This window comes from Macaca thibetana, chromosome 3 (genome assembly GCF_024542745.1).
Source record: "Macaca thibetana thibetana isolate TM-01 chromosome 3, ASM2454274v1, whole genome shotgun sequence".
Classification (NCBI taxonomy): domain Eukaryota; kingdom Metazoa; phylum Chordata; class Mammalia; order Primates; family Cercopithecidae; genus Macaca; species Macaca thibetana.
In genome coordinates, this window is record NC_065580.1 from 87,576,908 (window position 1) to 87,648,996 (window position 72,089).

General features: G+C 36.8%; 1 long non-coding RNA gene across 1 annotated transcript; it reads left to right on the plus strand.

Annotated features, from left to right (window-relative positions):
• The first annotated feature begins 19,583 nt into the window (after positions 1-19,583).
• LOC126951341 (uncharacterized) lies at positions 19,584-58,495 on the plus strand. Its single transcript, XR_007724436.1, has 3 exons — positions 19,584-19,817; positions 48,748-48,808; positions 57,578-58,495. It is a non-coding gene; the product is annotated as an uncharacterized LOC126951341 (long non-coding RNA).
• Positions 58,496-72,089: the final 13,594 nt, after the last annotated feature.

Below are 72,089 nucleotides of genomic sequence, written 5' to 3' on the forward strand. Positions count from 1 at the left end.
TGAGCTGTATGAACAGTCAAGTGCCACTGCTGTCTCTGACCCACAAGGTCAGGGGTGGAAGCTGCATCCTGCATAGTGTGACTTCTAGGGAAGGCTCCCTACAGGGGTGGTACTTGGCTGGTTCATCCCTGATTCCACTTGTTTCCCCCTTCCCCCCAAAGATAAAATAGTTTTCTGTTTTGCTTCAGAACACAGAGTATATGGTTAAATAAATGATGACTCAGCCATCCAAAGGAATTGTTTGCATCTGCAAAGAAAAAGAAATAGAATGAGCAAGCTGACTACTGACCTAGAAAGAGCTGCAAGACATACTGGTACTGAAAAAAGGGAAGGTGCAGAACAATGGATATAGAATGCCGTGCTTTCCCTGGATAAGGGGATTACTTGCCGACATTTCTAAAGGTTGCCCTGGGTGATCTTGCACATCTGTTCCTCCCCTTCTGAGGGGCATTCCCGAAGTGATTCTAGGGTATGCATACATCGCTGGTTAGAAGAAGTCACCAGACTTCAGTCATCTCAACTGGGTGTTCCGATACCTCTTTTCATAGAGAAGAGAGAAATAGAAATTGTGTCCTATGATTTATCCTTTTGCTAGGTGGCTATAATCAGCAAACAGATTTTAAATCTATGTCAGCTTGTGCCTTCTTGAGTGCAGATGAGATTTATGGAACACATATAAAATGCTCTAAGGATAATTGGATAGGTTGTTGGAAAAAGTGAGGGGAGTTAGTTTTGAAGAAGAGGACAGACAACTCTTTATCCAAAACAGAAAGCAAAGAAGACTCACTCAGACCAAATGCAGCAGGTCCTTGAATAATGTCATTTCGTTCAACTTGTCTCCTTATAACCTGGATGAGAAAAACAAAATGAATTCCCATCTGGGGCCTCTATCTGTATGAAATTGACACATTCTCCCCATGTCTGTGTGGGTTTCCTGTCATATCCCAAAGCTGGGCACGTTGGGTGAACTGGCGTGTCTAAATGGTCCCAGTCTGAGTGAGTGTGGAATGCAATGGCATCATGTTTAGGCCCAGTCTGAGTGAGTCTGCAATGCAGTGGCATCATGTTTAGGCCTGGTTAAGCAGGAGAGAGCTGGGAGAGGCTCCAGCCACCCTCCATCCTGAGCTGGATTAAGTAGGTTGAAAAATGAATGGTTGAAAACAAATTACTGTAAAATACCAATTTGTAAAGTGGACGATAATCATACAAATGCATGGCAGTAAACAACAAGGCAGGAAATCCCACAGCGAGTCCACAACATTTATGATTGTTTCTGAACTTTGTGGTGGGTGGTAGGTGTTCCTGACAATTTTTGCTTTGCAATTTTTTGTTCCTTGATTTAACCCACCTGCACTGTGACCACAGTCACTCACTGACTCACCAAAAATTGGGTAAATAATTATTTTACTTGTTTTTATTCATCTTTCTTAAATGTAGCTTTCATTTATTTCCATGTTTAATATTATAAGTGTTTTGGTTCTTACTTAGAAGCGCCATAATGTTTTTGTGACCAGAACTATGCCCTAGGATCTTGCTGCCTTTTATATCAATTCGCCTATAGTAAAATTGGTTTTGTTGTGCATAGTTTTACTTAAAAGTTGACATTCCCAAAACTTTACATGAGAACTCACTGTATTTAAAGTACATGAGGATGAATGGAAAATTCAGAGTTGATGATCTTAATTTTAGTGCTTTTCTTTCTTTCTTTCTTTTTTTTTTTTTTTCAAGAGAGGGTCTTTCTCTGTCTGAAATTCTAAACACAGCTCACCGCAGCCTCAATCTCCTGGGTTCAAGTGATCCTCCCACCTTGGCCTCCTGAATCGCTGGGACTACATGAATGTGCCACTATGCCCAGCTAATTTTTCTTACATTTTTTTCTTTGTAGAGATTGAGTCTCCCTATGTTGCCCGGGCTGGTCTTGAACTCCTGGGCTCAAGTGATCCTCCTACCTCACTCTCCCAAAGTGATGGAATTACAAGTGCAAGCCACTGCTCCCAGCCTTGATTTTCTTAATAAAAGGTTACTAGTAAAGCATTTAATTGTGATTTCTCTCTTGACACTAGCATAGAGAAAGAATAAACGATGTGCCTAAGTCTATATAGTAACTAAATATTACAAACAAACATTAGAACATGTCCACGAATTTTTGTTTTTATTATGTAAAAATTTTAGAAAAATAAAACAGAGTGATTAACCTTCGCTGATTCATCACTCAGTTTCAACAATTATAAGCATGAAGATAAGTGTCATTCACCTCTACACATTTTTGCAGATTATTTTGCAACTAATCCCAGGCATCATATTATTTCATCCTTAAGTAATTTCAAATGGGATAAAGGAAAGAAACTACACTAAGGAATACATTCAACTTTTTAGCCGCAAATTTAAAAATTTGAATTTAACAGATGATTTCTATCAAAATACAAATTATCAAAAATTGATCCAAGAAAATATAATACTCAAAGCAATTTCCATAGAAGATACAGGAATATCATTAAAAATTTCATCAAGACCAGATGGTCTTACTACTAAATTTTATCTGCAAAGTTAAAAAAATGTTTAAAACATACATTGTTTTGTGTTACTTAAAAATCTCTCAGGACATAGAAAAAGAAGAAAATTTCCCTAATTAATTTAATTAAGGTATTTATGACAAAATGAGAAATAATTGATACAAGCACAGGAAAGAAATTAAATTTTCTTTGTGCTGATGATACAAATTCAAGATATTCTGTTTAAAAATTTTAAAGTTAATATAAAAATTTAATAAGTTGCGTAGCACAATATAAATCAGAAATCAATAGACTTTCTCTACTAGCTATACACACCTAGAGGTGGAATACAAAAAATTCTATTAAAATATAGATGAACCGGGTGCAGTGGCTCACGCCTATAATCCCAGCACTTTGGGAGCCTGAGGCGGGCAGATCACCTGAGGTCAGGAGTTCGAGACGAGCCTGACCAACATGAAGAAGTCCCATCTCTACTAAAAATACAAAATTAGCTGGGCATGGTGGCACATGCCTGTAAATCCCAGCTACTCAGGAGGCTAAGGCAGGAGAATTGCCTGAACCTGGGAGGCGAAGGTTGCAATCAGCCAAGATTGTGCCATTGCACTCCAGCCTGGGCAACAAGAGTGAAACTCTGTCTCAAATAAAAAAAAAAGAGAGTAAAAAATATATAGATGAATACTATATAATAGATTTAACAAGAGAAGCACAGGATATATATGAAGAAACTATCACATCTTCTTGACTTATGAAGAATATAAAAAAAAATCCAAACAAATGAAAAGACACCCTATTCTTTTTTTTTTTTTTTTTTTTTTTTTTTTTTTTTGAGACGGAGTCTTCGCTCTGTTGCCCAGGCTGGAGTGCAGTGGCGCGATCTCGGCTCACTGCAAGCTCCGCCTCCCGGGTTCACGCCATTCTCCTGCCTCAGCCTCCCGAGTAGCTGGGACTACAGGCGCCCACAACCGCGCCCGGCTAATTTTTTGTATTTTTAGTAGAGACGGGGTTTCACCGTGGTCTCGATCTCCTGACCTTGTGATCCGCCCGCCTCGGCCTCCCAAAGTGCTGGGATTACAGGCGTGAGCCACCGCGCCCGGCCAAGACACCCTATTCTTGAATGGAAAGACTTAACATAAACAACAACAAATTTACAATTAGAAAAAATACAATTCAATAGGAAAGAGGCAAACAATATGAAAACTTTAATAGATGAGTAAACTCAATCAATGCAGGAAATGGGTACTCATGAATGACTGGTAGATATATGAATTGTTATAGCATTTGGGACAATGTATTTAGTGGAACCTCTTAAATTTAGACATACACATACCTTTCATCTCAGCAATTTCACACCTGTGAATTTAGCCCACAGAAATAAAAAAAATTAATAAAAAGACCAGTATATATGATATAGGAACGAGATATTTGTAGTGAGACTGCTTGAAATGACAAAAAAAAAAAAAAAAAAAAAGAAAGAAAGAAAAGTGTGTCAATCTGTTCTCTCACTGCTAATAAAGACATACCCAAGACTGGGTGATTTATAAAGTAAAGAGGTTTAATGGACTCAAAGTTCCACATGGCTGGGGAGGCCTCACAATCATGGCGGCAGGTGAATGAGGAGCAAAGTCACATCTTACATGGCAGCAGTCAAGGAAAGCTTGTGAAGAGGAGCTCCCATTTTTAAAACCATCAGATCTCATGCAATTTATTCACTAACCCAAAAATAGTATGGGAGAAACCAGCCCCGTGATTCAATTATCTCCCACTGTGTCCCTCCCATGATGTGAGAATTATGGAAGCTACAATTCAAGATGAGATTTGGGTGGGGACAGAGCCAAACTGTATCAAAAAGCTAATGCCCAGGAATAGAAGAATGTGTCAATGTGTGAGTATAAAGTGTATATAATATACCATTTGGTAAAATCAGTAATGTATGTATATTTAATTGCATATAATAACATTATCACAAAGAAAAGAAAGAACAATAGATTATTAAAATGGGATGACTAGTTGGAAAGAAAATGATTATATTCTTATTGGGGGAAAGGCAAGGGAGGAACTATAAAAAATTTTAAGAGACTGCACTAAAATCTACACCAGTGTGTGAAATGGACTATTTATGCATTTTTCTAAAAACAAATTTTGTGCACACACATATACATGTACATGCACATACACAATTTTTCAAAGTTAAAAACACAAGACAAGTTTTCTAAGTACTTTGGAGTTTACTATTCAGGTTATAATATACAGTAGAAATTGAACATACTGAATAAACCTGCTTAGTTTCACCTTACAAATCACCTTTTTATTTGATCATCCAAAATTCTCATTAATAATTATTTTTGAGAACATATTTTCTGAGTAGGCTATTGGTCAGAGATTTGGTTTATCTGCACATTTTCTTCCTTGGAGGAGTTTTCATATAGAGAATGCACACAAGCCATGAACCATAAGATGCCATAATATTACTTAGAGCTAGGACGAGAAGTCATCCAATGATGAGCTTTTTGGTTAAAGAAAATGTAGCTTAGACTAGAGGTTAAAGTGAGGTATTCTTCCTCCTATACTGAAAATCAAAATCTCAGAATGAAAATGCTGAGGGGTGCTTGTTGGAGGAGTGGGTTATGATCATGTAGGTAGAGTAGACTCTGGGATCCAGTTGCCCAACCAGCTTTTATGGAATAAGTCTACAGGCCAGTCTCACATCTACTCTCTGAGAATGGATACGGGGTGAATGGCATCCTCCTCCCAGCCTTTGGGGAAAGCATAGTTCACATTTGCTAACTGCTTGAAAGAAGAAGCATTTGAGGAAGAGGTCACACCTCACCTAAGGGTAAGCAGAGAAAGAGGAAGTGCTTGCACTAATTCTTGCTTTTGAGCTGCTGCAAGCCTCCAACAGTGAAACATAGTCCATGAACATCAAATTCAGGATAATCAGATTAGTTATTCTTTTCTTCTGGAGGAGCAAAAAGGGCATCAGAGAGAGGAGCCAGAGACATTCCATCTCACACTCCTCAAAGAGAGAATCAAGGGAAGATACACCTCCCTCTGCAGGCTGCCTGTAACTTGAAAAATTGTCCCTGACACTGTCAATGATATTTCATAAGAATGATAAGATCTCATTTCATAAGCATGATAACCATTAGGTGATAGTCTTCAAGCAATTTTTGAAATGTCCACAGATAAAAAGAAAAAACATTTTCCACCTTGCTTTTGGTCATCTATTTACCTTAAATGTTTGATTTCAGTTATGCCAAAAAATGTGCAAGAAATGAGAACTCTTCAGGAATACTGCCAACAGTGTTAACTTGAAAGTCACATTTGATTATTTTGTAGACATAAGATTCTCCTTATATTGATGCAGGAGTTACAGACAAAAGAATTGCTATTATTATTGTTTAAATTGTGTAATTAGAAAAGATGGTTATATTGTGCTAATAGTTTTCATAACAACTTGGAACCAGTTTTAAAATGACTGGGATTGTTGTTTGCTTGGATATAGCATTCGAACAGCTTGAGGGATTGAGTCCTGAAATTCTCAAAAGTTACAAAAGTGTGCAGTAACACATATGAGGGTACATATTGGTAAATATGTGCATTTATATCTGAACACTTTCAAGTTTGCTTTAATACTATTTTTTTTCTCTTAGTGTTAATGCAAATATACATCTAAATATTTACCTAGTACTTACTATGCTTCTAGAATAATTCTCAGCTCTGGAGATTGAAAATTAATGTCTCTATAGTTGACACATCTAAGGAATAAGTGCGTGGCTTCATATAATTCACTTGTCTTGATTGTGAAAGAAAAAAGTAAGGCTCATGTCTCAACAAGTGTCCGGTACTTTTATGGCATCCAAGCCACAGATCTGGGAGTTTTCGTGTGTTTCTCCTGACACTTTACCCTCCCTAGCTTGAACTACCCTGCAGTAGGCCACATACCTGTTTTTTTATCCCCAGTTTTGTCTTCCTTGCTATCTCCACTGCCCCTTCATTTGACATGTCACTTCCCACATTATAATTCCTCCATGAGTTAATATCCAGCTACACTCCAAGAGACATTCGTAACTCCAGAATCCGAGTTATAAATACTGTCTCTCAATAAAAATCAGGGTCTTATGTTCCCCTAGTTCCTAAATCCTATCCAGTCTAATTGGTTGTGTCTTCTTACACATCTCTTCCTCTTTCCCCCTCCTACTTCAGTTGACTTGTTTCAGGCTCTCAATACTTTCTACTTGGATTATGATTAACAATCTCTTGCTTCCAGCCTTCCCCATTCCATGCCATTTAACCAACAGCTGGTAGCGTGGCCTTATGAAACACAAATTTGATCAAGTTGCTGCCTTAAAGGAACGGCAGCAGCAACCATCAGCACCCGTTGGTGGTTCTCAGCAGCTTTCAGGATGAGGTCCACTTTTCCTTGCATGGCACCCTTAGCACTTGATCGGCCCTTAGCACTTGATCTGGCCCTTGCCTAACTCTCTGGTCTCATTTTTTGCTGCTCTGCTTCTCCATCAGCCACATTCAATTTCACTGTATTACCTGTGAGTTTCACAAGACCTTTTTCCTGCTTTCTTGGACTCCTGCAGTTTTGCTCTCTGGTTAGAATTCCCATCCTCTTTTTCTCCTCACAGTTATTTTGCTGGTTAACTCCTAGTGGTTTTAAAAACTTGTCTCATTTTTCCCCAGAAACCTTTTCCATTTTTATGAGAAGACCACAGCTTATTTATCATATGTACATCTTCAAGGTGCAGCCAGTTGCCCAGCACAGGCAGACCCGCCTAAAGGTAATAATCTTCCTGATCTGAGATTCTTCAACAGACTCTTCATAGGATTCGGATGAAGAGCTGGTTTTGTTTTCTTCATATTATTATTTTTTGAGACTAAAAATAAAAAGTAGTTGAAGACTGAAGAGTGAGATCAAATCGTTCCCTAAATATTGGAATATGTTATCAATTAATTTGTTTGGAGGTATAGATTATTTAATTCCACTATAGTACTTTGATTGCAAAGTAACCAGAGATGTTGAACCAGTAGGTGATGCTGAATTTCTTAAAAAACAGCATCTGTATTATTTTTACAGACTTTTGTCATAATCACCAGTGCCATCATGATGATAATTTTTTTCATCTATAGGTAGAGTTAGTCTGAGAATAGGCTTATTTCTGTTTTAAATGATAGCTTCATTTTTGCTAAAAATGCTTTTTGATTAACTAATTTTTAAGACTTTGCTACATGGTTTGTCAGGCCCTGGGTTTCTGTATGCATTGTATAATTAACGTAAACTTAGAGAAACTTGTTTTGTTTTGTTTTTAATGATCCAAATTTAAGTTGCTTTTAGTCACAGAATTTCTGTAAATACAAGCTTATGTCAGAAGAGGCCTTTATTTACTTTGTGATTCAACTCAGCGTGTTTATTTAATATGCAATGATTCAGCTTACTGGCTCCTTTAGAAACTTGGAGTGTGTTCTCCTGATGGCTGAATAAGTTGATGGCTTTAATCTGAACGGTAAAGGCTCAGAGGGCATTTTTTCCTTGCAAATTTGCCTTTGGACTTTCTCTTTCTTTTCTGGTAGGAAAGTACTATTGTTTGACCATGGGGCCAATCTCATGTAGTTTAGGTTCCCCATATTTCCAGAATTAGAGTTTTTTTCCTTCATTACAGGATGGTTTTTGGTGCTTTCAAATGGAAAAAGCAGAGTCATTCCAGGCACTGCAGAAATCTGTGCTGTTGATTTTTGTTTCCTTCCTGGATATTCCAAAGGGAATACAAAAGAAGATACTGATATTAAACTGTTAGAGCACAAACAACCAATGTACAATTAAATGAACCTAGATTATTTTTCCCAAAACCCAAACAAAAGAAAGATGAGCAGTACGTAGTTCTTCTTTAGGCAAGACTGACTTGCACAGTCTGTCCCCTGAATCACTAGGCTTCCCAGCTCAATTAGTCTGCATTTGCTCATTTTCCCACTCTAACATTTCTTAGTAGTAACCAGCTTCTGTCTATCTTCTCTTTGCTTTATATGGTCACTCTTCCTTTTGTGATCATCCCCCATATATCTCTTTTCTCAATTGGCACTCACTGCTGTCATTTATTCTCTCGAATCACCTGAACTCCTAGGTGTTGGGTGAACCTGTCCCTTAGGCTACGGTAGCTTGCAGAGACTTGGCTGTCAGCCTCAAGGTTCACCATGCTTGAACCATGCTGGAGTTCCTTCCATTGCCTCCATCTTCCAGGCAGCTGGAAGTGGAAAGAACAAGACATCTCACCACCAAGCCAGCTTTCTGTAAGTACCCTGCTTACCCTCTCTTACCAGAATTTCATGAAATGGCCACAGCTTTCTAATGAGCATTTGTAAGGATAGCTATAAGAGAGGCTGTGAAATGCAATCTTTGTCCAGGGGCACTGCAACCCCAGTGAAAATGGATTTGTATTACTTAGAAGATGAGAATAGCTATTGGGTAGCAATGAGCCATCTCTGCTAAAACTCAGAGAACACAAGCTAACTAGGAGTTCAAGAGTTCTTTTTTATGTTCTTCAAAAACACATTTGTCTTGAGAAATAAGTCTAGGTTTTTAACCACTTTTTGTTTCAAACATGAGTAATAAGTTCATTTTATTGACTATGAAAGTATATTGGCATTCTTTCTATTTTGAAAGTTGGGCATCTTAGTGTGCTTTCTTTTTTGTAACTGTTTCTGTGTATCTTTACTGGAGTCTTTAGCTTCCCCCTCTCTTTACTCCTCTTTTGAGATTCAGACTTACTCAACCAGAACAGCATTTTTGCTGGTTCTCCAACCATGTTGAGTTACATTCACTTCCAGATTCTTAAGCCATAGAATTATGAATCTTTTTGTTTTTGACAAATGTCTTCTGTGAGTGTTCATGAGGACGCATCAGACCAGGAAGCATTTTTCTTTTCCTGCCAGTTTCTCGCCCCATTTTCCTTCAGTGTGATTTGCTGGGAGCTTCCATCCCTTTCTTCTAGGGCTGAGCACGGGACCCTGGTCTGGTTAGTGTGTTCTCCTTTCCTGTTCAATGGTTGCTTCAGGGACAAACAAGTGACTCAACCAAAGTCTTTTGCTGAAACTCCTGCAAGGGGGACTGGCTCTTTTTCTGAGATTGTTAAGGGGCCATGTCTAACTCCTCAAAGACAGAGAAAAAGAGCTTATGTTAGAATGAGACCAACATAGAGGAAAACAAAGCTTATAGATGAATTAAGCAACTTTTCTGGGGACATCTTTGTAGAACTTGAATCTAACCTGCCTAATGCTGTATCACTCCTTGATTTTTGTGTTACATATGCCAATAAAGATCCCTTCCCCCTTTAAGCCAGTTTCAGTAAATTTATGCAAATTGCACCTGAATGAGTCTTCATCAATTCAGTTTGGTAACTTCTTCTGGGCTCCTATTCATTCCAATAGCCAACTCCTTTTTCTTATTGAAGTGTACCAGCTTTATGAGATACACATTACCCTACATGTGCTAGATAAATTACATGAAGTGGTATGAAATAATTCTATCATAAAACCTGCTGATGTCTGTTTAATGGTGCTACTGAGAAATAATCAGGTTCTATATTGACATGAAATAAAGGAATTCGTTTCAACTGGAACGCAATCTCATCAGTTTCTCTGCTGTCGCTCCTTAGCACACAAAGAATGCAGAGGCAACTAACCAGACATATAATTGAGTACCAGAGAGAGGGAAAAGCAGAATGACGCACAAATAAATGCATTTCAGAGAATGCAGGTATGTTCCCAGTTGTTCTTTGAACATTATTAATGCTATCAAAACATGTTTTCAAAATGTTTTGAAGAAAATTAAAATCTCTTTCAAAATCAGGGAATCATGCCTGTGTTCCATGAAACTTGACCTTTGAGCAATTATGGAAAGCAACAAGGAGTTTGTCAATATTAATAAGGATCTTGATATAGTTAACCTATAGTTAATTATTCGATCTAAAATAACAAGGAACATGGAGAAAGGGAAGCAAAACTAACATTTGTTGAGGTCAATTATGCACTAGTATGGTCTAGCTTTCTTTCATATAGAATTTGATATTAAAGAAAGAAAGCAGAGGCATTTTCAAAGCCTTAAGTGTCTAAGGAACATGAATATGTAAGGAAATGGTAATATAGTACCTGATACATAGGAAATATTCAATAAATTATAGCAACTATGGTTGTTGTTGATGATGATGATGACATGCAAATACCTGGATAAGGTAAACCCTCCTGGAGCACTGAGGTTGGGGTTCTTAGTACCTGAACAAGGAGGCCAGGTACACATTGGCTCTTGTATTCTAATTGAGGGGAATAAAATATCTTCACCATTATCTTCTAAGGGTAAATATTAAAATTAATATTCTGAAGTTTACAGTACAGTGAATTAGAATCCTTAACCATAGAGCAAAAATCATTTGTATTTTTTACAAGCTCCCTAGGAGGTTCTTGATGTCCATTAGAATCTGAAAATCTTGGTCTGGGGAAAGGGGATTGACACTATGGGAAGGAGAGGATGTCGCTGTATTTCATTGACCCTTACCTTGCCTCTTTTTTTTAAGAGCATAATTTTTATTTTAGATTCAAGGGGGTACATGTGCAAGTTTTTACATGGATATATTGTGTGATGCTGAGGTTTGGGCTTCTAATAATCTCATTGCCCAAGTAGTGAATATAGTACCCAATAGGTAGCTTTTCAAGTCTTGTTCCTCTCACTACCTCCCTACTTTTAAAATCTCCAGTGTCTGTGGTTCTTATCTTTGTGTCCATGAGTACCCAATATTTAGCTCCCACTTGTAAGTGCGAATATGCAGTATTTGGTTTCTGTTTCTGCATTAGTTTACTTAGGATAATAGTCTCCTGCTACATCAATGTTGCTGTGAAGGACATGATTTCATTCTTTTTTATGGCTTTGCAGTATTCCATGGTATATATGCACCACATTTTCTTTATCCAATTGACCACTGCTGAGTACCTGGGTTGATTCCGTATCTCTGCTATTGTGATAGTGCTGCAATAAACATATGAGTGTAAGTGTCTTTTTGGTAGAATGATTTATATTCCTTTGGATATATACCCAGTGATGGGATTGCTGGGTTACATGGCAATTCTGTTTTTAGTTCGCTGAGAAATCTCCAAAATGCTTTCCACAGTGGCTGAGTTGATTTGCATTCTCAACAGTGTATTGTGTTTCCTTTTCGCCCCAACCTTGCCAACATGTTATTTTCTGACGTTTTAATAATAGCCATTTGGACTGGTGTGAGATGGTAATCTCATTGTGGTTTTGATTTGCATCTGTCTGACGATTGGTGATTTTTGAGCACCTTAACTTTGAAAATCTTCTAAATTAATTTAACATCACCAGAAAATGGTCTCAGAACAGTTTCAATCCAATATTACTGTTTAATCTTTCAAGTCTGACAAATATTTCTTTTCAATGAAAGCACAATCTCAATTTACTAAGCAACCATAACTGTGTGGCAAACACACTATATTTTTAATGTGTGCCATATCCTGGGGGTTAAAGATTATATTTCTCAACTTAACTTATTTATTTACTTTCTTTTCCTTTTCTTTTTCCTTCCCTTTCCGCCTCTCTCCTTTTTCCATTCCCTTGCAGTCACTCCTTTTTTTTATTTGAACCTTCTTTTCTGTTTTCCTCATGGTGCAGTGTTTCAGTGTGACCAGCAGAGGGCACTATGCTGCAGCAAGTCTGGGCATCAACTATCTAAAAGATAAACTGCTGATTGAATTCAAAGAAGACAGATTGAAACAAGCTCGTCAATGTTGTTAAATACATGAATACCTACTGAATTTTAATTATGGTGATTACATGGACCTACCATGATCACGTAGTTCATAAAACAAACTTTGTCTTAATAGCTGCACTTAAGATGCACTCTTTCCTTTATGAGAATTTAATTCTCTGAATTCGATACGTTTTTAAAATAAGACAAACTCAAACCAGTGGCCAATGGATCTGCAGCCCCTCCTGAGGTCCTTGTTTTATGGGTCTGTTCTACTGTGTAATTGTTTAGTTTAACTTGATAAACATGTCAGTTTTCCCAGGATAATTAGGTGGATAAACAAAATGTTCAAAAAGAAACGGAGCCAATTAGACTTTTTATCAAAGACATACACACAAAAAAGCCTTTACAAATGAATGAACTTTTCCTTAGAGGTTTGATCTTAAATTAGAGTTCCTGGAATTTACAAGGGACCAAGGAGGCAGTTTTCCTAAATATAACAATATCTTAATTATCTGGGGAGGAGAGCAAATAAAACATACAAACTCTCACATGCTTTGAAATCATACTTGGGTTGGAAATGCACAGAGGCACCAGTTCAGTAAGAGCATAATTTTATCCCCACCTGCTCTTTTAAACAGGTTGGGCAACTGGAAGAGAATGCTCTGTGACTTTGGGTAATTTGCTTGGAGCTAGCTCAAAGTAGACAGGTACCCAATGTATTTTTAATACTGTTAAATAGGTGGCGGTACCTGTTGTGGACAGTTGTGTATTGTGCAGATGGAGAGTTCGACAATTGTTTGTCCTAGAATTAACAGTCCATTAATACATTGGGTGCTCTTTCTGTAGAACTTAACGGTGTTTTAAGAATCATACCACTTTATTTCTTCTTTTTGGTCATTGAAAATAGACTTTTATTTGGAGTGTAACATATGATCTGACTTCTCTATCCAGATTTTGTCTTGTGTTTACTGCTACTTCTCTATAAACATAGTTTGGTCCTCAGGTGATGGTTTATGTTGCTATGATTCAAGACTTGGTTCTATTAGTACAGAATCCAGACATATGTTTGTTTCTCTTTGAAAAATTTCATAATGTAACCCAGTGAATAAAATATTTACTAATTTTTTTTCTTTATCACTTCTTACCACAATTTTTACATTTTTTCTAATTATTATTCTTTTTTAATTTTGGAAAGCCACTCAAAATATCTTCAGAATTAACAAAATAAGTTTCTAAATTTAAGGATTCCCACTACTACCCCCTGATTATATAGTAATATTATATAGATGCTGCCACTTCTTCACACTTTATGCTTGTGTACTTTCTCTAAATTTCTGTATTTTTATGAGCTTCATTTGGGGTGGTAATAAAATATGATCCAGAACAAAAGCCCTTTTATTCCATAATTATAGCCTCTGTTTTTCTACATAGTTCTCTCAGGATTTCTTCACCTTGCTCCTAGGCTTGTCTGAATTTCTAACTGCTTTTTCTACTGGTTGTCTCAAAGTCTCAGTATAGTACTAAAGTGCTTTCTGTTTGTTGCTATATCCATTACCACTGACAACCTCAGAAATCTTTGTCTCTTGGGTGCCATAGCAATAGGCTTGACACAGCTACCCAGTGTCTTGTGAAATTAATTCGTCACGCAGTTAGGAGAGTAAACTGTTGTTTGACATGTAGGAATTAATAAGTGGGTAGCGTACAAAGCCTTTTGTTTTTATTTATGGAGGGGACTTTAAAAGGGAAAAACTAGGAACATAGTCTAGGCTATGTATAAAAGGGAAAAACTAGGAACAAAGTCTAGGCTATGTATAGAAAAGATTGCTTGATAGTAGTTACGGGCTAATGCCTGAGAGTCCTCGTGTTTGAGACTGATGTGTGCCGAGTGTAATGATGTAATCTGAAGACAGGGTGGCCACTTCTCTCAAAATGGTTTTATGCTAGTTTTACCTTTCTAGAGACCCACATCTACACTCAATATTGCAGTCCTTGAACCAGCAATCTAGGGACACATTTTCCAAAGAGTCCTTAAATAGTTTGATGTCTTTACAAGGATTTTTTAAAATTTTACTTCTTTTTTTTTTTGCTTGTCTTTAAAAAATGAAACAGTCATATTTTGAATAGAAATTTGAAAATAACAAGGTATCAATCAATAAATAAAAATCATACTAAATAAAAAACAAGGAAAACCCAAAACCCATTCAAGTTTGAAGATGTAAAAAAAAAAAAAAGTCATTCAAATATCATTATCATAAATCCCACCATCATGAACATTAGGTAAAAATTATTCTACCTATATCTATATCTATATCAATACCTATATATGTCTATATATATAGAGAGAAATGTCTAGTGTGTGTGTGTGTGTGTATATATATATATGGATAGTTGTGTAGGCAGATGGGCAGAGACATTGTTATAAAAATGTGATCATACTGTAGTGCTATTTTAAAATAATGAGTTACCATTTAATTTTACTACAATTTAACAGAAGAAAGAAATGAAGGGAAACTGAAGAAAATGCTACACTTCAGATAAAGTTTCTTTACTGTAAAAGGTACTATGCTATAAAGAATCTCAGATTTTTAAAAATACATTTAAAAAACCTACCTATGGGCCGGGCGGCATGGCTCACGCCTGTAATCCCAGCACTATGGGAAGCTAAAGCAGGTGGATCATGAGGTCAAGAGATTGAGACCAGCCTGGCCAACATGGTGAAACCCCATCTCTACTAAAAATACAAAAATTAGCTGGGCGTGGTGGTGCAAGCCACCTGTAGTCCCAGCTACTTGGGAGGCTGAGGCAGGAGAATCACTTGAACCCTGGAGGCAGAGGTTGCAGTGAGCCTAGATCACGCCACTGCACTCCAGTCTGGTGACAGTGAGACTCCATCTCAAAAAACAAAACAAAACAAAACAAACAAAAAACCCACAATAAACAAAACAAAACTACCTGTGAAAGAAACGCAAATCAATTGGAAATTTCTTCTAAACTCTGGGCTTAATGAGTCGATCTCAACTTTTCCTTTTATCTAAATTCTTGGAATGAATTCTTAACTAGATATGCGTTAATATGAACCTCTCCTTTTGCAAGAAAAAGTACTAGTTGCATCACCTAGGAAAAAGGAGACAGACCTTTCCAGCATTATGAACAAGTACCTGGGTGTGAGTAACATTTCAGAGCCCATATCAGATAAGGGTAAACAGACTCTAATTCATTCTTTCCTCCCTCCATTGACTTTCAAAGTAGTAGACACTCAATAAGGACTGAAATGGACTGAAGCCAGAGAGAGGTGATCTCTGGATTTTTCCTCCTATATTCCTTGTATTTGGCCTTTATCTGGCCTATGGCTGAATTCAGGAATGACACAAGAAGTTGTGGTTTTCCGCATTGGATAGTGGTCATAGAGCCATCCTGGTGACTTCTCCTAAGCTAAGGATAACTATGAGTTAAAAATCAACAAAGAAGAATATGGTTTCATCCAAAGGCTTGTTGTCATCTGTGTAAACCCTCAGTGAGGGAGGCTAAGCAATTACCAGTAGTGAGAGGGCAGGGAAGAGAAGCACCTGGCTCCAATATTATCCAGGCAGCCCCTGAAATCTTGCAGCCAACCACTTTCCAAGCAATCTCTCAAAATAGACTCTGCCAACAGAAAAGTCATCAGTTATCCTCTGGCCGTAGCAATTGGGTTCAGAAATCAAAGAATACCAGTCATGTTGCTACAGGATCTTGCACCCTTCCATGCTTGCTGGAGGAGGCAAGTGTGAACAATTTAGTATTTATGTCATCAGGGTTTTCCTGAGGAATATGTAATTTTTTATCAAACAGGTGGGAAATCCTGAGTGAAATCACTTTTTGTTTGTTGTTTTTCAAATAAAACTGTGAAATCCTCCAATTAAAAGAAAAATCTCTGTTCGGCAAAAGGTTTATGAGACCAACCTCAGAAAACAAGCTTCCAATTCTGATGGCAACATTACTAAGTTGATTAAATTCATGGTTTCGTTAATAGTGAATGAAGCTGTAAGCAAATGTCACGGGTGGAAAACAGCATGGTCTCTGTTATTATATATATATATATCCTTAATTATGTGGATAATTGCATAAGAACCACGCAGTAATGTTACTGAACAATGGGTGCATTGTCCTTTCAAAATGAGGAAGTAAACACTTTCCAATGTTGCCATCACAAGTTGAACTTATGGGGACATTAGGTCCTATGACTTTATCCAGGGAGTTGGATTCATCTCCTGCTAAATGGAAAACACTTCAAAGTAGAAGACAAGGTAGAAACTGAGTGATGTGCTTTTTTCCACATCTGTGATGTTCTCACTGTATCCTTCTTTGCACGTGTATAGCAGGAATCAGAGCTGAAATTGGGACCAAGTCAAAATCTCTATTCAATCTTTAAGCACTTAACGAATATTTATTGAGGAACCAGATGATTCTCAAAGATAGTTCTCCCCAAGGATGAGAAATAAATGATCTCAAATGGTAGATTTTAAGTTTTGTTAGGTGGCATTAGAACAGCCCTTAGCCTAGAGCTAATTTGTCCCCCTCTTGAGGTGATATCCTTCTGAATGCTCAATTTGATGTCCTGTGACTTATGAAGTTTCTCCACTTTGGCTGGTGGGAACCCAGCCTATTCCTGTCCCTGTGTGATCTTTGGATATTGATCCTGGAGGGGCTTCTTTTGCTAGACTTGCATAGTTTTTCCTCAGTTGTGTGCTGATCAGAATTCAGCTGAAGGCTCAGAAGGGACCCTCTGCACACCCTTGTGTGTGGCTTTCTTTTGGGAATCTGCCTATGAACTCTAGCTGTCTTGGCCTCCCAGCTCTGTTCCCTCAGCTCTGGGACTCTGCCAGGCTCCTCCTGGGTTTCTATTCCCCGAACTGTGACCTGGAATCTCTCTCCAAGTAGAAAGCTGGGGCAACAACAGGGACTTCAGTTCTTTTTTGGTTTCCTGTCTTTTCCTGTTCTATGCTGCCTGATGTCCAATGTCTGGAAATCACAGTTTCATATATTATGTCCATATTTTTAGTTGTTTCATGGGAGAGGATAAACCTAGTCCCTCTTACTCTTGTCTTGTCTGGAAATAACTATGTCAGTTTTAAATTAGAAAACATTCTTTATTGCTGTCTCCATTAAAAATTGCCTATGACTCCCAACAAATGTTATCTTTCACACTGGTGAGTTGGTTTACCATCTTTGGCTTTAGGGTAAGACGTTGTCAAGAGAGAGTGTCAAGTGTCAGAGAGAGTTGGCAAGACTCCTTAATGGTACTACAGATGTCTCTGCAAAATTAATTAGCTACAGGTTGATCACTATGATCAATAGGTCCGGTGTTGAGTTTCACTTCTCATTCAATAAAATAAAATAAAATTTAATTTTGCAGATAAAACATATAGACTTCATTTTATAAGGTCTCTTCCCTCTCTCTTCTCTCTTTTAGAATAGCCGCATCTCTAGAGCACACAATGATCACATATTCTCAGAGGTTACTTTTAGGATATGTAATCATTAGCAGATCTGTGAATGTAAATGCAGGTCACTTTATTCTAGGCTTGTGTTTTGCTTTATCCAGTTTATTTTTATTTTTATGTTTCACCTTATCCAGTTTTAATAACAAGTCCTGGATCATATACTACATATCTAGAAGAAATTAGAGTACTATCTTTACAGATAGATGCTGAGACAATAAAATTGAATAGACTTTATGCTTTCTTTAACTTTCCTGTTTGATTCCATTGAAAGCTCTTTTAAGATGTGTTAAACTTAAAACTTACTGGTGGCAAGTGAATATGGTGTGTGTGTCCGCCTGTGTGTACAGTGTGTTGAAAATGAAAATATGACTGGCACAGATGACATGAGTGGAAACACTGCAAATTTGGTGATGTCCTAAGAATTTTAGAAGAAAAAGACTTCTCACAAACAAAGCACTCAACTATACAAAGTAAGGATGTGTGTTAGTTTCTAGAAAAGTTATAAGAAAATAGGAGATATGTCATATTATTGCTACATCTTTCACATAAAGATACTTTCAATGACCTTTTTTTAAAATTTATTTTTTATTGTATAGATTTAAGATGTACAACATTAAGCCTTTTAAACAAAGCTTAAACACGCTGTCATTTTGGGAAACAGAAAATACAAATATGAAGAAATGGTAGGTTAAAAAAAATACTTTGGGATGATGTTAGGAGTCAGGGGACCAGATACAATGGCTCAATATCTTAAAAAGTCACTTACCTTGTGGCAATCCTGCTATAATCTCCCTAGAAATTCGGCAAAGTGTCTCTTCATAAGCATTTGTTTTTAATTTAATAGGTCTCCAAATTACTCAGGAGAATCAGATAATATTTTGGTTAACCTTGATGTTAACCATGATAAAGCCATTTGGTGCTTATTTTATATCTAAAAGATGGAATTATTTTTTTTAACTACCTCTCCTCTTTACAAGTCAGTACATTATTTCTTTTTTCTTACAGTTAATCTGAAATTTATTCTGTTTTATAAACCTCTGCCAAATAACCCCACTAATAGCAATGTGTTAATTTTTTTCTAATTATTACAGTATTTATAGCTAATGTTATCCAGTTATATATATCAGACTGGATACTACCTTGCTTATGTATGATACTTAAGTTTTGTCAAGTCATTTATAAGGTTCTTGACACAGAGTCCCTATGATTTTCTTCTATATATTTTTCTTCTTTCTGTTAGCCCACTGCTAAGTTGAGAGTAGATGCTTGATAATTTGTTGTCTTGAAATCAATTCTAATAATTTAAAACTAGATATAAACCCCTTCCCTCTCCATTATTACCACCTTAATCCCTTCAACAGTTCAGAAAAATAAGACAGGAAATAATTGCTTGTGAAGGGCCACACAAGAAGTTAGGTATAAAACTACAGTTGGACCTCAGACTTTCAAACCCATAACTCTAAACTCAGAACAAAAGGCCACACAGCCTCCATCTATATAATTAGATTAAGAAAGCACTCAGAAAAGCAAAGCTGCTCTTGTCCTGAAGGAAAGTTTGTGACTGTGTGTTCTTTGCAGAAAGTAAAGACTATGGATCTCATTAAAATGTCCCCATCGTCAGGATGCTGAAGATACTATCAGTATAAACATTATTGAAGGGGAACATATATTCTGGGTCTGGGAGACAAATCCCGTCTGGTCTACCTTGGATGGAAGGCTCCCCTACTCTGTAGTGGTTGGTTGTTTTGTTGTGTGTGGACAGCTGAGAGTCATTTCCTCATCTTCATTCCAAGCGAAGCTGAACACTCCCTTTTCATTTTTGAAAAGTAATCTGTGTGAGAAGGCAGCCAGCATGTTTACCCACTGGGCTTGGAGCCAGCCTTCTTCCCCTGGTTCTTCCTCTCTCTGTTTCTCAATCTCCCCTGCTCTAAGATGGCCAGATATGAAAAGTTGCCAATCGGGATGCCAGAACATCAAAGAGATCTCTTATGAGAGCACACAAAGTCCCATTTGTTCAGCACTTGGACGGAGATGCCAGCAGCTTCCAGGCAGAGAGAGAATCGAAGGTTTGTCTTTGCTTGACTTCTCTCTCGCACCATCTGGCTGATGGAGAATCCCTTCATTTCTTCCCGTGGCTCGACCAAAGTGAGGATGACTGTGAATAGAAGTGCCTTTTCAGCCTTCCCTTGTCTCCATTTTTAAAAGGACAAATGAGGCCATCTCTGCTTCTGAAATTAATTGTTAGGATTTCTTTAAAAAATTCTTTTTGCTATTAATAACCCTCACATATTGGATTCTAGATTTAAGGGATAAACATGGTATTGGTACCTGGTAATATGGAGTGGTATGATTTTTATGTGTTTTAAAAGTATTTTATCAGTGTCCCTCCCAACCATAAATTCTCCCTTGAATGTTTCACATGAAGCATACAATTCTCGGTATAATCCTTGAGATTCTACTCTTACTGCTCCTTCTGTGGCAAAACTTACTTTCAGAATTGAACAGTGCTGTGCGTATAGTATTAAGTGGTTGGCAGTTATTTGATACTGGGTGAATGTGTCTTAGATTTGTTTCAAATTACAGATTTTGAGGACAGATATGGTGGGGTTAGAAAATGTAAGGATATTTGTAGGTAAGAAGGAAATCCATCTAAAGACAGAAAAAGTACTAGATTGGAAGACTTCTAATCAGGGCCAGGATTAAGTGAGGCTGTTAGCGTGTGTGTCTGTGTGTGTGTGTGTGTGTGTGTGTGTGTGTGTGTATGTGTGTGTGTCTGATATTAGTGGTAAAAGCACTTAACCTGAGATCTACCCTCTTAATTTTTAAGTGTATGATACAATATTGTTAACCATAGGCACAGTGTTGTACGGCACATCTCTAGAAAGTTTTCATCTTGCATAACTGAAACTTTGTATCTGTTGAACAACAACTCTTCTTTCCCGTAATCCTCAGCCCCTGACAGTCACCATTCTACTCTCTGCCTCTATGAGTTTGGTTATTTCAGACACCTCATATAAATGGAATCATGCAGTGTTTGTCCTTCTGTGGCTGCTTTATTTCGCCTGGCATAATGTCCTAGGGCATAGTATTTAAGGAGGCGTTCGTTCTCAGCCTCATGCAAGTGCAGGCTGCGCATCTGAGTCTGAGTGCCTGGTTACATTTTGCACCTTGAGAGACACTTTTGCCTCATCCTAGCATCAAGACCTGCTTCTAAGACAAAGAGCCACTTTCCACAACTTTCACCAAAACTATTTCTGGTTCCACAGAAGCAACTATGGGTGGGGCAATGCATGCTGGATGAGGGTGGGAAGAAATTTCATAGGTTGTGTAAATTTAGGTGACTCTGACTACTTCCCCGAGCACAATTTTCACCCTGGAAACAGAGCTAATATTTATTATCTGTTTTATCCATTGAGAACTGGAACGGCTCTGAGAGTTTGCCCTAATAATTGGTGCTAAGCTAAGAAATTAGCCTCTCACAGTTCTATGGATGCTGAAGGAAGACATGCAACCACTGGGTCAGAAACACGAGGCTGTGCTACTCATAGCAGCCACAGTTGCTAGGTAGTAGCATTTGTAGTGTTCCCTTGAATTCTAGGTCCCACAGGGTGACATGAAGAGGGTCAGATACAAGCAATGAATTGTATTACGTGAGATGAACCCAAAATTTAGGAACCAAAGTATTTTATAATGGGCAAATCAGAAAGCCTGGCCTTGCTCTGCAGAGGGATATTATTTTTCATAGACTGGACAGTAAGCATGCTTATTCCTTGCTCTGGGGGGATTCCTAGCATATTTGTCCCCAGAATTAATTCTTTCCTTCCTTCCTTCCTTCCTTCCTTCCTTCCTTCCTTCCTTCCTTCCTTCCTTCCTTCCTTCCTTCCTTCCTTCCTTCCCTCCTTCCCTCCTTCCTTCCCTCCTTCCCTCTTTCTTTTGAGTTTCACTCTTGTAGCCCAGGAAGGAGTGCAGTGGCATGATTTCGGCTCACTGCAACCTCCATCTCCCAGGTTCAAGCAGTTCTCCTGCCTGATCCTCCCAGGTAGCTGGGATTATAGGCTCCAACCACCACGCCTGGCTAATGTTTTTGTATTTTTTAGTAGAGATAGCGTTTCACTATGTTGACCAGGCTGGTCTTGAACTCTTGACCTCAGGTGATCCACCTGCCTTATTCTCCCGAAGTGCTGGGATTACAGGCATGAGCCACTGAACTTGGCCGAATTTTATTTTATGTGAGAGAAAAACAAACCCTATGTTGTTTAGACTCTGTTATGTTGGGATGTTTTATTTATATACAAGCTGAATCCTAACAAATACAGAATTTGGCATCTGGAGGTGGGGTGCAATAACAGAACTCAACAGCATGTGCCCCGGCCTAGTCGTGAGGAGGCATTTAGGTAGTGGGTACTCAGATAGCAAAGGCTGGACAACGAATAACTCTTAATATGGCACAGGAAAATATCTGGTCACATGGTCACTTTTTGTCCTTTGGAAGTCAAACCACATATGAATTAGAGCGAAAGCAAAAGGGAAGGAAATGGTAGGAAAACATCAGAATGTTAGTGGGTGTTGTGTACCTTTTGCCATTTTTAGCAAAGTCCTGTAGGAGTGAGAGAGGAGCTCGGTCTACAGTATGCCAGACAGGAAACACATTGGTTTCTACAAAGGCTCTCTCTGAGAGTATCCTGTGGCATAAATTGCCTATGTGTCCTGTGATTTGAGGTGCTGAAATTTTGAAAAAGCCTTCTTTTTCCGTAGCTCAAATCAGAGCACTTGTACGTGTTGGAAGCTGCGTAGCCCTCCTTAGTAGGAGATAATACAGTGCCTGCAAGAGCTATAGCTAGCAAGCAAGCAAGCAAGCAAGAGCTCTCTGCAGACAATGGGAGCTAGATTGAAAGTATTAGCTTAGGGTTCTTATTTTCCCATCCAAGCCTGTTTTATCAAATAGTGTCTTAGTGGCTCCCATTCATTTGAGAGAGAGGGCAATAGATAATGAAGAGAAGACAGCAAATAAAAATGAGAGTTACCGGGCTGAAAAACTTAGTACACAAAAGATCTTGGTTATTTGTATGTGGAACTAACTGGAAACAAATAGAAGCCTACTAAGATTTGAAGAATGACATTGGCAAAGAGACCCCAAACTTGGTCTACAGTGCCCTGGGACAATTAAACCTTTTGAGTGGGCTTTGGGTCTCAGTTGGAAGGGAGCTGTGAAAGCTGTGCAGGTCCCCAGTCGGCCATTCACTCCAGAACCTAGTTCACTATGTCCACAGCTGATAGTGGACATAGAGAAGTCCCCCAGGAGAAAAGACCAAAGGGTCACAGAGAATGGCTAAGAGTGCTTTCCCAGAAGGCAGAACCAGAAGCTACAAGAAGGGTAAACCAAGGAACCAACCTCACTGCTGGGGCTGGGCATCTTTCAACTCTATTGAATTATAAAATCCAGATGGATTTTATCATTGCTTCAGCCAGTGGGTGTGCTGTGTTGGTCATTCTTCCCATTTCCGTCTGGGAGGCTTTATTACTGTTGTGCTGTTCCTTTCCTGCCAGAGTGTAGCAAGTGTGCCTCAGGCAGGATTTTCTTAGTATTCAGATCACCAGATTATGACGGTCAATATTTTGACCTGATGGAGAGAACTGTACGTCACCCAGAGATCCTGGACTTTGAGCTAAATGCAGTAACTGGGGACGATTTTGGTTCATGTCTGCTGGAGAGGAAGCGTGTTCTTTTTGTAGGAGAGGAATGCACATGGAAAGAGTTGAATAACCAAAAGAGCAGAGTATCACAAAGACCACTGATTATCTCAAGAAATCCATTGTTCTTCTCCTTCTCCATCATAAAACTGCAAATTCACTTTAAGGGCCTATTGACTCAGCTAAATGATTATATTTCCCAGCATCTCTCGCATCCTTGTGCAGCTATGTCACAAAGTCTGGCAAATAAGCAGTAAGAGGCAGTATTGTATTATACTTTTTAAAAGGAAGGATTCAGATTCTTCCATTTTTTCTCATCAATCCTGCTTACTGGAATATGGGTGTAATGGCTGAACACTCTAGATACTATTTTGGATGGTGGAGATGAGGCTCCTCGCTGTAGGGATATTGGAATGAAAAACTGTACAAGGTAAAACACTGATGAATTTGTGGATCCGCTAAGTCAGCATTGGGCTGCCAGCCTTCATATTTTCTTTATATGACAGAATAATGCCTTTTGTGTTTAAGCCTTTGTTAAGTTGGCTTTTCTTTCATATGCTGCTGAAATTAATTTTGACAACGTAAAACTCTATGCAAATATGAGGATATTCTTAACATTGTTAGTCAAGAAATTTGTCAGAAAGAGTGGATGCATCACTCTTCCTGACAGAAACAAAGAAAAAATTATTCATTAAAAGTAACCTCGACAATGGGTTTAAAGAGTAGTTTTATTGTGGTGTGAATGCCTCTATACCCTGGACCATTCCTACGATTCTAAAATCTGAAGTCCAGAAGGGCATAGTACCTTGTCATACTCACTGGGACCTATGAGGTATTAACAATTGCTACATCAGGGATCTTGCTGAAGGGACAGTAGTAGGCTCAATTATTTGTACCATATGACGCCACCTATTGCAACACAACTAATTAGACCAAAGGTGGGAAACTAACCAGTGCAGTCAATGCATAGACTGGTTAGTGGCCTATGATTGACATGTTCCGGTATGAAAAGAGGATCTAGGTCAATCAGCATCTCTATATCAGCAGTTTGAAGTAGAACATCAAGATAGATATCAGTTAGCAGTGGAAGCTAAAGCTAAAGTCAGCAGAAATGGTCAGAGTCAGACTATGATGACCATACGTAACACAAAAGTAGAGGATGGGAAAAACTATAAATGAACAGAAGCTTAGGTGAGTAAAGGACATGGGGTAGAAAATGAGGATGCTGCTGAAAGTAGTACGAGAAGAAAGGATGAACACACAAAAAGTAGAGATGGAGAGGGAAACTAAGTCTTGCCATTGACAGAGACATTTGAATTTTGTTGCTGAGGTTCCTGCAGCTGTTGAGCAACCATTTTTGTTTCTATGTGGCAAGGTAAGACTGAGTTATTGGGTTTTCTGCTTCCTTTATCTTTTGCACATCTCCCCCCCAATACATACTTATAATAACACATTACCCATTGCTGAAAACATAATATTTTTCTATTACCAGGAACAAACCTACCTAATTTTAAATTATTCGAATCCTATTTAATTTGTAAAAAGGACTGAATTGAGGCAATTTATCATATTAAACCCAATGTCATGCAACACACTTAAAATAAGGTTAAGTGGAAGAGAAAGATAGTTATAGCAAGAAACTAAAAAGAGATACAATTTTTAAAATAATTTCAACGTTTATTTTAGATTCAGGATGTACATGTGCAGGTTTGTTACATAGGCATACTGCGTGATGCTAAGGTTTGGGGTATGATGGATCCCATCACCCAGGTAGTGAGCATAGTACCCAAGAGTTTTTCAACCCATGCTCCCCCCCTGCCCTCCTCTAGTAGTTTCCAGTGTCTGTTGTTACCATCTTTATGTCTATGGGTACCCAATGGTTGGTTCCCACTTATAAGTGAGAACATACAGTATTTGGTTTTCTGTTCCTGCATTAATTCACTTAGGACAATGGCTTCCAATTACAATTCATGTGGCTGTGAAGGATGTGATTTTACTCTTTGTTATGGCTGCTTAGTATTCCATGGCATGTATGTACCACTTTTTTTTTTAATCCAATCCACCATTGATGGGCACCTGGATTGATTCCATATCTTTGCTATTGTGAATAGCTCTGTGATGAACATGAGTGTCTTTTTGGTAGGACAACTTATTTTCTTTTGGATATTGCATGAGTCCATTCTCATGCTGCTAATAAAGGCATACCCAAGACTGGGTAATTTATGAAGGAAAGAGGTTTAATTGACTCACAGTTCAGCGTGGCTGGGGAGGCCTTAGGACACAGTCATGGCAGAAAGGGAAGCAAACACGTCCTTCTTCACGTGATGGCAGGAAGGAGAAGTATGAGAACCTAGCGAAGAGGGAAGCCCTGTATAAAACCATCAGATTGCATGAGAACTTACTATCTTGAGAATAGCATAGGGGAAACTGCCCCCATGATTCAGTTACCTCCCACTTGGTCCCTCCTGTGACACATGGGGATTATGGAAACTACAATTCAAGATGAGATTTTGGTGGGGACACAGCCAAACCGTATCAGATATATACCCAGTAATGGGAATGCAAGGTCAATGGCAGTTCTGTTTTAAGTTCTTTGAGAAATCCCTAAACTACTTTCCATGGTGGCGGAACTAATTTTCATTCCCACAGACAGTGTGTAAGTGTTCCCTTTTTCCCCCTGCAGCCTTGCCAGCATTTGTTATTTTCTGACTTTTTAGTAATAGCCATTCTGATTAGTGTAGATGGTATCTCACTGTGATTTTGATTTGCATTTTCCTGATAATTAGTGATGTGGAGCATTTATTCACATGTTTGTTGGCTGCTTGTATGTCTTCTTTTGGGAAGTGTCTGTTCATGTCTTTTGCCCACTTTTTAATAGGTTTATTTGTTTTTTGTTTGTTGAATTGTTTAAGTTCCTTATAGATTCTGGATATTAGACCTTTGTGAGAGTTTGTAAATATTTTCTCCCATTGTGTAGGTTGTCTATTATCTCCCATTGTGTAGGTTGTCTACTGAGTTCCTTTTGCTGTGTAGAAGCTCTTTAGTTTTTAATTAGGTCTCACTTATCAGTTTTTGTTTTTGTTGCCATTGCTTTTGAGAACTTAGTCATATATCCTTTCCTAAAGTTGATGTTCAGAATGGTGTTTCCTAGGTTTTCTTCCAGGATTCTTAGAGTTTGAAGTCTTATATTTAAATCTTCAATCCATCTTGAGTTAATTTTTGTACGTGGTGAAAGTTGGGGGTCCAGTTTTAGTCTTCAGCCAACGGCTAGCCAGTTATCCCAGCACCATTTATGGAATAGTTCTTTCCCATTGCTTATTTTTGTTGACTTTGTTGAATTTCAGGTGCCTGTAGTTGTGCATCCTTATTTCTGGGTTCTTTCTTCTGTTGCTTTGGCCTATGTGTCTGTTTTTGTACCAGTACCATGCTGTTTTGGTTACTGTGGCCTGATAGTATAGTGGAAGTTGGATAATGTGATGCCTCCAGCTTTGTTCTTTTTGCTTAGGATGGCTTAGGCTCTTTGGGCTCTTTTTTGGTTCTATGCGAATTTTAAAATAGTTTTTTCTAATTCTGTGAAAAATGATGTTGATAGTTTGATAGAGTAGCATTGAATCTGTAGATTGCTTTGGGTGGTATGCCATTTTAATGATATTGAGTCTTCCAATCCATGAGTATAGCATGTTTTTCCATTTGTTTATGTCATCTATTATTTATTTCAGTAATGCTTTTGCAGTTCTCTTCATAGAGATCTTTTACCTCCTTTGTTAGGTGTATTCCTAGGTAGTTTCATTTTTTGTGTGTGTCATTGTAAATGGGATTGTATTCTTGTTTTGGCTCTCAACTTGAATGTTATTGGTGTGTAGAAATTCTACTGATTTTTGTACATCTTGAAATATTACTGAAGTTGTTTATTAGTTCCAGGAGCTCTTTGGGTTGGTCTTTAGGGTTTTCTAGGTATAAAATCATACTATCTGTGAAGGGAGGTAGTTTGACTTCTTCTTTTCCTATGTAGAGGCCTTTTATTTGTTTTTCTTGCCTGATTAGTCTGGCTAGAACTGTCAGTATTGTGTTGAATAGGAATAGTGAGAGTGGGCGTCCATGTCTTGTCCCAGTTCTCAAGAGGAATTCTTGAAGCTTTTTTCTGTTCAGTATGATATTGGCTGTGAGTTTGTCATAGATGGGTCTTATCATTATTTTGAGACGTGTTCCTTTGATGCTTAGTTTGTTGAAGGGAGATAAAAACCTTAATCATGAAAGTAATAGTCCTTATTGAGCAGTTTCAATCTGGTGGTAAGCATTTTATGTGCATTATTCAATTATTATTGTCATTATGATTATCACATTTAGAGCAGTCTTATCATGTAGCTGTCTTTCTTACCCCTACTTCACAGATAAAATCATTGATGTTAAAAGGGTTAAATATTTGCCATGTCTATCAAATGGCAGATCTGGAGATTTGTGCTTCTTTGACCTTGAATTTACATTCTTAAGCACTATGTATTAGTGACTGTATTTGCCTTGAAGCTTTCCAGTCACACTCCCCACTGATAAGTAGCTCCAAGCTGTGGCAAAGTATAAATAGTTAGCATCTGCAGGGATGCTGTTGATGAAGCTGGCAGCCCATGAGCCCTGTCACTTGGGACTTCAGGAAATGTCTTGGGTCTGCACTTGAGAGGCCAATTCTTAGGAAATTTTGCAAGAGACAAATGGTCCCTTCAAAGAAATAGTTAGAAAATTCTCATTCCACACTCCCTTGACACCTAGGAACTTAAGGTGGAATTGAAACCATTGTGAAACTGAGAGGCTAGTTCTAGTTACCAACATGAACTCTGGGGCCCAGGCTATGCCACTTACTATGACCATGACTTTAGGCAAGTTGCTTAAACTGTCTGCCCCTGTTTCCTCATCTATAAAATCCTTCAAATAGGATTTCATTATATTTTATAAGACCTGTAAGTTTTAAATAATTTAATACAAGTAAAGTCCTTGAAAGAGTACATGGCAGATAGAAGAGCCCGATAAATGAGGGTTGTTATAATTACAGTTCTTTTCTTTTTCATTATATCCAGTTGACAGGTCTAGTGGACAGAAGACCACATCGAGTGCTGATACAGCTATAATATGGGTTCTGGGAGTGTCAGGCTTCATTTTTACTCCTTCAGACCTGAATGATTGAATCTATTAATAAAGCTAGACCTATCTTACCCTAGCTCAAGTTCTTTGCCACAATCTTAATAACAACAGCTCAACTAACATCTCCTAAATGTTCAATAGGAGATGCTATGTAATTATGTAGAGATGTTATATAAGAGGAGATCTTATATAAATGCCAAGCACTTTAGTAAACACTTTGTATAAATCATAACCTTTACAACAACCTGACAAGGTAGGTGCTATGGATATGCCCACTTCACAGGTAAGAAAAAATTAGAACTGTTTTAAAGTTATAGCATTGAAAAAAGGAGGTATTTACTCAATTAAACTGTGTCTGAGTTTCTGTGAAACCACCCAAGGAAGTTGTACTCTTTTTCTTTTCTTTTATTTCCCCCTTCCCTTTCTCTCCTTTCCTTTTTCTTTTCCCTTTTCCCTTCTCACCCCCTCCTCTCCATTTCCCTCCCCTTTCCTTTCTTTTCCATTCTATTCCATTCCATTCCATTCCATTCCATTCCATTCCATTCCATTCCATTCCATTCCATTCCACTCCATTCCATTCCATTCCACTCCATTCATCAGCTGAGAAGAGAACTGACAGTACAGATTGGTGTCACAAGCATATTACAGAATGAAGAGCTGAATGAAAGTATATGCATTGGCACACAAAACCCAATTAGCTTGGAAACATTGGTGTTTACTGAAAGTATGATAGGTTAACACATTTCCTTCCTCCTTATACTGTTTGCCTCACTTGGGCCTTCGTCATACCACTCAACCACGAAAGTCAACTCAGCTAAGTAGGAAGATTCCTAGAAGTGAATGTGACCAAACCAGGCAATGCACCCTGTATTTCCTCTTATTCACATCTTGCTAGAGATGAAGTAAACCTGGTCCCCATGCTTCCAGCACACCTCTCTTTTCACTGAAGATCATTATTGCTTCATTCCATAGATGTTATATAAGTAGAAATTTATAAAATGTAATTTTTTGTTAAATGACTAAGCTTTTGTACACTCTCAAAATGAACTCTTTTTTGACTTGTTTGTGATGTGTTTTTCTTAAACTTTTTACTATAAAATTGTTCAAACACAAATATTTGAAAAATTACTGAAGTAGTTACCTGCGTCTACCTAGGTTTCATACTACATACATACATATATATTCACTTTTATTTGCTTTTCCATGTGAAGATAAGTAGACATTGTGAAATTTACACCAAACTATGTCAACATAGATCTCACCAAAGTGATCATAATTTATTACAAAAACGTTGTACCCTAACACACCTATAAAAATCTAGTGTCAGGTTCAATTCAAATTTTCACAATTATCACCAAAATGCTTTTTACTATTTTGCTAAAAAGAAACAACAACAACAATGTCCAATCTAGGTTTATGCATTGCAATTAATTATGTATTTTTAATTTCTTTTAATTTACAAAAATTCCTATAAAATATTTTAAAGTTGTCTACAACCAACTTAACTTTTTTGATGTATAGTTCTGTGACTTTTAACACATGTTGATTCATGTAATCATCACTACAGTCAGGACACAGTTTTATCACCGCAAAACATTTTTTCAAAAGTCCATTTTGAAGTCAATCCCTCCTTTTGCCCATAAATTCTGGCACCTGTTGATTCTGATAACACTATTATCTGGAGGTGACTGTGTCCTACTGTTTGGTTTTTACAGAACATCTTATAAATGGAATCATACAGTATGTAATCTTTTGAAATTTACTTATTTCACTGATATAATGCATTTGCACTTTATTCATGTTTTTGTATGTATCAATAGTTCATTGCTTTTTTATATTCCATTATATAGATAGATAGACTTCAATTTTAAATTATTTATTTTAATTAACATGATAATTGTACATATTTATGGGGTACATAGTGATGTTTTGATACATACAATGGATAGTGATGAGATCAGGGTAATTAGCATATCTTTTACCTCAAACATTTATCATTTTTCTGTGTTGGGAACATTCAATATCCTTTCTTCTAGCTATTTGAAAATATATAGTATTGTTAACTATACTCATCCTACAGTGCTCTAAAACACTAGAACTTGTTCCTCCTATTTAGCTGAAAATTTGTGTCCTTTCACAAATCTCTTCCTGTCCCCATTCTCCCTACACTTTCCAGCCTCTAATAACTTCTGTTAAGCTTTTTATTTCTATGCGATAAACTTTTTTTAGTTTCCACATATGAGTGAGAACATGTGGTGTTTAACTTTCTGTTCCTGGCTTATTTCACTTAACATAGAGTCCTAAAGTTCCATCCATGTTGCCATGAATGACAGGATTTTATTCTTTTTTATGGCCCAATAGTATTCCATCTACAATTTTTAAAGATTCATGTACTCATTGAAAAACAGTTGGGTTGTTTCCAGTTTCTAGTGATTATGAATAATTCTCCTATAAACATTTATACATAAGTCTTTGTATGAACATAACTTTTCATTTCTTCAGGGTAAATACCTAGATGTTGCTTGCTAGGTCATGTGGTAAATGTACGTTTAATTTTTCAAGTAACTTTCAAACAATTTGCCAAACAATTTTGCCTTTCCACCAGCAATATATGAGAGTTCCAGTTACTTAGTACTTGGCTTCAATTTGCACTTCCTTCATAACTAATAATGTTGAATATCTTTTCATGTTTTTACTTGCTCTCTGTGTGTCTTCTTGGTGAAGTGTCTGTTCAGGTCTTTTGGCTATATTTTAATTGGTTTGTCTCAAATTGTCAAGTTTTGAGAGTTCTTGTTCTTTACATATTCTAGATAAAAGTTCTTTTTCAGATATGTGACTTGTAAATGTTTTCTGTCTGTTGTTTGTCTTTTTATTCTCCTACCAGGATATTTCACAGAGCTAAAGTTTTAATGTTTATGAAGTCCATTTTATCAATTATTTATTTTTTTCGATTGTGCTTTTATTGGTGTCTAAAAACACTTGGGCTAACCCAAAATTAAAAAGATTTTTCTCTGCTGGACACAGTGGCTCAAGCCTATAATCCCAATACTTTGGGAGGCCAAGGCAGGAAGATTGCTTGAGGCCAGGAGTTTGAGACCAGCCTAGGCAAGACAGTGAAACCCCATCTCTACTTAAAATACAAAAATTAGCCAGGCATGGTGGCACACGCCTGTGGTCCCAGCTATTCAGAAGGCTGAGGTGGGAGGATTGCTTGAGCTTGGGAGGATGAAGTTGCAGTGAGCCTGGGCAGCAGAGCAAGACCCTATCTCAAAAAAAATTTTTTTTTTTGGCTTTTTTCATTCTTATTTAACCTCTTGATAGTTTTAAATGGCATCATTTGATTTTCTCTTCTAACTATACAACAACTTATTATATTCCTCTTTACTCTATATTTTATATAAATATACTTATATATATTTATATTTTTTCTATATATTTTATAGACACATTCTTTCTACTTTTTCAGAACATATGATTTTACACGCTTTTTTAAAATCTATACTCTCAATTTTGTTTTATTCACAGATATCTAGTTAAACATACTAAAAGTTCACTACCAGTATGTTTTCTTGTTACTACTATTAATATTATTTCTTGGTTGGATGAAGATCGTCCTCTAGAAGACTTCTTGTCAAAGGTTTATAGGTTCATTATTTCCTAAGTTTCTGTACTTTAAAGACTATTTTGTTATAGCCTTGGTATTTCAATTTCAGCTTACAAACAAAATCTCTGGGTTTTGCTTTCTTTAAGTTTCTTCAAAATGTCACTGTATGGTTTTAAGTTGCTCTTGAGAATTATGGTTGACTTGTCTTACTCTTATACCTAATTTGTTCTTTTTTGTCTGGAGGGCCTGCTTGTGGATTTTTGTTCTTTCTATTTTTAAAATCCTGGTATTTTCTAGGCTATTTCTCAAGTTCGATCATCCTCAGTAAAATTTTCCAGGTATATAGGAAGCCCTTTCAATGTATAGATTTAGATTTTCTTGGATTATTGGTTTAAATATTAGCTCTGTTTTATTGTCTTGTTTTTCTTCTTCAGGGATTCCAAGTGTACGTATATTGAATATTTGTCTACCTTAGATTCCAACCTCCTTCTCTCTGACTTTTAGAAGTTCTTTATTTTCATTTTCTTGGCTTCTTTCTTGCATTTATTCATTAGTAATGTGTCACTTAAATCTATTTTCCTTTGGATACCTTATAATTTATTCTTCATTTTAGAGATGTTTTATCTGTGTAATTTCTTTCCTGAGATCTAGCAACTCATTGCATTTCTTTCTTTATTTGTATATTTCTGTGCTTACTTTTTGCATTTTTTTATTAGAAATTATATATGTATATCTAAATGCTTATTTGAAGACATCTAATTAAGACTTGAGGTTATATTATAGTTTCTTCTGCTTTGTGGTTGTTTATGATTGAACTATTTTATGATATGTAATATCTTTTTTTTTTTACAATAGCTTTGTATAAGGCTAATTTGTTTTGCTTCTATTCTTATGCATTTTGTTGACTGGCTTTTTAGGTCGAGCATATTCTCTTCAGTGAGTGTAATAAAGTTAAATATCATTAATAGATGATTTTGTTGGTAATGAGTGGTGGTAGATGGGAAATAAGAAGGGTCTACATGTACTGTGATAGTTTTTATTTCTGCACACTCCTTTATTTTTCCTACTTGCTTTCTGCTTTCACTTCATTGCCAGTCTATGACAGGTATTTCCTCTTCTCTATTTTTTCCCTTTCCCCCAGAATCAATGCTTCAGTGTTGCCAATTTCCAACTCACTCAGTTGTAAACCCCTTCTCTGTAGCTGTTGCTGTGAATTTTCCAGTTCCAGACCTGTGTTCACTATTTTGGTATTTAACTTTGGACTTGTGATTTTGTCTTTGCTTTATTTAAAAGTCACCTGGTATTTTTTTCTTTTACACCAAGTGTTCAAAGGCTTTCTACCCTACCTTTCCCAATCAGTAAAGATCTGCTGGAATTGTTTGTGTCTTTGTATGAAGGGAAATTGAAGTTTACAGTATTCTTGGTCTCTTAGTAATGCTGAAAATGTAGGTCAAGTGTCATTTGATTTGAGCTCCTTTTTCTTTCCTTCCCTCTTCCTCCCCTTCTCCTCCTCCTTCTTGGAAATTGTGTGGAGAGATTTAGATTCAGGCAGCCACTCCTATGGCCAATTGGAATGCCTACTTTCACATTTAATTTACACTTTGTCTGGATTATTAGTTGGTAGTTGGAAATCATTTTTCTTTTGTTGTCTTTGACATCTACAGCTGATATTGAAAAGTTAAAAGCCATTCTCTTTCTTGGTCTTTTGTATGTAACATATTTTTATTCTCTGAAACGTTTAGTATTTCCTCTTTTCCCAAAGTGGTTGCATTTTCCAGGTGGATATCCTGCTGTGAGTTCCTTTTTCTCCATTGCTCAGGTTACTAGCTGGAGCATCTTGATCTGAAAATATGCATCCTTCAATTCTGGAATAATTTTTAGAATTATTTCATTGATAATTTTGTCTGTTTATTTGTATACGCTCCTCACTGAATCCTTATTCTTCACCTGTTGGACATCATAAATAAGTTCTTTAGGTTCATTTTTCTCTTCTTTGGCCTCCTTTTCTTCTCTCTCTCTTTCTCTCTACCTCTCTGTCTTTCTCTCTCTCCACTCTCTTACTTCCTTCCTCTCTCCTTCTACTTTCTAATGTTTTCTTTAATTTTAAGTTTTCTATTTTTACCATCACATTTTAAATTTTAAGACATAATTTGGATTTTTCCTTCTATTGATATTTTAAAATAAAATTTTGTTCTTGTTTGTAGATATATCTTCCTTCATTTTTCTGAGTAATAATGAATTTTGTAAAATTTTTACTCTCTACATTGTCATAATGACCTCCATTTTGGGTTGCTTTCCTTTTTGTTTTTCACGTTAGAGTTTTGCCTAGAGTTTAGTAATCTTTGGTTTGGCTATTTATGTTAACAAGTGTATCATTAAGGAACTGATTGCAAGCTGTAGGCAATTTCATGAGACTTGTTGAATGTAGGCTTCTCAGTAGGAGGGTATAATTTGGTTATTTTTGTTGAGGAAACACCTGATGTTATAATCATTAAGGTTTCTTGGGGGGATAGTTGGATTCCTGAGAGAAAAATTTTCCAATGCCCCACTGTACAGCCAAAAAATGAATAATTGAAACTGACCTTGTCCATTCTATGGCCTGTGGGCCACATGTGCCCAGGATGGCTTTGAATGCGGCCCAACACGAATTCATAAATTTTCTTAAAACATGAGATTTTGTTGTGATATTTTTAGCTTGTCAGCTATCATTAGTGTTCTTTTTTTTTTTTTTTTTTAATGGAGTCTCGCTCTGTCACCAGGCTAGAGTACAGTGGCACGATCTGAGATCATTGCAACCTCTGCCTCCCGAGTTCAAGTGATTCTCCTGCCTCAGCCTCCTGAGTAGCTGGGACTACAGGCACACGCCACCATGCCCAGCTAATTTTTGCATTTTTTGTAGAGATGGGGTTTCACCATGTTGGCCAGGATGGCCTCTACCTCTTGACCTCATGATCTGCCTGCCTCGGTCTCCCAAAGTGCTGGGATTACAGGGGCAAGCCATCGCACCTGGCCAGTGTTAGTGTATTTTATGTGTGGTCCAAGACATTCATCTTCTTCCAATGTGGCCCAGGGAAGCCAAAAGATTGGACACACCTGATCTAAAAACATACACTCACAACATTGATGAATTTCACAAATATAATATTGATTTAAAGACACAAGATAGAATGGAACTCACAGGATGTGGTTCCATTTTTATGAAGTTCAAAATGGTGTCAATGTGTCAGTTGTGACTGCATTCATAAGTGGTAAAATTATTTAAAATTTTTCATTTAGGGTTTCCTGAAAGCAGAACATGAGTCAAAGGCTTATGGCAAATTGTTTAGGAAGCGGGGAGAGTGAGAAAAACAAAAAAAGGCAGACCAATATAAGTGTGTATTTTCCAGGCCACTGATAAAGACAACAGGTTGTATTACACCAGGATCTCTGAGGGCTGGACAGATGCCTTCCAGAATTAGGTCTGATGAACAGGAGGTTGGGGAATTTATCCATTAGCTCCCATTCACCATTGTGAGAGGGTTGTACTCTGGGATGATAACTCTCCTTCCTATATGTGGTGGTCTTGGAAATTTCTTGGAACAGATAAGCTGAGATTGCAAGCCAGGCACTTCAGGTGCAGCATTGTCAGCATTAACTGAGCTTACAGGTAACTGTCCAACAGAGCTGTGATTGCAATTAGAAGCGGACTGAGGAATTGTGATACACAGCCCAAAAGTGTCCGCCATAAAAGGCAAGATTATGACTAATAGCAGACTCAGCATTGCTGGTTATCCTTAGCAAGGAGGGAAAAACTGTAATGGAAAAGGTGTAAACTATGGGCATGGAGGTGTTTTGGAGTGCTGTTGTAATACTTCTTGATTTTGAATTAAGCAAATATTGCTTTGTAACTTTTTAATTGGATTTATAACAATTGGGTTATTATGATGTAACCCATAATAATAAAAGAGGGAACTAGATTATGGTAATGGCCCTGAAGTCCCGGTATTTAGCCTCACTTCTATATTCAAATTATGTATCGTGTGGATGAGGCATTCACGATTTTATTCAATGAGACATTTAAAAAGTAATACAAGACGATAAACTCACAGTTCTGTTGCGTACTGAGAAAAAGAAAGATAACATGAAATACACTTAAGAGACTATATAGTTTTGGTGTTTTGTAATAATGGTCTGAATTAGTGCAGTGGCAGTGTGAATGCAAAGGAAATACTGATATAAAAGCTCTTAAGATCAGTTTGACTTGATGAAGAAATCAGCAGATATATTTGTGAAACTTAAAACTATCCTTTTTCTCAACCACAGAGAATTGATTATGCTGTTTTCTATGTTTGCTACAATATTCCCTACCTTAGACATACTTTGATTGTAGCTCTTATCTCACTGAGTTTGGAACACGTGTATAACAGTCTACCTCTCTATTTCAAAGCAAACATTGAGAGGAGAAATTATGAGTTTCTTAAATATATCAGTTGCATAATAATGTTCATTGAATTAATGACTGAATTAGTGCAGTGGCTTAAATGAGACTGAAACCCAAGCTGGGTATTAACTTCATCAATGAGACCCTTTGCTAGTGCTAATACTGAGCTGTAGAGGGAATAGGGGAATAGACAGAATGGTGAGTAACAGAAATGAGATTTGTTTTCTAAGTTGCCTCTTCTGCAAAATAGCAAAGGTGTGCTTTTCCTTTACTCATTGGATCAGGCAGCTGTAAAGATAAGACCAATCTTCTTAGTTGGTATTTTGGCTTTTACATGGTTGGACAAGAAGAACAGATTCATTAACTTTTATTTTCTGCCATGAAAGTGGGCTTGCATGTGAATTTGTCTTCTCTTACTTCCTACTTAATCCAACCCTTCCTATAGGGGGAGCTAAGGGATTTCAGTAAATTAGATGTAATAAGTCCACTGTTGGCTGAATACAGCATCACTACTTTTGTATTAAAAATATCATAACACTATCAATAAATGTTTGTTGAACAGATGTAAATGACTGGGATTTTTTTGTCACCTACCATGAATGATTTAGTATATCGAGAAGTACCCACAGGATAGGATTAGTGAGAATGGATATTAGGACCCTTGAGAGGCACCCTGTCAGTCAGATAAGCTGCTTGTCCTGGGAGCACAGTTTCTGAGAAGTTACCCAAGAACAATGTCTCGAAACTAAAAAAAGGGAAAAAATACTTCTCAAAATCTATGCCAAGGAAAATTATTTCATAATCCGCATTTTGCTATTGTCATAGTGAAAGGGGTAAGCAAATAGCAATACAGACAGCATGTGCTTTGTTCTAGCATTGCCAAAATTAGATCAGACTCTGGGATAAGATCACTAGCAACAGACATTAATTTTTCACACGGTATCTCTTTGGTTGCTTAAAATGGTGCATAAAACTGTTTTACTCTCATCAGCATGGTCTACCTCCTCTTCCTTTTCCCTGCCTCACTCTCTTAATGACTCCTTGGCAATTTGAAGACAATAGGATAGTCAGCAGCAATTATTAATAGTAAACAAGATCACAGGGATTACCTGTCTGCGATAACAATTCCATCTTAACTTTCAGGAACTTCTGCTTTTTTTTTTTTTTTTTTTTTTTTTAAGTATCATGAACGTCTGATTCCAAAGAAGCTCCTGCTTATGGCCCATAAACCTCCGCCATAAAGTCAGAAAGAAATGCTATGCTTACTTCACAAAAGGCAAAAACTACAGTTTTAACAAGCTAGCTGTTCACCTCTCCCCATCATACTTACATGATGCTTTTACCTTCTTTATTTGTGTACTCCCTAAGAATGTCATATCTGAGCTTTAAATACCTTAAATGACTCAAACTGTTGTGAAAACATTTAAAACTATTTGAAAACAGCAGGTTAGTTAGAAAAAGGAAATGGAATGTAAGAATAGAAAGGGAGGGGATACAACTAGGAAAAATATACTTGTCACACCAGTCTTGTTTATACTAAAGACTCAACAGTGTTTTAATAGATGAAGCATAAAGAAACTAAAATTGCATGTATTAAATACACTTTATTAAAGTGAATAAACTATTCTGCGAAGAGCAATTGCTAAATTTTTGGATAATTTCATTCTTCATCATAGAAGTGATATTAAAAACTTTAGTGATATAATTTTATAAATTTAATTGCTTATGCTTTATCTCATTTTATGTTGAACTTTTTTCATAGAATTTTCTTCTGCTTTCTTTAAAATTTCTTCTTGGCCAAAAGAATCATACATAAAATTGGGATTGGAGAGAAATGAATTGCAACTTTCATTGTGGTTTGCCTTTACAAGCAATAAAAGCCACTGTTTTTTCCTCCTTTAAATAAGGAAAATGAATTTAGCTTGATGGGAAAGATTTGTGGGCTGGGGAGGGTGAGGGAGAGGGAAGAAGGAACAATTTTTATTTTGTTTTTGGGGATGGAAACAAGGCAGATACATTAGTATCATCAGTGATATGGTTTCCTGTGCTTTGCTTGCTGACATAGTGACTTCCTGTGATTGCCTTAAGGGCTGTGGAATGGAACTGCTGGTGCACTCCCTGACCTTCTGCTCTACCCACATGCCCAGGAAGGGCAAGGTGACTGACATTTCTCCTCTATAGAAACTTGCTGTCTGTACCGATTTCTTCTCCTCTGCCCTTTAGTCCGCCACTTCAAGGGAATGGCAAAAGATTACTTTGAAGGTTAATTAGGATTTCACTTTGTGTACAAGAATGGAAAGGTGAAGGATATATAGAATGGGAGAACAAGATGTTTGCATACAAAAGCCACTGGTAAATCAGGTTTGGTAGAATGGAGTCTGCAAAGAGAATAAAGAATGGATTGCAATTATCAACTGAGATCATAGAAAATATTTTTTAAAGTATAACTTTTTAGGAAGTGTTAATGTCAATCTCTCAGAAAAAATTTTTGTATATAATATATGTGTAATTACTTCGTATAGTGTGAAAGCTTTATACAAATGTCATTAATGTGAGATATTATGGTATGAGCAAGATTATATGCGATCATGGAAATATGGTAGAATATTTAAATGTTTCTCTTGATCTGCGTAATTCACACTGTTTATAAACTAAGAAGTAAGATTAATTTACCATTTTAAATCCCTGTTTAGATTTCTATGTTGTCGTATATTTTAGTATCTATAAAAATATAGCAATCCTGGTTATTGTCTATTAGTCAACCATAGTGCATGTTAAAAGTCTGGAGTTATTTTTTGTTGCCTACCCATCTTTTCCAGTTGATCTTTTTCTTAAAACTAAAATATTCTATAGCTACTTCTTCTTCTCTATATATTTTTAGCAATCATCCTATTTCATGCATTGTCACATCACTTCAACTTTTTTTGTTGTTTTTTTGAGACAGAGTCTCAGTCTGTCATCCAGGCTGGAGTGCAGTGACATGATTTTGGCTGGAGTGCAGTGGCATGATTTCGGCTCACTAAAACCTCCACCTCCCGGGTTCAAGCAATTCTCCTGGCTCAGTCTCCCAAGTAGCTGGGACTACAGGCGCCTGCCACCATGCCTGGCAATTTTTTTTTTTTTTTTAGTAGAGATAGGGTTTCACTATGGTATCCAGGCTGGTCTTGAACTCCTGACCTCATGATGTGCCTCTGTCATCCTCCCAAAGAGCTAGAATTACAGGCATGAGCCACTGCCCCCGGCCCACACCTAAACTACTACAATAGTTCTTCAGTTTCTCTGTCTTCAGCATTTTGTACTCAAATCCATATTTCTGAAAACAACTCAAAATTCTCAACACCCTTTCCATCATTCAAACTAAGTACATATAGATTTGCTTTATAGCTGAAGCAATAAGGCAGGAAATAGGAGGTACAACTTTTTAAAAGAATAAAGTAACATTATCTTTAAATGAAGATAATATGCTTGTACACTAAAAACTCAACTGAAGAATTATTAGCATTGGTAGAAATTTGTTGAAGTGGCCAGATACTAATTAAATTTGTAAAAACCCATGATTTCCTTGCCCTTCTGGCCCAAGGACAGATCTACTTGTGCTTATGCACTCAATGAAAATGGTTTCATTGCCTTCTGAATCTCACCAACTTCTTCATGAGACCCAGGCCAAGAGGTTGGGCAGACACCTTGACATATCTGATCACTATTCTTTTTCTTCTTTTAGCTAAGCATGTTTTCCTCAAATATAACCTGGTCTGCAGAGGTGCATCTCTGACTTCAACATCACCATTGATAACTTCATCCCCAAGCAATTTTACTTTCTTGGAGCTGAAATGTCAAGCATCACCATTTGTGTGGAGGGGCTTTGCAGAGCTAAAAAGCCCACTGGAGTTGTTTCACAGAACAACAAAAATACCACCCCCCCCCCAACAATTATTGAAGAGTATTTCATTTGTGTAATAAAAGAGCCGAAAAAATATTCCAATTGAGGATTCTCTGGACACCCACAGTCTCTTGGCCTTGAAGAAACAGTTGACCTTTCTCTGGGATGGGGCATAACAAAAGACAAAAATTAAGTCCTGAGAATCAGAACTAAAAGTCAGAAATCCTCAAGTGGTTGACATTTTTGTGTCTCAGCTTTCTGACCTGTATCCAAAACATGATGTATATGAGACTCTTCATTTGCTGTCTACGAATGTATAAATGTTATAATGTAAGAATGAAAGAGGGAGAGTTGTGAACTCCCTTGATTTTGCCTCTCTTGTTTGTTCTTTGAAGCCCAAGTGCCCACAGATACTCAAACGTACTTTCTTAGGATGCTTTGAAGATAAGTGAGGAATCTCAGCATCATACTGTGCAGGATGAGGTTTTATCCCTTCTTCCCTCTTACTGGCTTTCTGGAGTTAAGTGTTTTACCCACTCTTATCCTGAGACCTTGTCTTCTAATAATTAAAAAGAAAAAGGGTCTGGTAAAATGGAGAAGCTATGAAGTGACTGTGCATCATAACTCACTGGAATTATGCTAGTGATAAGGTGGCCAAACTTATCAAGACATGAATTGTCGGCATTATTGCTGTGTCTTTCTGAGGCCAGATCAGCAAAGGTTGTTTCCTTCTATGCTTTTCTCCTACTTAAGGACTAAAGGACATCAAATGTTAAGGGGAGAGTGGGTGGATGATTCATTATGAGCTTGAGCCAGTGGCTGAAAAGAGGTTAGATTGTAGAGGAGGGTGGCAGATGATGGGAGAGCAGAGAGGAAGGTTTTTCTGCAGTTCATCTGAGGTGGGGACTGATAGGCGTTACTGAGAGCAGAACAGTATGTTTATGCTGGTGCTCTTGTTATGTCAGAACAAGTTCTTCCTTTTGGTAACAGTTACACTTTTCTAGTTTTCCACTAATAAGGGTCTAATTAAGAGGATTTATTTGCAATTTGGGGTATTGGTCCTGATTACTTCCCTTTGCCTCCCTCCACTGATGCCCTTTACATCAGCAAAATGGGTGCCCTTTATTTCTGTATGCCTGGCAGGGAGGAGGAGGTAGTTTCTCTGTCCTGGGTCAGTTGATTCTTCCACACTCAGCTATCTCACAAGGGGAGATGTGCATCCTGGGGAAGCATTGTCCATGTATGCAACACCCTTGGTGTGAAAAATCTTGAAGGAGCGCAATCAATTCTGAGGCTGCCCCCAAGACTTGACTAGAGTGAGGACAAAGTAGTCTGGTTGCCTTAAACCTATTCAGGTTCAATGACTAAAGGAGATGGAAAGAGTTTAAAGGAGAGGCAATTAATAATACTTATTTCGAGTGCTTTCTTACAGCTGTCTTTTTTTTTTTTTTTTTTTTTTTTTTTTTTTGAGACAGTGTCTCACTCTGTTGCCTAGGCTGGAGTGCAGTGGCACAATCTCAGCGCACTGCAACCTCTGCCCCACAGGCTCAAGTGATCCTTCTGCCTCAGCCTCCTGAGTATCTGGGACCACAGGTGTGTGCCACCATGTCGGGCTAATTATTTTTGTATTTTTTGCAGAGATGGGGTTTCTCCATGTTGCCCAGGCTGGTCTCAAACTCCTGGACTCAAGTGATCTGCCTTCCTTGGCCTCCGAAAGTATTGGGATTCAGTTGTCTTTTAAGAAAGGAAAATTTGCTCTTCCAAAACACATAGAAAAATGTCAAGCTTTTTTGACACTTGAGCAGATACCCTATGGAAAGAATACTATCTTGTTTTCTCACCACAATTTCTAAGAAAGTGATAGGAAAACTCCAGTGTTTTTTCGGACAGCCTCCAGAATGAGTTCTCAAGTGGTAGGTGAATAGTGAGAGAATCATAAGAGAATTCAAGTGTGAAGAATTACAGCATTATAATTCACATATCACATGCTGAATTTGTAGCTATTATTCTTTGAAATGATACAGGTTATTTGTTACCACGTTTTTCAACACCTTCTTTTAAAAAGTTATCAACCTTTCACACATAGATAGCTATATCAAGTAAACCCTGTATAGTATAGCAAATAAAAGTTGCTAATTCTTCGGACAGCTAATTGGCAAACAATACCACATTATCATTTAGAGCAATCAGGTATAGATTGCATTAAGGTTATAGTTCAAGATGAATTTGGAAAACTGAGTAAATTGCCAGATCAATCAATCAATTTTCTTGGGGTAAAACTTCTACAAATACCATTTTTGCTAACTCTGCAAAATACAAGAACTGAATTAAGATACTGTGAACCTCTCACGTTATTGGGCCACATTTATGTATGAAGGAAAGATTTTTCACTTGAATAAGATTTCTAATCTGGGCAAGATCTTAGTGTAAAGTGTTTCTAACATAAAATTTCATCTTTTGTAAACTTGCCACTTGTCAAAAGGTTTGATAGGGTTAAACAAAGGGCAAAGAACATACTGATAATAAAAGAAATAAATACAATTAAATAAATTTTAACAAGTTAAAATTAAACAGAAAAATTAATCGAATCTGATGACAATGTGATGCCAACTTTTCTCAAAATACCAATACGTTTATGTAATTCATAGATATAAGGTTTTCTTTTCAGTGTTGTAGTTAGGATATTGCAGTAAATATAAGATCTAGTGGTGGTTGAGGGAAATAGAGGCAGTAGTTATATATATAGATACACACACACACACACACACACACACACACACACACACACACACACAGAGTTAGAAGTATTCCTTGTTGAAAAACCCATTGTATTTTACTGCACTATTAAGGGAAATGGTCCAAATTTAGTGTGGTCTTGGCCTAGATTTGTAAGATAGTTAATATTGAGATGTGTTCATATTTTAGTTTTGATGAATCAATTTAAAACAACTTAAAGATGACAATATTGTCCTGGTTCTTCTGAGAATTGTATTCTCTCTGTTTGTGAATCTGTTACTTAAAAAAAAGAAAGCAATACATTTAAAAATCAGTACTAATAAGTGGCAGTGGAGTCATGCTGTCTGGCAAAAATAAAAAAGAGCAGCGTTTTTGGAAACGGACTTTTTGTGGTTTGGGCTGTCTTTTAAGTCTCACCGGAAGTTAATTAAAATGAGCTGGGTTTTTTTTTTTTTTCTTTTTAAGTTTATTTTATCATCTTTGAGTTTACTCACTTAGTGGCAGATGCCAGAAAATTCCTCAATCCATGTTACTAATTGAAAAACAGCTCTCAATCTGGGAGGAGAACTCAGACATTCCAGATATCTCTTTCCAGTTGGATTAAAGGGTTTGCAATCTGAATATCTTAATTTGGAAGAAATGTAAGGAATATCAATGTTCCCAATCTTAAAACCATGAACAAGAGGGTCGGCTATGCCAAGCTTATTTCTCCCAATTCTCTTGGAGCTCAAAAGGTATGGTCTGGACTAGGATGCCCATGGGTGATATCCAGGGGTTACACACACACACACACAGACACACACATAATCTGAGTGTATCCTTATTTTAAAAACATGTATATTACTTCATATCCTGATTCCTTTAGGGAACTTCAGTTTGCTTTGATCAGTAGTTCTAAGGGTCCATGCTATTTTTTCTGGCTAGTCAATCACTTAGACTTCTGCCCTTCAAAGATAACATTCCTGGCAGTGATTACTATCTCTGTGTGGGGGTATGTTGCCAGCAGTTATTTCACATTGTGCACCTTGAGTGTTTGTTTTGATGTAGCTGCAGATGATATTTCCAGTTGTCATTTTTGTCTCAAGGTTAGCTAGACTTTTCTCAAAACAGAACAGCCTCTGTGTTGTAGCAGTGTACCCACGGCCTACAAACAGCGAGTTTCAGATATCTCTAATGCTTTTTTGAAGCGGTTTCTTTCTCCTTTCCTTTTCTTGTTTAGTAGTTCATGTCACATCATAGGGTGCATGTTTGAATAATAAGACTGGTAATACACTGGTAATAAAAGACTGGTAATACTCTGAATAGTGCCTAATTTAGCAAAGCACTTGTTGTTCCACCCACCCCATAAGGCACAGCTAGGCTGTGTAGAGTGAGCCATTGAATTTCTACTCTGACTTCAGTGGCTTAGGCTGGCAGATAGAATGAAGTGAGTGTATATAGGGGTGGGGTCCCTGGGGGATGTCTTAGGAAAATCAATAGAAGTCAGAGAAGAAGGTAGGGAGGGAGGTTTTCTTTCTTTCTTTTTTTGGGATGGAGTCTCGCTCTGTTGGCCAGGCTGGAGTGCAGTGGCACGATCTTGGCTCACTGCAAGCTCCACCTCCTGGGTTCACACCATTCTCCTGCCTCAGCCTCCTGAGTAGGTGGGACTACAGGCACCCACCACCACAACCGGCTAATTTTTTTTGGTATTTTTTAGTAGAGACGGGGTTTCACCTTGTTAGCCAGGATGGTCTCGATCTCCTGACCCCGTGATCCGCTTGCCTCGGCCTCCCCAAGTGCTAGGATTACAGGAGTGAGCCACCGCGCCCGGCCGGTAGGGGGGTTTTCAAGGAAGATCATACTAAAAACATGCTGTTCCAACTTTAAGAACTAAGAGAAAGAATTTCAACCGGGGGTGGTCAAGTCAAATATACTACTTAAGAAAGTTATAAAAATGGTTGTAACGTGGAAACAGATTCCAGAATAAAAATCCTTTTGTGAATACTTGATTTGGATTTCTGAATTTAATCATTTTCAGCTGCAACAACAAATGCTCGAACCATGTAAGAAGCTTTGGCTTCCCATATTTTAACAGATATTTTTCTCTACACATTAGTTTGTTGTTTTTTTTCTCTCATTTCATGATGCTTCCATTCAACTGTTGGCATAATAATGGATTACAGTGTAGTGAAGGAAAGAGTTGGGGTTTCAGATTAATACTTGAGTTTTCAATCCATGCTTTTACAATTACTAACTGTGCGACCTTGGACAAATTGCATTAACTCGCCAAGTATCAGTTTGTCTATAAAACAGGATGAAAATGTATAAAACACCTACTACATGTTTTCTGCAACCTACAAGACAGGAGAAATTGTTGCTGTTTTATCATCATGATTACTGTTTTGAAAATTAGGCTAAGATAATATAAAAATAGTATATAGTGTGATTTGCTAATAGATTAAAGAGAATTAAATAAAACCTAAGGGTCAATATGGAGCAAAGATGTGTGGCTCAAAATAAAATCAGTCTTGTTGAATTTGACGCACATATCTCATTATATGCCATGTATTTTCACTCTCAAGCTCATCTGTGTTCTGTATTAAATAATGAATTTCTTTGGAATGTGGGTGAAATAGTTCTGTATGGCCTTTTAGTTTTCGTGTGTGTGTGTGTGTGTGTGTGTGTGTGTGTGTTTGTGCCTGCCTACCTGGCGGTAATAGGGAGGAAATCGGTCATTTTGCATAAACTTATACTAGGATGTTAATTAACAAGAATATATAGCTTTAACACAGTTCTAAAAATATATTTTTATAAAAGTTCTTTGCCAGCTGAAGAAGTAGAGTTTTATTTCTTATTCTGGGTATACATCCAAAATAATTGAAATTAGGCTCTTGAAGAGCTCGCTGCACTCCCTTATTTGTTACAGCATTATTCACAATAGCAAGATGTGGGAACAACCCAAGGGTTCATCAACAGATGAATGGATACAGAAAATGTGCTATACATGTACAATGTGATATTATTCAGCTTTAAAAAGGAAGAGAATCCTGCCATTTATGGACAATGTGGATGAACCTGGAGGACATTATGCTAAGCAAAATAAGCCAGTACCAAAGGTCAAATACTGCATGATTCCACTTGTGTGAGAGATCTTTATAGTCAACATCATAGAAGTAGTGAGTGCAATAGTGCTTGCCAGGAGCTGCTATGTTATTCATCAGCTATGCTAGATGAATATGTTCTAGAGATCTGCTGTACAACATTGGACTTATAGTAAACAATACAGTATGGTGTATTTCAACATTTGTTAAGAGAGTAGATCTCATTTTAAGTGTTCTTATGACAAAAATAAACAAAAAACACAACAATGAGAAACAAAGAAACTATGGGGGCTGGGTGCGGTGGCTCACACTTGCAATCCCAGAAGTTTGGGAGGACAAAGTGGGTAGATTACCTTAGGTCAGGAGTTCAAGACCAGCCTGGACAAATCTATCTCTACCAAAAATACAAAAAAGTTAGCTGGGCATGGTGGCATGCACCTGTAGTCCCAGGTACTCAGGAGGCTGAGGCAGGAGAATAGCTTGAACCTAGGAGGCGGAGGCTGCACTGAGCTGAGATCACACCACTGCACTCCAGCCTGGGTGACAGTGAGACTGTCTCAAAACAAACAAACAAACAAAAACAAAAAGGAAACTATGGGAATTGCTGGATCTGTCCAGCAATTAATAGTGGTAATCGTTACAAGAGTGTTTGCATATGTTTAAACTTATCAAATTGTACACTTTAAATATGTGTACTTTTTTATATTATCAGTTATGCATCAATAAAGCTGTTAAAAGTTTTAATTTATTTAAATTTGTGTTAACCTGTCACTTTGTGAGGGTCATCTACTTTTTATACAAAGTCACTGCAACCTACGTACTTAATTCTTTTATACTGTTTTGAAATAAGCATACACTTGCAGACACATGTTTCTACAGCATTCTTTGCTTTCCCAATAGGCAAGTTCAAACTCAGAAGGCGAAAGTCCAGCGGAAAGTACCGGAACTGAGGGAAAACTATTTGCCTAACCACTGAACACTTTCTTGGAATCTGCTGTGTGTTTAAGATGATATCCTACCCACATACGTAACTTTTACCTTTTTGCAAACCAAATCTGATTCTACAAGGAAAGCACACACAAAAAATATTATTCTCTCAAATTATATCAGATTTGTTTCCCCTCAAATTATCTCAGGCTAGTTTTAAAAATTGTAAACTCTCCCATATCAAGCGTACAACCATCCACTGAATTTGGCTTTGCAACTTCAGTTTTTAGAGAAGGTGGTTAAGTCTCTATTTTTAAGGGGGAAAAATTAAGGGTTACTAAGAGATATAGAAATAAAACTGGATTTTTTTTTTTTTGCTTTGTTTTACAGTGTTTCTGGAACTTTCCTTCTTTTCATTCCTCAATAGCTTTCCAGACTCTATCCTGAACAGAATCTTCTTTTGTTAAAGTTGCCTTTGACCTATGACTTGACTAAGCATGGGCTTTTTACAGTACATTGTGCTTGATCAGTCTATGAATTCAACCCAATTAACCATTTTCTCTGTGGAAATTGCTGCCATTGGCTCCCATGACATCACGCTTGTGTCCCTCTTTTAGTCTTTCTGACAACTTTTACCCAGTCTTATTACTCCCTCTTTTTGCTTCACATATTGTTTAATTATTGCTTCTTCCCTGGGGTTCCATTCTAAACTCTTTTCTTTTTCATTTCCCTGGAAAAATTCACTAAGTCATGAATAAAAGTATTAAGTGGACATTGATGAATGCAGACTTTCGGTCTCCAGCCCTATCTACCTGCCTGCCCTGGAAATACAAACATTTGAATGATTATTACATAAATAATTATATTTCTCACTTTTGCCACTGTTTTCCAAAACCACAGAAGCCATCTTTATTTTGGTCAGCCATTTTATCCTTGGCAACAAGCACAGTCCCTGGCACATGGAAGGTTCTCAATAAATCATCTTAGATGTTGAAGGAGTGACCACTTTTTGGCATCTCCTGATGCCCTCTAACTTTAATCAGTCACCATATCTTTTTGCTTCTATCAACTCACATATATTTCAAATCTGCTTTTTCACTATCATCCCCAGTGACATTCCTTGGAGGAGTCAGTATCTCCTGCCTACCATCAGCCTTGACTCCACCCACCAAACTATCAGTGTTCTTACCTTTTAGACAACAAATATGGTAGATGTACTCTCCTGTTCTTGAATATTTAATAGATCCCAAATTCCTCTAGTAACAAATCTAAATGCCTTAGCCCATTCTTCAGGGTTCTCAAACCCTAACCTGACTCCAACCTCTCGTACCAATCCCATCTTTTCAATATATTCGTCCTGTAATTCAGTAACTGCAGAAGTCTCAAGTGCCGTGAACACTCCATATTCTTTTTTTCCTATGTTGGTTCCCTCTGCTCTTTTGAACTTCTTTGTCATATGTGTCTTGAACTCTAACACTTAGGTGTATCTTATACTTTTAACTTATAAAATCCTATTTTTTGACAGATTATTACCCAGTAGTCCTTGGGTGCAACTGATGAATGATGAATAGAGTCATAACATGATGGTAAGTTCACATTCTCTGACTTTAGACTCCATCATCTTTTCTGCTAAGGGGACCCTGATTCCAGTTCCCAGCATATACTCACACTTTGCTCTTAATCATTTTTCATTGCCATCCCTCTCTGCTGACTGCATTCAGGTCACCTTTTCTGTATCACTGTGTTGACTCTGCTCAAACCATGGTCATAAAGAGATTTGTGGTAAATATCCTTTTATCACAAGCATTGATCTTAGTAGTGAGTCAAAAACCAGGTTGACCTCATTTTCTTGTTTTTCTACTGTACCTTTAGTTATGGAGTGCATTTCTTGATTCATTTTTAGTATATCTCTCCACTCTTGAAAAAATTGTCACAGGTCTTCAAGAGGCTGAGTTGGAGGACAGCTCACATAGGTTGCTGTTTTTCACACACAAAATCAAGTCTTTTCATTTCTCCTAGCCAAGGTCCTTGGTCTAGGTTTGTCACTCTGAGAGTCTCACTTGAGGATTGAGGCTGTGGGAACCAGCTGTGAGTTCCATCTCCAAATGTCGTTTTCCCATGGGTCTCACTGAATCCTCAGCCCAGAAAGCATTTCTACTAGGCTTCTTAGATAACTAGCTTATTAAAATGATTCACAAACTTAAGCCAAGAAATATAAAGACTATATAGAAAAGATACCTCAAAATTAATATACTACTAGGAAGGCTGAAGTGGGAGAATCACTTGAGGCCAGGAGTTCAAGGCTGCAGTACATTATGATCATGCATGTGAATAGCCACTGCACTCCATGCTGGACAGCATAGCAAGATCTTGTTGCTAACATAATAATAATAATAATAATAATAACTTATAAATGACCCAAGAACGATTATCTTTTGTAGTTTTAAAAATGAATTATATGTATTCTCTGACATTGTTTGATAAGAAAGTACTAATGGTCCCACACCATCCTACAATGATAGATGATTTGTGAGGAGTTTATGTCAGATTAACTAACAAGACATTTTATAAATGTGGCTACTAGCAAGGCAGATTCTGGATATCTTGAAGGACCAGGGGAAGAAAAAGAGATTTTCCCATATTCAGTGAGGTCATTTCTGCAGTTAGTGGTTTGGAGTGTGTGCCCTTAGCAGAGTTTAGCTGGATGGAATTTGAACTCACTCTAATATAATATGATGGGGTAAAATGTTTTGATCATCTGCCATTTATTGAGATATTAGTCTATTATCTATTTAGGCTTTCTTCAATTCATTTCTAAGTAGCAAAAAGGAAAACATCTGTAAGTTCATGGTGATTATAATGATGAAAGAGAACCTTTTGTTCAGAAATAGAGCTTTCCTTTAGGCTGAACCCCAAGAGAAATGTTTTCTTTGCATCTTTATTACAAAGAAAAACTGGCATAATATAGTGGATAACTATAGTGTACATATAAAGTGTATAATCTACATCTTTCCTCTAACAAGTATAAATGTAATAGTCATAGGGATGTGTTTATAATGTTTTTAAGGTAATCATGAAATTCAATTGAGTAAAACTCTATAAACAACAGAAATACAGTCTATGTGTGGTTCTGATGAATTAGCAAGAAGACTTAAATTTAAGATTTCTCAAATTCATAAAAGAGGTAGAGATTGTCGAAGGTGTTTAGGGAATGTGTTTCCATAAAAGTTACATAGGAAACATAGGCACTTTGAGGATTATGCTTCTATAAGCAAATTTAGCAAAAGGATATCCTTAATTGCATAAAGATTACTGGAGACAATAACATTACATACACATATCATGCTATTATGAAATCACAGGTGATCTGTGGGTAATTTATACTTTGTTAAACCCCAATAGATTTTTTTTCTCTGTATCATGTTGATTCATTATTTATATTAGATTGGTTATCTATATTAATGAAGTTAAACAAAGGGGCCGAGTTTGTCTTTGCAAGACATTTTCCTTCAAGATCCAACTCAGGTACCATCACTTCCTAAATTTTCTTTCCCCTCTTTGTTTACATGTATAGTCTATTTTTGCACAGCATACCTAACTGTATAATTTTATGCTTCAATTGTTTGAATCATGTGCACAGTTCTATTGTAGTTGAAAAATTATCCTAATATAATACAGTTCAATAATATGAGACTTTTAACATATGCCTTACATAAAGATGGAGTTTAAGGCCAAGACTCATGTACTCTATCTGGAAATCTAGGCAGCACAAATTCACTCAAGACTGAATGAGCCTTACAGAATCAGGTCAAGGTGGTAGAGTTTTGGAGACATTGAATGTTTTTGTTTCAGCACTGCTCAAAAAGGCTCTGCATGAAAATATATCTGTAACTGTAAAAAATCATGTCCATTGAAACTTTTCACTGTTGCAGGGATATCGGTTTTGTCTAACATTATTCTATTATTGCTTTTTACTACAGTGCATAAACAGAATGTAATTTTGCTTGAGTCTATGTTTTCTACTAGTATATATTTCATATGATTTATTAGTTATTCAAAATATTCTGCTATATTTTAATCATGAATCTTGATATTTCTCAACTTCCATAGTCCAGATTCAATACACACAATATTTCAATGGGGCATCACTGCTTCCATTAAGATTCTCTATCTCTGTCCTGGAATTTACCTTATCATTGAAATCACAGTTATGTGTAATGAACAAGCTAACTGCTCTAGCGTGGAAACATGAAACCTTATTTGTGATAATGAGATTTGACTTGTCTTCTTCCTCTCACTTTTAATAATATCATAATGTTGATGCATCTGAATGTAATTGGCATAAACAGTCTTAAGAAATGCTTTACTGCACCAGAAAACATAGATTAGAATTTAGATTATTATTGTTTTTCCAGACATTGACTTTTGCGGCCAGGCCAAATGGATTTCTGGTTCTTGGATTGTGCTAATCAATACAACTGTAGGTGTATGTTTTCAAGATTAATTTTATGACCATATTTTTTTTATCTCAATAGCAAGAACATTTTTCATTCTGTTGTCTACTGGAATGAGTGAATTAGTTTTGTAGAACATTAGAGGGTAAAAGCTATAAGAAGGCAAGTGAAAAAATTCCCTTTCCCCTACTTTATCTTTTGCCCTTGCTTTATTCCTTTTCTTGTAGAAGAATCAGGGGAAAGAGGAGAATCCCATTTTCCCTGCTCCTCCTATGTGTAGATAGTAGGAAATTAAGTGAAAAATAAATGTTTTACTTGACCTCTTATTGATTATCCATATTAGATGAAAAGAAATAGATAATGGGGGAGATTAATCTCTAAAAAATATTAATTCACAATAAGTTTGGCTAAAATACCTTAACAAGTAACCAGTAACTGACCTGTATTTGACCAAAGCTATATCCTTGTTATATATACTAGGACACCCATGGACACTATTTTTACGTGGAAGTATACTAGTAATTGCTTAAGGTAGAGCCTCATTTGGGAGGACAGATACCTAAAGCCTTCAGTGTCTTGGGAAACCTCTGAGGTCAGTGGGCAGCAGCCCATGGCTTGTCTCTGTTTGGTCTAGTACTTAAGTGAACTTGCTAACTAAAGCCTTCCTTCCTCCTGTGTAAGTGAGTGAAAAACCTCTCTCATTAGTTGCTATCCTGGCTAAGCGAGTGAATCTGATGTGTATGGGTTGCATCCACTGGGTCTGAAGTTAAATGTTGAGGTTTACTACTTATTTTCTGAAGATCAGAGATCTTCAACTTCAGACTACTATGCATTTTGAGTTATTTGTAAATTTCTAGATATTTTTGAGGGTGTCCAGCTAGAGTGACATTTATTCCTGGATTTTATCATCTCGAATACAGCACAGAGCATTATCTATAAATTATGCCCATGTTCTCCCTTTGTGGATATGTGTAATGTCATTTATAAAAAGAAATACTTCATTATACATTTGTCCTTAGTGTAGGTTCTGTTTTATACCTTAAGAACTTTGAAGAACTGTGTGTGTGTATGAATTCATGTGTGTGTTTGATATCATTATGAGTATGGTTATGGTAAGGAAGGAAAGAAAGAAAAGAATAAAAGTTAGGTGGGCATACAGAGTAGTAAGCATCTTGAAAATAAATAAAATCACAGTAATAAACACATGGTTTAGAATGCATAAAAATTATATTGATTTTCAATTTGTCAAATAATCTGGGCTATCATATTCCTAAAGCAGGCATGTTAATAATAGCATCATGCTGATTTAAAAGTGTATACAAATAATCCTCCACCAGACACATTCCTTAAATTAAACATCTGTTATACTAAATATATTATATATATCAAATTTTTGGTATAACACAGTGTGGAATTATTTGTAACTTACTCACATGTATAGTATAGTATTGGAATTAGTGTGTTATAGATAGACTAGATCTTAGAAACCATCTAAACCTGGGATTTTAAATAGGTATTTTTTCTTATGTTAATGCTGTTGAAATGGTAGTGGTTGTGTGGAATATTGTTTGAGAATTCTAGGTCTGCATATGGATTAGGAAAAAAGAATTCTATAATTGATTACTTATGTAGGCATGGACCCAGCATAGAGAATGTTGGCAAGTATATTAGGTGTTTTGACATCTCTAATCTATGTCAATATCCTGAATTTACAGAAAAAAAAGACAGGCATTTATGTAACACTTCAGAGATAGTGCAACTCATTCACATATGCTGGCACAGTTTCTTTTCAACAGTTCTGTAAAGTACGCAATATTTCGAACCCCTAGAAAAAAAACAGCTGCTTTTGTCCCTGGTTGGCAGTGATCATTTGTGGATCTTGGATCTGAATTCCAGAAGCTCCACAATACTGTTCTCACAACGGCACAAGCCAAAAGATGTCCCCACTAGTAGCCACTCATTCATATTGCTTCTGTCTACATTCAAATCTCAGGTGAGATTCATCTGACCAATGAAACCTGGGTATTTGTCCTCCCACAACTGCAAAGGAGTCTAGGAAATGTACATTTCTTACACCATGTTCTCCAGAAAGCAGAGCCTGAGGCAAGGATTAACATGTTGACACTTTCTTTGAGAAGTACAAATCCAGCAGTGAGGGTAAAGAAAATTAGCAGAGAAAGGTGCTTGCATTTCTGTGTTGGTTCCTGTGTTCAGAATGTGTATCCACTGGTCTGTCGTACTTCTCCAGAGCAGTTAAAAAGAGGAACTGATTCAGAGTAATCTTTAGAAGGGAGAAAGGAGGAGAAATTTATCTGTGGAGCTTTCTCCCATATATGTTTCCTATTTTACTAGATTGCCCTCACCATGGGCCAGTTCCCTCAGACTTTCAACTTGTATAATTCAGGTCACTGTTGAATCCCACTCCTGGTACTGTGGCGTTTCTTCTAGGTCTGGAAATGTAGGGGAAACTTAGGGTGGATTGCTTCAACATCTGAGGGATGTGGACCATGTGGCCCGGAGCTTCATCTCAGCCTCCACCCAGCCTGCAAGCCCAGCAGAGTGCTGGCACTGTTCAGAATGGGTGGCACCTTTAGAAGGAAGAAGGCAGTGGAGGGAATCTAAGGATACATACCACGTATTTACCCTATAGAGTCAGGTTTTTGGTTTCAATCTTAGGAAGGCTGTTTTCACAATGTAGAAAGCTACTATGACATAGGGAGGGTACTCAAAAGATGTTGGGCACCCCCAATGGCAGATGTTCATTACCACGTCCCGCACCTGATCACCCAACTAAAGCATGTGTCCCTTGTCTCTCCCTCCACAGCTCCCTAGGACTTTTCTTCCTTAGAACTTACCAAAATCTAAGCTTCACTAAGGCAGTGTTACTTCTGTTTTGATCACCATTGTACACACAGGAGTGAATACAGTGCCTGGTACAATGTAATAAGTTTGGATAAATATTTGTTGATTGGATGAATGAATGAATGAATGAATGAATACCAGATAGCAAATTATGAGCTAAACAATGGTATGGTGGTTATCACAAGGATGAAGATAAAGAAAATAATCTTCACCCAACTTGGAAAAGTTTCACAGAAGAGGTGGGACCTGGGTTAGGCCTTGGCATATAGTTTTCACCAGAAAAGTAAAGAGAGTAGAGATACTCTAGGCAGAAAAGCCATGAAAGTAAAGATACATATGTGGAAATGGTCTTCATTTGTTCATAAGATGATGAAGAAACCAATGCTCTATCAAATTTCTGGCAAACATATTCATACATATATTTATCTATGGATTTCTGCTGATCTCTAATTATCTTCCTGACTGAGAGATCTACAAAGCATTGTATTGGAAGCAGGCCTTAATTCTATCATGTCTAAACCTCTCCTGAGAGACATTTTCCTTCAGTGACCTGGGAAGCTGAACTTTCTTAATTGGATTAGTGGCATTTTGCTGTTTCAAACTGAAACAGGATCTACTGCCCTATACTAGCTAGCGCTTTATAATCTACATCTATTTTGTGGTCATTGTCGAAGTATCAGAGCTAACCCAGGGAGACAGGAAGTGGCATTAGAATTTTTTCTGTTTTAGCCCTGCTTAGAGATGTAGTCCAAGATAATAAAAACAGTGTGACCTTTCTAGATCAGAATACGTTTTCGCTGTAGAGCTGAGGCTCACAAAGAAAACTCTAAAGAAACTTTTCAGTGATTTGGGGTGTATATCTCTTGGGCACTTAATATTGTAAAGGGCCTTAGATTCAACCCACTTGCCCTCGGCTGTTTTCTTTTTAGTGAGAAAGTGAATCCCAGAAACTTTAATCCCATTTACTGAAATATCAAAGCAATCTGTACTTATATCAAATAATTATATCTGAGGTAAGCTTAGGAAATTTAGCCATTTGTTGAGGGTTGTTTTTCCCGTAACAAAGTCTCTAAATAGAATTATCAAGACTATCAAATGTTAATTTGTCAAGAGAAACAGAATAGCTAATAAGGATAATTAGATTTATATTGTAAATAGAGTATTATCATGAAGGCTTCCATGTCTCCTAAAGGAAGTATGACTGAAATATGACTGCAGAGAAGTCTTAATCAACCAAACTCTAGAGTCATTTTCTCTTCAATGTACGACAGAATCTTGCTCTGAGGCAGTGTTAGGGAGAATGCCACCCTGGCATTTTAGAACTCTGGTCTTCAGTTGTGACTTATCTCCTGAAGAAAAGCACCCTCATTCATTAAATAGACAGGGAAAGGTGCCTGCCTGGCTTTCCTGGCTTTTCTGGTTAAGAAGAGAGATGAGCATACAGCTTCTATCCCTGCCCAAGGGCGGACACCAGCCTGCTGGCAGAATTTCCAAAGATTCCAAGATTTCTCATGGATGAGGCTTCCAGTGACTTTTCCCTCCAAGATTAGACATTGATCACCTTGTAGCAGAAGCTCAGAATACCTAATGCTTTTTCTGCACTTCTAGGAATCTGAGAGCATTTGCTCTACACCTTGTATTCTATCGGATCATCTCTTGCTCTCTTCCACTCTAAATGTTTCTTCTTATAACATTAGCCTGGTGAATTATAATTTTTTGAGAATTTGGTCTGAGGTACAGTTTTCAATTGCTTTTGTGAAAACCAATACCTGTTATTTGCATTGCAGGTAAATTATTTCAATTTTAGGGCAGGGATTAAAAATTTTTTTTCATCAATATTCAGCATCCCAAAGAAGACAGAAAGAGAAGGAGGGGTTTGCTAAAAGAACGAGATTAGAAAGAAAGCTGCTGACAGTAAGTTTTTTTCCTCAGGAAAAATCAGAAAACTTCCCTTGTTCTTCTTCCTTGGCCCCTAATTAACGTGACTACCCATGGGAAGAGCAGCTGTGTCAGCCACTTCCCTTTCCTGTCTTTTTCATTGAAAATGACCAGAAACTGAAAGAAGTTCACAGTGTGGCAACTGCACAATCTCAATTAAATAGCCTCGAAGATCACAGGTTAATCGGTTGGATCCTTGATTATTGAAAAACTGATTGAAGACGGACAGCTTCCCCTTGCCATGTACTGGCTAACCCCACTAGTTCTCTCACTATTCTCTTCCACATGACTGTTGGACTCCATGCTTCATGCTTCCTCCTCCTTCTCTATATTCACCATTTAGTTACTTTAAAAAAAAGCTTTATATACATATAATCTTTATATATATAATATTTTTTATATATACATATATATATATACACATACACTCAGTTTTGAAACTGTGAAACAAAACACCCATAATCCTATTTCCCAGAGATAAGCATCTTTAACATTTTCTTTGGCATTTGTCATGCATATATATGTAGTTAGTTTTGTAAAGTTGGAATCATTCTGTATATTTTATAATAGTATAACTATTTCTCACATGAATATACACTTCTATAGTAAGATTTTTGTATGACTATATGTTCTTCTATTGTATGAAAATGCCATTATTCAGTCTAATTTTGAGTATGTTGTTTTGAAATCTTTTGCTGTCATAAATAAGACTGAAATGAACGTTTTAGCATTTGATATTTTATATATATCTCTGAGAATTTCCTTAGGGTAAATTTCTCAAGGTGGAATTTTCAAATCAGATTATAGATATTCAAAGAGTCTCCAGAAAGCTATTATTTATTTATTTCCCATTTAATGCCAAATAAGTGTTGATTTTTCAACATAGCATTATGCCATACAATATTAAAGATGAAAGGCCTTACGTTTGATTCAACTTTTTAAAAATGGAAACTTTTATAAGGAAAAATTAAATTTCTTTAATTTACATAAACATTCTTGACTTCTTCGGTTTTAAAATTAATTTGGCCAATACTGCCATGACGTTAGTCTCTTTATGAAGTATTGACAAATTAAAATTAAGTACCTTTCCTTTTATTTTAGGATCACAGATAATCCTCCACAGAAGAGCCCATATGTAGGATCTGTGAGTCTGAACACAAATTCAAAAGTCCCATCCTTCCTTGACCTACCAGCAAATGCACTAAGAAAACAGCATCTGCCCCCCTCTATAGCAGATAACAGCAGAACACAGGTTATGAGCAGTCATGCTGTGCTTGAAATTTAGTTTCTTCACCACTCCAAAAGAAAGAAGACAGAGCATTATACTAAACCTCTGTGGAATCTTCAGTGCCCCAAACCAACAACCAACAGGCATATTGCATTTTACATGAATGGATTCGTGACCACTGTCATGACCAAAGAGCAGTTACAAGGCATCCTCTTGTGGTACTAGTACAAAACAACTAGAGAATTAATGCCCCTACTCTGGAGCTGCTTGCTGAAGTCTCTTCTAAGATCGGCCAGTAGCAAGCAGTGCTCATAACAAAACCATGACATTGAACTTGACGCAAGTAGAGAAAACAAAGGAAAACATACTACCCTAGTAACTACCATATAACCACCTAGAACAGAATAATTACAAAGTGAATAGGGACACAGAAGAAAAAAGAATATAAACGGTTTCCTGATGCCACAGTGTGGCATTGCTATAGAGGACTAAGAAACAACTAAAGCTGACAAACCAGTCTGGCGTGGAACTAAGAGGGAGGGTGGTTCCTTCTCAGTTAAGCTTTATATTGGTGGTGCATTTAAGAGGTAGCATCACATCAGCAGTAGCTTGCAACAAAAAATAATCATGGGATGTAATTTAATGTATGCTTAGGATCAAAAGAACCAACAATCTTTGCCCATTGACAATTTAATCAGATGTACACATGGATCATATCACATGCATATACTTAGTTTAAGTCATTTATACCAAGCTAACAGAAAAAGGATAGCAATTCCAAACATTTTGCTAGCACGTAACTTTGCAAAAAAAATTAAATTGGTAAAGAAAAGAACCAAGCAGTTTTACATTTTTGGTGCTTGTTTTCAAGCTGCTTCTAAATTTATAAAATCACTTCCCTTTATAACAAAGGACTTTTCATAATGTAAATATCAAATGAAATACTCCTAGCATTTAAAGAGTTTATCAGACACATACAATTACATTCAATGAAGTTATGAGTGAGCTACAAAGTGGAAGATTAAGAATTCACACTGATAAAACCTCAAATACATCTCAGAATAAATTCAAGCTTTTTAGCTAACAAATGTGTCCTTATCAATTTTTTAAATGCAGAAGGACCCATGAAACACACAGCAAAATTCAATGTTCTATGCTAAATGCAGAGAATTGTATAGTTCACAGCATGACGTATATATATTATCACGTTTCCTCCACAGTGCTTACAGCTATTAACACAAAGCAGAGCACATCTCCACATTAACCTACATTTTGCTGTACGTAACAAAGACTGCCTCCTGCACGAAGGAAAGAAGTGACTCTTGAAATACGGAGTGGAATTTCTTTATCCAAAATAAGATTGAAGCACTGGCAGACCCACAGCAGATGATCAGGAGCCACATGCTTAACGGACAAGACCAATTCTTTGTATTCAGTCTAATAATCATGTCTCAAATTTTTAGACTGTTGTGCTTTTTGCCCTCCCAGTCCAACCTCTTCAGCAGCAACTGGTGCTGCTTCAACTCCAGCACTGGTACCTAGAGCACTCTCTGACACAGGCTGGTCAACAGGTACCGACTGATGAGGAAGTACAGCTCCTACTCCGAGACAGACACTGGGCATCTGGCCACCAGGGCTCAGCCAAGGATGGGCGCAGGGCAGGAGGTGGGAACAGGTGGTGGGCAAAGCATTCAGGCGCCATGAGGCCGGACCAGGCCAGGGTCAGGTCTCCACCCCAGGTGCACGCCACAGCCAAGCTGTGCAAGCCAGAAGGGTATAATTTAATGTATTTTTTATCTGCAATATGTGAACTTACTTATAAACAGTATTGGTAATATTACTTTTTTTTTTTGAGACAGAGTTTTGCTCTTGTTGCCCAGGCTGGAGTGCAATGGTGTGATCTCAGCTCACCGTAACCTCCACCTCCCGGGTTCAAGAAATTCTCCTGTCTCAGCCTCCAGAGTAGCTGTGATTACAGGCATGCACCACCACACCCGGCTAATTTTTGTATTTTTAGTAGAGACAGGGTTTCTCCATGTTGGTCTCAAACTCCCAACCCCAGGTGATCCGCCTACCTCGGCCTCCCAAAGTGCCCGGGATTACAGGCGTGAGCCACCGTGCCCAGCTTACCTCTTTGTATTTTACCCATTTTATAAGGAAAATGATGTGGAGTTAATTTTTATTTTTTGACTAAACTTGAATTAACCTTATTCATTGACATTTTATATATATATATAATATACACTAGCCATTAACATAAAATATCAAGTTTTTATGTGTATGTGTGTTTATATAAATTTTCTTATTCCCTTTCAATTTTAACACATAATGCTAAATTTAGCATAGTCAAATTTGTCAATAGTTTCTTATATGATTTTGGCCATTTAAAAAAGTGTTTAGAAAGACCTTCCCCACCACAAGATCAGGTTGTTAATACTGAGCTACATTTTCTTCTAGTTTTCTATGATTTTGTTTTTTACAGTGTACTATTTAACCAACTTTGAAAGTTTTTTGGCAAATAGGATAATGTAGAGACAATATTTAATCCTCAAAGAGATAAGAATTACTCTTATAAGCCAGATTTCCCTGTCTTGTCATGGGGTACTCTCTTGATGTGGTAATTCATTAACTGAAATTTAATTTTGTATATCTGCTGAGAATAATCAGCTGAAGGGCTTCAGGATTCTAGTGGCAATGGGAACGTTTGAAAGACAGTGGCCAGGTAGTTACTTACCTCTGGCCCCACCAGAATTATTGTAGACTTGTACAAGGAGCTATGAATTCACGTTCTAGCAGGTAAAGGACAGATGATGGAACTACCAATATCCAGCACTGGTGGGGCCCAAGAGAAAGTAGCTTTCCTAACTGTTGCGATTATTTCAACCACTACTCATACTCTAATACTACCATGTCCACCACTCAAAATTTATTGAGATCTTACAATGTTTAAGATTATACTAAGGACTTTATATATAATACATATGTGAAGATTACAAATATTTATTTATTTATTTAATTTTAATTTTTTTTTTTTTTTTGAGACGGAGTCTCACTGTGTCGCCCAGGCTGGAGTGCAGTGGCGCGATCTCGGCTCACTGCAAGCTCCGCCTCCCGGGTTCACGCCATTCTCCCGCCTCAGCCTCCGAGTAGCTGGGACTACAGGCGCCCGCCGCCGCGCCCGGCTAGTTTTTTGTATTTTTAGTAGAGACGGGGTTTCACCATGTTAGCCAGGATGGTCTCGATCTCCTGACCTCGTGATCCACCCGCCTCGGCCTAAAAACAACTTTATTGGGGAAGTTGACAGATAATAAACTATAAATGGTTAAAGCATATATTTTAATAAATTTTGATTTGTATATTCACATGAAGTCCTCACCATGATCAAGATAGTAGATGTTTCTATCACCCCTGAAAGTTTCCTTATGCCTGTTTATCATCCTTTCCTATCACCCACTCCTGTTCCTGGGTAACCACTGATCTGCATCCTTTCTCTTCTCTTCTCTTCTCTCCTCCCCTCCCCTCCCCTCCCTTCCCCTCCCCTCCCCTCCCCTCCCCTCCCCTCCCCTCTTTTGACAGAATTTTGCTCCTGCGATCTTGGCTCACTGCAATCTCTGCTTCCTGGGTTCGAGCGATTCTCCTGCATCAGCCTCCCAAGTAGCCAGGATTACAAGCACATGCCACCACGCCCGCTGATGTTTGTATTTTTAGTAGACAAGGCATTTTGCCATGTTGTCCAGGCTGGTGTCGAGCTCCTGACCTCAGGTGATCCACCCGGCTGGGCCTCCCAAAGTGGTGGGATTACCGACGTGAACCACCACGTTTGACCTGCTTTCTGTCACTATAGGTTAGTTTGCATTTTCTGGAATTATCTTTCTTTCTTTCTTTTTTTGGGGGTCAGACTTTATTCACTCCATGTTGTGTGTATCAGTAGTTCATTCCTTTATATTGCTGAGTAGTATTCCACAGTATGGATATGCCACAGTTAATTCATCCATTCATCTGTTCATGGGCATTTGAGTTGATTTCAATTTTTAAATATTACCAACAAAGCTGCTACGAACATTAATGTACAAGTCTTTGTATGAAAGTATGCTTTCATTTCTCTTGGTAAATACCTAGGAGTAGAATAACTAGATCATATTGTTGGTGTAGCTTTAATTTTTAAGAAACTGCCATATTTTTCCAAAGTGGTTGTACCATTTAATATTCCCATAAGTGGTATATAAAAGCATATTAATTCCTCCACATCTTCACTGACACTTTGTGTGGTGAGCCTTTATAATTTTAAATATTAATAATTACATGTAGTATGATATCATGGCTTTAATTTTGCATTTCCCTAATGATTAATGATGTTGAATATATTTTCAAGTCTTTATTTGCCATCCATATATCTTCTTTAGTGAAGTTTCTGTTCAAAATTTTTGCTCATCTTTTTTTAAGTGGGCTGTTTCTTACTGAGTTTTCAGAGTTCTTCAGATATTTTTGATACAAGTCCTTTATCAGATATGTGATGGCAAATATTTTATCCCAGTCTGTGGCTTGTCTTTTCATGCTGTTCAGTGTCTTTGAAGACTGAAAATTTAAAGTTTTATAAAATTCAGTTGATTAATTTTTAATTTTTACAGTGCATAGTTTTTATGTTTTGTCTGAGAAATACTTGCCTACCCCATAATCACAGGTTTTCTTCCTCGTTTTTTCTCTGAAAGTGTTAAGATTTTAGGTTTTTCACAAATGTTCCATTTTGTGTTAATTTTTATGTGTGGAGGTAGATATTGACTTGTCAATTACATTGGGCTTCTTTTTCCACGTAGACGATGATGGTAATGGTGGATAATATAATAGTTCTACTTCAATCTGGAGAGATTTTATTTTTGCCTTATTTCACTGGCTGGAACCTCTTAGACAGTGTTTAATAGAATTGGTGCGAATGAGCATTCTTGTCTTATTCCTGATGTAGGGGTAAAATAATATTTAGTCTTTCACCATTAAGAATGATGTAAGAGATTTCGGCTGGAACTGCCATCTTTCAGTAATTTGCCAAAATGACAAACACAAAGGGAAAGAGGAGAGGCACCCGATACATGTTTTCTGGCCTTTTAGAAAACACGGAGTTGTTCCTTTGGCCACGTATATGCAGATCTGTAAGAAAGGTGATATTGCAGACTTCAAAGGAATGGAATGCCCCAGAAGCATTACCATGGCTAGGCTGGGAGAGTGTAGAGTGTTCCCCAGCATGCTGTTGGCATTGTTGTGAACAAACAAGTTAAGGGCAAGATTCTTGCCAAGAGAATTAATGTGTGTATTGAGCACATTAAGCACTCTATAAGAGCTAAGATAGCTTCCTGAAACGTGGGAGGGAAAATGATCAGAAAAAGAAAGAAGCCAAAGAGAAAGGTACCTGGGTTCAACTGAAGCTTCAGCCTGCTCCGCCCAGAAAAGCACACTTTGTGGGAATCAGTGGGAAGGAGCCTGAGCTGCTGGAACCTATTCCCTGTGAATTCATGGCATACTAGGTGTGAAAAAAATAAAAGATCTCTGGACTGTGAAAACATTTCTCTTCATTGAGTAGAAGTGTGGTGTCCTCTCCCCCAAAGCAATATTTAAAGCAAATTTTAATTGTGTCCTAATTCATTATGTAATGTCTTTACTATTCAAATGTAATGTATTTCTTGCTGAAAGACGTGAGGTAGCTTATTGTGCAACAAATTACTCAATTGGTTAGAAAATGGCCAGGTATTATGTATGAAATATTTGTACTGGTTTGACTATATTCCCTCTAAATCATCAAGGAAGAAATAAAATAATTTACAAAAAAAAAAAAAAAAAAGAATGATGTAAGCTATGTCATTTTATAGGTGTCCTTTATCTGGCTGAAGAATTCTCTTTTATTCTTAGTTTACTGAGAGGTTTTTATTTTTTGTTTTAAATTGGAAATGAATGTTGGATTTTGTTGAATGCTTTTGTAATTTTTCTTTCAAGATCTATTAATATCATGAATACCTTTGACTGATTTTTGAATATTAAACTAAGCTTTTTTTTTCCTAGGTTAAGCCTTATCTAGTCATGCGGTACTTACACATTGTTGGATTCGATTTGCTCACATTTTGTTATGCTTTGGGATATTGCCTATAGGTTTTTGTTTTGGGGTTTTTCACACACACAACAATGCCCTCCATATTCCAACTTTATAAAGAGCACATTTGAGTTGTGTCTTAGAGAAGTTAAGTAAATTGTACAAAGCTTAAAATCTGAATGTGTAATCCTTAGTCTATGTTGCATGTTAATAATAAAAAGTAAATTTGAAATAATATGCTTATGTGAAAGGCAGCAAATACCTCATGACCAGCAAGATGACTACAACTTTTAACATCCTACACAGCTCTGAAGCACTGTGTCCCAGTGTTCCTTGTAGGAATCTGTCTGCTTTTCAATTCTACTTTCGTCAAGTTCTAATTGGAACTGTTATCTAGTGGAGCTACATACTTTTGGGGAATAAAAAATTATTTTGAGTTTTTCTTTAAGATTTTGTACCAGATTTGTTATGTTAATATTATTAAACTATTGTGAATGGTAAACTGTAAGCAATGGTTTTTGTGTGGTTTTCCTGTTGTCTAAAATGTGAGTATTAGCCATAAATGGAGCCTGCTACTAGTCCATTTGCTTTTTCAACCTATGTTGGGAGTTCCTCCTACCAAATATTATTGGAGAAATAAAGAGGGTGACTGAAAGGAAGATCATGACTGAAAGTTTAATCCACTGTGAGAATTGGGCCAAGACACATAAGTAGCTGGTAAGAATCGGGGCAAGGCATGTAAATTGTGGGGTTCTCAATTTCTTTGTCTGTAAAACAGAGGAAATAATCCTTACCTCATTAAATTGTTTTGAGGAAAAGATGATATTTTAAAAATATAGACTATGGAAAAATCCATAGTTTATTTTGTCTTTTAGAGGTAGTTTCAGCTTCTGAAAAATAGCAGAAACAATTATATTTAAATCTGAGCCCCAATATATAAAATACAGAGTTGCATGAAGTGAATTCTAAATCCTTCTTAACTTGATCAAGTTTCCCCTTAGATTGGCAGAAAGTATACCCATAGCATAAACATTGTTCTTATTCTAAAATTTATATTAAAATATTTCATTCAAAGATGTATTAGTATAATCTTAGAAAAGGATAATTTAATAATTCAGTTAATGGCCAAAATTTTAGAGAAAAAAGACTGATAAAATACACAATGGAGGAAAAGTTGCCTAGTAACTTTAAGTCTTTATAACCCAAATTTATTAATATAATGCTTTCCAAGAAACAATTGTTTTGATATATATTTTTGATAAAATAGTTCTATACAAATGTAATATTTTGACTACATATCATTAACCTCATTCCAGTCCTATGATGTGGTGGTAAACCATGTGCCATTGCTACTAACACTTATTTTCTACTTTTAGTATAAGCAGTAGCATTCTAGTTAAACTATCTCTGGAAGATTATTGATTTTCGTAGGTAGTTCAGGTCTTTACACTCCAGGTTCAGGATTCGATATCAACCAAAGTATGGATCCATTACTTTGAAATTAACCATGCCACTAACTACTATTGCATGTCATTAAATTGTGAACATTTTGTCTATGTTGCATGTTCTCTTAATGTTTTAGTCTTAATATGTCACACTTTTTCAAAATAAGCTTCTTGGCAGTAGTAGGCCACAGAGCTGAGTAATAAAATTTGAAGTTTAAATCTGAATGTATTTTATTTACTATCATTCTGCATTGATTTTGCGTGTCTATTTCTCTGTCTATGGTCTCAGATTGGCTATTCTTTTCTGAAAGCTCTTATCTGCATCCACAGTATACTGCTGATGATTGCATTTGCATGGATTGTGTCACTTTCATCATTCATTGGTAAAAACCAGAACAGGAGCTCAATAACTACAGTTTTATTTCTTCATTACTTTATGTTATTTTGGTATAAAGACAGGACTTCTATCATTATCTACTGACAATCATGAATTACCCTTTCTACAAGGAGGGGCTCAGAATAAATTCAAGATGGAAACATCAACACAATCAAAGGAAATATTGAAGCCGTTGAAGAACCAGATAATAAACATTATTGATCTGTTAACATTTCTAGGATATAATACTTGTAGTTCTTAGGAAGCAATATAGTATAGTAAAAGAAAATTTAGGATTTTGCATCCAACAAGTTTGAATTCAAATGTAGGCTTGCAGTGTAACTAGTTTGGAGACAATGGGTAGGTCACAGGTTTTTAAATTATAAATGGTGGGTAACAATGCCTACCATGCATACCTGTTGTGAGGGGTCTAGGTACTGTATATAAATTTCTGAACATAGTGACTGGTACATAATAGGCTCTCAAAACACTTAAACTACGCTTCTTGAAACCAGCCAGGTCTCGCCAAAACCATGGTTTTGCCTCTTTGTAGCTTTGTGACTTTAATCAAGTTCCTTAATCTCTCCAATCCTTTGCCTTCCATGAAGGAAAAAAAATGATAGTCCTCACTTGAATCCGTTTCCCCTACAACTACATTGCCAAACCCCAAATCAATTATCTACAATGTATGATTTTTTTCTTCTAAAAACTAAAAATATTAGCATGGTTTTCTGGAAGATCCTTCCCAAATTGAATTATTGCCAAGACCCAGCTGGGCTGAGTACAGAGATGAGTTGATTGAGTTGTTCATGCTTAAAGGTAATCAGTCATTCAAACCCTGGAATGTAATTCCCAGAAAAGAGTGAGGCCCGATTTCTATCTGACAGTATTCACTTTTCTAACGTGCTATTTTGTATTTCTCACCACATGTGGCAAAAGTGGTAGTAGAAACATGGAAAGAAAGCAGTGCAGTTTCTGGTAAGAAGACAAAGCTCAACTTGTCGTTTTCCCCTAGATTTTCTAATTGTAACGCATGGTAGTCATTTTATTTCAGAACAGTTCATTTGCAATTTTCCTTATTCTCTCTTCTAGTAATCTCAAGCCTGGTTAGCATATTCTTCAAATCTTTATCTAGATTTATGGTTTGTGTCAGCCACATGCCTTATAACTATTTAACGAGAGATTTAAGATTCATTTATTTGGAGACGAGAAAGGATGCAATGATGAATGATATTTAGAAGGGGAAATGGACACTGCTCTGCAAACAGAATGTGACATGAAGACACATTTTCAGTGATTTACCACAGCATGAAAAAGCATTAGATTCCATTCCTATTCTACTGAACATTCATCTTCTATTCCTTGAGCTTATACTTTTCTCAACTGAAACTTTGGAGGAAGGAGGAAGGCAGTTAGTTAATGTTTTCTGAGAGCCTATGATATGCAGCAGTCAGGGACACTTTGTCTAGGCTCTCTAATTTAGAACCACCACCCACTTTGTAACGTAGATGACATTTACCCTGCTTGTCAGATGAGGCAGGACGGTTAAGAGAAGTTACCAGTGTGCCTGTGGTCAGTCACTATTAAGCCACAGACCTGAGCTTTGTGCCCTGCCTACTGTTCTTGTATACTATATGCTGCTTTCTAACGTGCTATACTTAGATATTTAGTTTTTGGTAAAGTTCAAGTCCTGGTTTTAGGTGGACCAAAATAAGTGAAACTATTTCTTTAACCTATTTCCTTTGATGCTAGCCTAACCTATATATCAGTGAGCATGAAGTTGTTAAACCATAAAACCTCAGACAGTCAACTCAAAGGGCATTATTAGGTAGATTAGATTAAAGATTCATGGGAAATATCCCAGAATTTGAAGACTTTTGCACATGGAAGTAAAATGTTAGAAATGTCCCTTTCCCAGAGAAAGCCCAAATAGGAAATAATTTTTCTCACTGATACATCTTGGGGTATTTTGGAAAAACACAGTTATGAATTGCAATGCTATATGAATTAAGAATTACTATTTTTAAGGTAAAACAGACAGCAGGCATTTTGAAAAAATGTGAGCAAAAGAAAGCACTCTCTTTAGGAATGCTGCTGAGCAAGATCTTGTACTTTTTTCAGCAGTAACCGATGGGAACAGATTTTTCTGGATTTCTCTGGAGTCATAATTGAGAGCCTTGCATCAAGGAAGTGATCATTCTGATGTGGTCTCACGGAGGAACATGAACATCATAGAATGTACCAGTTTAGGTGAAGACAGAATTAGAAAGCAAGAACCAAGACACATCAGAAAGAATCAGAGTGAGAGAATTCTCTCAGTCAAACCAGTTTCACTACTTCTCTGTGAAGAGTTTGAAAGTTAATATCATGACTCTACTAATCTTAATTTTTTATATACATATTTGTGTCTACATAAACAATACAAGAAAAATTATTCAGCTCTCAAACTATATTGCAACTCCTGCTTTTTGTTGCCTTTATATATGACTTTAAATTAAAGAACTCCTTTCAAATACACTCAGATATTTGGGTCAGGAGGACCTCTATTCATCATTACAAGCAAAGTGTGGTTGTCCCTAGCAACCAGGTAATAAATGGTACTCGTAATGGAGTATTGCTAGAAGGAGGCTTGGTCAGCTTGGCTAGACATTCCTAGATATCACACTATGGCTAGCTCTAAACACCAGAAAATACTTGGATCATTAATATCTGTGAGCCTGAGCCACTCAACTTTCAAGAATAAATGAAACTTCCTGTGTCTCTGTTGGAGAGCATTCTCTGATCATGGAAATGTGGTAGGTCCAAGAAGTGCAGACCAGGAATCTGGGAAAATCAAAACCTTAGGAGTGACCCTCAACCAGTGAGGGATGAGATCTGGTGGATAAACACTCTAGCTTTCTTGCCATTGCTGGTACAGTACTGAAGAATGTTCTGTACAGCTTCTTAGAGCATCTCAGTGAGACTGAGCCTACATTTCCATAGTGGTGATTTGCTGATTAACAATATAAATATTAGCTATATTCACTTCCTTCCTTCTTTGTTGTACTTCCTTATTCTTTCACTGTTCTTCCTGGGATCACTGCCCAGATAAACCATTTGCATTTGGATTATTGTCTCAGAGTCTGCTAACCCAAACTAAGAAAACCACCTGATTTTTTCTACCTAATATACAGAAATATACTTAACTTATCCAAGTTAAAGTAGATTTAAAAAAACTTTTGAGCACATAGTAAGTATATGTATTTATGGGATACCTGAGATGTTTTGATAACAGGCGTGCAATGTGAAATAAAGTAGATTTTTAAGAGATTGTGTAAAGAGTTCTTGCCATGTTTTGTCTCCAGTGAGACTAGTATTTTAGGGAGTGAAATGGAATTGGGGAAAATATCTTGGAAAGATGGTGGTGGTTATAGGACTTGATGGCTATTGACCAGGAGAGTCTAATTTTCAATAACATTCTAAGGTGGGCACACCTATGGCACTTACTGTATGCTGCTGCTGTACTGTGTTCTTGCTGTGTGTATGATAGTGTGTGAGTGTGTGTGTGTGTGTGTGTGTGTCTGTGTGATATGATGATGTGCTATGTTTGGACTATGTTTCTGGTCCAGAAAATTTGAGAAAAGCTTAGCACAATGATATCAGGTGAATTTTATCAGGCAGTTGACATCAAAATGTGCCCTTAATGTTTATATTACACACAGTAAGCATTTAGATGACACTTTAAAGTTCACATTGAAATTGAGGCCAGAATATTTGAAATTAAAATTCATAAGACCTTCCTTTTAAAAGAGGAAGAATCTTAAGATTCTTTTAAGATTCTTATGTGTTCATTTTCAAAAGAGACCTTATAATTTTACTTCAAGCAGGTACAGTGATTTAACTTAAAAAGCTGGGATAACCAGTGGTTAATAGGTTTTTAGGAATTGTTTAAATATTTTTTACTGTGAATCCATCTGCTTTAGAAATGTTTGCTCTAATAACTCTTTTCTTAAAGAGAAAAAGAAAGCATTTGGAAAGATTTAGGTGGTCTGAAGAACTTTTGGAAATAAGTAGTTACTGATACAGGTTGAAACCACATTTCCAAGCAAACTATTATAACGATTTGGCAATTGACCAGAAGATAGGGAACCTCTGGTTCATTCTAATTCTTCTATTTCCTGGAATTTCAAGACTCATTACTTCTAATTCCACTCCAGGAAGTAGAATGATATTTTTAAAACTATCAAAAATCCAAATTACCATGAAGAATCCCATTTTAAAAAGTTCAATTCCTTTCTCTAAACTAAGGAATCTGTTTCTTCATTTATTTTTTCACTAAAATAAATTTTGGTCATTCCTTCTGATTTTACTGGTAAATAACTAGCTTATGAAGTTTGCACAATTTCATACAAACTAAATTTAACAGCAGTAACATAAAAAGTTATTTTTCCTACCTACATAAACAGTTGGAGTAATATTCTTACATGATGTTGATCATAAGAGATAAGAACTAAAAAAACTAAAACTAACTGGAACAAAAGATTTCATTAGAAATGACAGTTGTTTGAGAGTTTATTTTTGTAGGACAAAAGCTAGCATTTAATTGTTTATTTTACAGTTAGGGAGTTTACATTATGGAGGTATTCATATCTCCATTTCTTTCGTTGTGCTGTGACACACTTCCTGGATATTTCAAACCACTCTGTTTTGCAAGACTACTTTGCATTCTGAAGAGGTTTCCTGCTTAATTTAGTTCCATCAACTGATTGCCATGGAAACTCTTGATATCCTTTCCTCTTCCTGGAATGAGACACTGGCTCTGTTTCAAATAGTTCTTTTGGCACAGAAAACAGATTATGTTTCGTAGAGCAAAATGTGCTGTCAATAAAAGAGGGTCCTTCAGAGTGGTCTACTGGATGGACAGGAGCCACAAATACACACATCACTACTGAACAGTAAGGTATTCTAACAATTAAAACCAGGTAGCAGCATAGTTCAAATGAAAACAAAGTGATGCCTGACCGACTTTTTAATTTTATTGAGAAGTAAGTTGAAATCAATGCTTTATTGCATGCCAACTGAGCAAAATCAAAACAACTGATGATATATTACCCTAAAATTTTATGGGTGAATCAATCTGAATTTCTCAAGGGCATCTCAAATCAGATTAATTCGGAGAAGGTGAACAGTTGTGCTGGAAAAATAGTTTCTATAATTAGCTATAACACAAAGATCTACCATTTTTCTTGCATGGATTTGATTTTAAAAGTACATTTTTCAAGCAATAGTGACTGTATTAAATACATTGGGTCAATCCTATTAAGCCCTCCACTTCGAAATGAGGATCATATTCTGAGTTTATTCAACTCATATTTAACAATTTTTAAATATGGAGTTTGGAAAGTTAGCGTCAGTTACAATCATGAAAAAGAGAAGAAGGATTATGTTTACAGTGTATTTACTACATTACTTTGTGTATGGATCGCTGAGAAAAAAACTTCAATTGCATGGCTATATATGCGTGTGTGTTTACAACTGTTGTGGATGACCGTGTATGTGTTTATGTATTGCATACAGACAGGTAGTTGTCAGAAGTACAGATTAATAGAAAAAGAAGTAGGTATATATTGGGAGAAAGAGGAAATTCCTTTCTGATGATTCTCTAAATTCAGATATATGATAGCATCTTTAAAGTTAGAGTATCTTGTGTTAATATGTTATTTTTCATAATATTCAGATTTTGTATATCCTTTGAAAAAAAAATGAATGAATGACAGCTATCTCCACCCAAACTTGTAGAGAGCTCTGTTTTCCTAAGACATTAAAAGTGAGAAGAGGCAAAATTTTGCTCCTTGTAAACCTTGAATTTAGCAGCAGACACATAATGGTTTCTTTTGATGGCTTGAAGTTTGTCTATATAAAATCATTGGTTATGATTTTGTTTTTTCTGATTGTGGTGGTAGGCACACATTATTTTCTTTTCCCACAATCAATTTACTTCAAGAAAATGTGTTGCCCTACAAAGTTTATTTACAATGAAAATTCACGTGCATGGAGAGTACTTCCTAAAAGGAATGCATAATTAGCAAATCTAGAAAAAATAATAAAATAATTTTATAAATTCTAAATATTATAGGTAAGAGATTTTAAAACTAAGTTTATTATTTTGGGGTCCACTTTGATGATCTAAATTAGAAAAGTATATGGTACCTTCAAATTACGGTAACTTCAAATCAGCCTTAGCTGATTTGTCAAAATGTATTATAGCAACTCTATTTTAATATCTCACCATAACAGAGCAGTAAAGCTCTGGTCATCACAGTCTGTTGCTCACTTTCAGTGTGATTTACTCTTAGCAATCTGTGCATAAATAAAGCATAGTTTCACGATGTCTGCTTTTTGTTGTTGTTGTTAAAACAAATGCCTTAGTGTCTATTACACTCATATCTTTTCCTGGACTAGTTTCTCCAAATACATTTTTTTTAAATCCTGCACGGACAATTGGAGTG